The following is a 71,467-nucleotide window of genomic DNA, read 5'->3' as shown; positions in this document are numbered from 1 at the left end:
CCCATGCAAGAAACCATGTACCAGTTTCTTTCTGGGTAAATATTGGCGCCTTGTTCGGCTGGCTGGTTCAGCCAGCAGCAACAGTATTTTCCTCTCACGCCAAATCAGCTCAGCCATCAGCCAACTAGCCAGCCAGCAGTATTTTTCTCTCACACCAAATCAGCCCAGCCACCAGCCAGCCAGCCAGCCGAACGAGGCGTGGGTGCAAACGAGGATCGAGCTGGGGCTCGGTTGGTTTGCCCAGCTGGGGCTGGAGCCACCCACCCGCGTTCAAGCGCTGGCCGGCGCGGGTGCCTCACCCCTTTCTTAAGAGTATTCGGGACGTACTCCCCCGAGCTTTATATATATATATATATATATATATATATATATATATATATATAGGGTGCAAACCACGGTGAAATCGTGAAAACCCCTTCAAAATCGTTCTTAGGGGTTTCCGAAAATGTGAAACGATGCACATCCATAGTTCATTCATATATATACTTTGTGGCAAAAATTGAGAACCAAACTTATTTTGTATAAAATTATATGAAAATAACAAATTTCAGATGCAAATACACTAAAAGACAAAATTCCTGGGTTTCGTCTTTTAGTGTCAATAAATCTGATTTTTTTATTTTCGTAAGAATTTTTTTACATTGTGTGTCTCCCAACTTTTGCCACAAGTATATATAGATAAACTATAGATATGCACCATTTTAGATTTTTTGAAAACTTCCAAGTATGCTTTTTGAAGTGGTTTTCACGGTTTCACCGAAGAGTGGTTTGCACCCAATATTTACCCTTTCTTTTGGTTTTTGGGGCCATACTAATTTCTCACTCCTTTTTTTTTAGTCTACCTCTCTCTCCCCCTTTTCTTCGTCCTTCTCTCGTGACATCTCGATGCCAGCGCCCAGGCGCGCGTCGTGCGCCGCGGCGGCAACCACGCGCGGGCTGCGGGCAAGCGGCGCCGTCCACTCGCGGCAGCGGCGACCACGCGCAGGCGAGCGGCGTCGTCCACTTGAGGTGGCAGTGGCCACACGCTGGCGGGCACTAGCAGCGACAACGGCGGCCGCGGGCGTCCACGCACGGCAGCCATGCGCGGCGGCGACAAGATTGCGCGGGTGGGAGACGGTAGGCAGCAGTGGTGGGCTCGCCGAGGGCGCGAGCCTGTGGTGGCGAGCGGCCGGGCGGCGGCAGAGCTCGGAGCGGTGCATAGGATGCAGAGGTGGGGGGGGGGGGGGGATCGGCGAGCACACGGGCGGCGGCCGGGCCTGCGGCGCTCGGTGGCGGGCGGGTGGCGAGATCCAGCAGCGGCGAGATCTAGCAATGACGGAGCATGCAGGGTTGCGACGGCGAGAGGAAAAGGCGGTGCTCAGAGGGCGAGTGGATCGGAGCTCCGCGACGCAGGGCTGCGGCAGTGGCGCGGGAAGCTTGCGGACGCAGATGGGTCCTGCTAGGCGTATGGGTGTGAGCGAAGAAACGGTCTCCCCTCAATAACTTGTGCCATGTCATCAAAATGGCTAGGTAGCCTAATTAATGCCAAGAAACCACCATTGTGATTGCTCTTAGACTTTAATTTCTCCAATATAGAGAAGAGTATATATGCTGTTTTAAATATCGTGTAGTGAGTGTATCCGAAAATGTGCCACACTACTAGCTCTTCATTTAAGTCCCCTCTCTCCGGATGCAACCGCCCCGCTCCGATGGCGCCTAAACTCCGGCTGTTGCAAGTGCCGTCTTCCACCCCTGCTCCTATTCGAGTGCCCTGACGACAGCAACAGCAACATGGTTCGGTCTCCCTCGCCGCCGACGACTCCGCCCTGCCTTCATTGCACGCCGCCGCCCCCACGACTACGTGCCTCTGCGTTTCCATAACCCCACCCCGGCCGACACTGCCTGGCTAGTGGTTACAGCATCCACAACGAAATCTGCTTCCGATTTCTGATCTAAATATCTACGGCAAGGGGATGATGACCAATGCAGAAGTCGGTTGTATATATGCAGGATCGGTGCCACCATGATGCTGACGACGCCCGCGAATAGCTGCGTGGACGCGTGGTCGCCACACGAGGAGGCAAGGTCCATGGCAACTACCAACAGCCTCAGCCTTTTAATCTGGTCCTCTTGGAGATAAAATCACGCTTGCCTTTTTCTGGGATCAATGACAGGTTCCCAACAATCAGAGATAGACTTGGAAACTAGAAAGAGAGGTTATAAGGATATAGGAAGGTAGTTTCATTTTACTGCAATGCAATTCTTAACGGGAATTACTTGAGCTCGCGAGGATGTTGTTTTTGTTTCAGATGGCACTTTACTGAGCTTAAACATTATCAAATCCGAGGACCTGAAAGAGATGTATGACAAGCATAGCTGTGTTTTTTTTTTTTTGCCACGAACTGGGTTAGCTCTTTTGTGTCTTTGCTCTTTGCAGTTTACGAGCTTATCTGCATTTACTATCATACAAGAAATTTCCAAGCAATTGGGTTGAGTACCTTCCAATTCTTAGGCACTGTAATTGTCTACTTGACTGAATTGTTAATGGTTTTTGGTTAGCAGGAAATCTGGTTTCATCTTCTCACTTAATTTTGGGTATCCCAGATAAACACAATGATACAATTCAAATATCTCTAGGGTAGTAAACAAACAATTAATTTTAGTATTTTATATGCTAAAGATAATTATGAAAGATAGATTACAAATGGTGGCCGTTGCCTTGACAATGTAGCTGCAGATCGGGTGCACCATCCATTTAGTTAACATATGATGGTTCATAAACGTTCCTCCTTTGGAACAACGAAAAGTGTAGGATTTTTTTTAGGATTTGAATCCTATAGGAAATTTTCCTATGTGACCCTTTGGAACAAAGGATTCAACCTTTTCAAATCCTATGAAATTCCTATGGAATGGCTTGTTCCATAGGAATTTTGGAGGATTTCTAATACGAGGTCCAACCTCTGTGAAAAATTCATTTGTGTCTATCTCTCTTCTCATTCGTATGTTCCATCCAAATGATCAAACTAGCAATTTTCCTTTGGTTTTAATTTCATAGGATTCAAGATGGCATGACGACACTCCACACTACTACCGTAACCCTTTGTAGGAGCGGTCAAAAACCGTTTACAGGGGCGGTTTCCCCATCAGCAAAGGTCAGTGTAAATCGGTCATTTGCAGGGGCGGACAGGGGGGCCGCCCATGTAAGTGGTCTTTGTAGGGGCGGGCCATAACATAGCCCGCCCCTGATAATAATATTCTCAGGGGTGTGAAGCACCCCGACCCGAAGATCAAGGCTAAACCATGTATTAATTACCGAATAAGGTCTTCGGCACAATACATGTTACATCAAGTGGAGTCCAGAGTCATACAGAGCTTTATTTAACACGTACATGAGGAGTAAAGTGACAACACAAAGCTACACAGAACAACCATAGGATAACAACTAGCATAGCGACATGCAGGACTAGCTCTTCATCCATCACGGCTCCACTCGATCAGCTTGGGTGTGGACACGATCTACTCGTAGTCTTCTGGCACAAAGTCAGGATCCTCTGGAGAAAAATCAACAGGGGTGAGTACAAAAGTACTCAGCAAGCTCCACCTCACCCTACGGGAGGGGAAATGACATGCACGACGCACATTGAGCACAATGCATTAGCAATGCAACTAATGGTATGCAACCCCTTCCCGACACAACCCACAATAGGTAGCTCACTAGTTGTCAGGACCACACCGTAGCCTGTCTATACCGTGGACACGGACCATTCGAATGGATTATACACTCTGCAGAGGTCGTACACTGTACCCACATGCTCGGCTGTCCGAACGGACAACCGACATAGCCGACACCCAGTCGTGGTCACGCCCCAGCCCGGCCGCACAAACCCTCGGGCCCTGACCCCAATGGTCTATACCCGTAAATCATCCCTGCGACCGCCAGGCTAACCAGTGGGATTAGGCTAAGTCCGGCCCATACCGAAACCTGTGGTCGTACTAAAGTAAGCTAGGTGAGATGTCAAAACAACTCGGTCCTTATGGTTCACCAGGGCAGCAACCATCCCTCAACATGTCAACTCGAGCCTACCACCACGGTAGCACTCACCTGCCAGTCTACCACCACGGTAGCGCCGGCTCCAGCATACCCAGCTGCCCTGGTCTTAGCCAGATCCCTTCGTATCCTATTCTCAGTTCTGGATATGCAAGACTACTCAGATGCATGCATGAGCACACTCAATCACTCAAGTACTGGTATATGTAATCGATCCTAGACCCAGGCTACAGCTAACCGTCCTCACATGGATGCAACCGCTCACGTAGGGGTCGATGAAACTTGCCTTCGCTTACGTACGCGTCGGCGGCGGCGGCTTCCTGCTCATGGTACGGGTCTTTTGGCTCCTTGGCAGGCTCCTCCTCGGTCACTCCGTGATCTACGGGCGAAAATGGCACAACCGACAAACAACACAAGCAAGCAATAAAATAAGCTCAAATGGAGATAAAAGAGTTACGTGAAAAGGAGTTGATATGAAGGAGATATTAAGTTTACAGTATTGGTTGGTGGAATGATTTGGATTAAGTGCTCACGGCCTGGTGGGTGTTTTGGGCCTTTGTTGTGGAGTTAATGGTCGGGGAAGCTGCCTGCCATCTCACCTTGGCGCGGAACAGCTCGAGGAAGAGGATCAATTGTTGGAGCTTCGTTTCGTGAGTGAGCTGGGCTCGGGAGGAGTGGTTCAGCTAGCGGAGCGAAGTGGCTCGGTGTACTTGGGCTGGTGACGGGGCTCGTCACGGCCTTGATCCTTTTATAGGCGAGGAGAGCAGGAGCGGTGTTGCGCAAGGACGGCGACGGCGTGGGCTGTGGCAGCTCGTCGTCAACACGAACAGTGGCAGTGCTGAAGGCGCGAGCGCCGAGGCGGCAAAGCCGGCGAGGGCGCTGCAGCGGCGTGGGCGAGGTGGGGACGCGAAAGTGGGCGGCATGGCGTGATGCTGGCGGCAGTGCGCGGTCCCATCGTGGGGCCGGCGTGTCGCGCGTGCGCGAGTGAGAGCGAGCGGGTGAGGCGGTTTGGCGGAAAAAATCTCGGCCGGCACTGTGCGTGGCGATCCTGATTTTTAGCGAGGTGGGTGCTGCCATGACGGGTCCTTTCAAGGTCAATGGTGTGGGTACTCTGTGGCTTCCAGGGAATAATGAAGTTATGGCAAAGGAGGTAGGCGCTGTCATGATTGTCTGGGAATTATGGCATGGTACGGTGACTTGAGAGGCTTTTATGGAAAGAGACGAGATGATTTTTGTCGTAGGTGCAAGCATATGTATGCTGGTTACTGGAGGGAACGAATGTACTAACGCAAGACAAGAGTAAAAATAGTTTACCTAGTAGTTATGTAATACCGCATATGACGTTAGTATTATTTTACGTTACTAGTTTAATTGCAACATAAGTTTTATTTTAGTGATTGTTGGAAATTGAGGCGGCCCTACTAAGTTGAGGATCTACACCAACTCACTTCAGAGTCGGTCAGCTTCTAGTTACTTAGTGTACCGGGCCCTTTTGACGGCAGAGCCGCCTTTTGCTTCCGGGAGGCAGAGCCTACCAACAGATGAAGCTGGCTTCCGGGTGGCAGAGCCAACATTCGATGAAGCCCAGACCCTTTTGTGATCCCGGGTGGCAGAGCCAACCTTCGATGGATCACAACTTATACACTAAGTACTTAAATTTAACCGGGAGACTAACACTTATAAAGACGCTTACCTTATTGAAGCAACAAAGGAACACACACCTAGCACACTCTACCTAAGCTCACTTCTACCATGCCCTTGGATGTGTGTGGGATGGAGTGGAGTAGTATGGCATGGCAAGGGGTGGCACCCTCCTTATATAGGCACCCATATCCTCTTGGATGAGTGACACTTGTCACACTCTAGAAAGTTCACTACAAATATCTAAGTTCTCTATAAATATCTAATTCTAGAAAATTCTAAATTTTACCATGGCAAGAAAATATCCAAGCTTTTTGTCTTCTTATGATTCTTGTGGAACATTATAGAACCTTGTCATGGTGAGCAAAATTACGCCATGGTTTATCCTTATTTTTATAGAACCTTCTAGAAATTTGCATTATAAATTTCAACACTCCCCCTTAATCATGATGAAAACTGGGATGTTACAGGGTGGTCCATACCACAGCCCGCCCTGCAAGTGGGCTTTGCAGGGGCGGTCAGCTAGGATGCTCCCCATGTAAACTTTGGCCACCGTGGCGGGAACGCCTATTGTGGATACAGAGTCCAAACAAGTACGTAGGGTCCCCGGGAACCCGGAGGGGATCCCAAGGGGCTAAAGGAGAGCTGAGGCAGGATGAACACTGATTTGTTATTTCTTTATTTTTTTCTCCCCCTTTTCTCAGGGCCTCGGGGGTCCATTTATAGCCCATCGGCTCCCCCTCGACCCTCGTCGGATTACAGATTTACCCCTTCATCTCCCCCCTAACCGTACCTATCCTACTTCACTAAATACGTGATGTCACGCGGGGGCACCTTCGTCTTTCCGGACGTTCTCCCCCCGTGCCAGGCCGGTAGTGGGATGTGACGTCGGGGAGAGGCCCGCCCTTCTGACTTGCTGACGAGGGGAAGTCCTTCATTCTGACACCAAGCATATGGGGAACGGGACAGATCTTCTCATGTTCTCCCGGCTTTCCCGGGAGAAGCCCCCCCTCCCGGAGCGGAGGAACCTTCCGTTAGCGGGGCTGATAGCTCTTCCGGCCTTCCTGGGAGGAAGACCCCCCTCCCGGAGTGGAGGCTCCTTCCATTCGCGGGGCCGATGGCCCTCTCGGGGGAAGGACACTGCTTCCCGGGGCCCTTTCCCCTGTTATCTTTCCCTTCCGGAATTCCAGCTTCCGAGCCCAGGACCTTGCTTCCCAAGGGGAGGGGTGGGAGTCCTGACCCCACCCCCCCCTTCTGCTTTTCTTGCTCCCGGGCCTTTCCCTCCATGGCCCGGGGAGGGGGGGGCGGCTCCCCTCCGGGGGGAGGCCATGGGGTCCCTCCGGGGGCTCATGGGTTAAGAGTCCCCAACATCGGCTCCTCCGCGACTGTGTTCCCCCCTGTCCAAAAGGGGGGGGCTGGCGCGGAATAAACGGGGACCCGTTGCTTCCGTCCTGGGAACCCCCGGAGGGGCCCCATCCTCCACCTTCGATTCTCCTTGGTTTTGTAGACCTTTCACATCCGGGAGGACAAAAATGAGCGTCAGGGAGAAAAAAGTATATGCCCCTTTCGCATCCCTATTTTTTTTTAGGATGAGGGGACGCGTGGGCCTCGGCGGTCTCCCCCCTGCCTCCCCACAGCTGTCGCGCCTATATAAGAGGGGGTCGTGGGGAGGGAGAGACCACCCTAGCCCTGCGGCTCTTCCTCCTCAGTTTTCGCCCTCTTCGGGACCTGTTGTAGCCGCACCGCCTAAATTAAACCGGCTTAAGTGCATTAACCATCATCTTAATACTTAATCAAGTTACTGTGCACTTAAAATGGTGTAATCTGACAGGCTGTCGGGTAAATCCCGATTAAACTACTGTACTCCAGGATCATAATTGCACTAGTAGACCCGTACGAAGATGAGCACAGGTGATACAAGCATACAACAAAACCAAATTAATTTACAACACTGAGTTTTACAGATAAGTTCGATATATCAAATACGGTGTTTTTAAACGTACAGCAGAAGTTTAAAACGGGGTTTCAAATACAATACGGTATAAGCAAACGACGATACAAGGTGAACTCCACATCCTGCCCACCGATGTGATGCCGATCTGCCCGACCTTCACGGAGAAGACGGGACCCACTCGATAGTCCACCCAGGAGGAAGTGGTTGTCCAATTCAGGTCGCACAGACCTCCTCGAAGTCAGCGGAGGCACAACCTGCTCAAAGGGGTTACAACAACAACCCTGAGTATACTAATACTCAGCAAGTCTTACCCGACTATGGTATATACTTAGCCGACTCCTAGACATGCAAAGATGTTTGGCTCTGGAGTTATTTTGCTGAAAAGCTACTAATAGTGGATCCTTACTTTCAGTATTTTAGCTCAAGTTTATTATACAATTACCGACTAGATTTGCCTGAACACCTAGAGCACGCATGGTTGATCACATTATCTTTTTAGAGTACCACAGCCATATCTCATATTCTCAACTTTCCATTCCCAATTCCATCATTTACTACGATGTGACAGAGAGATCAAGGTTCTCATATCCGCGAGTCACGGCGAATTGATTCGATTTAAACATGCAAGATAGACCTAACCAACACGACACATGTAAACCCCGTCAGGCCACACGCATCAACTATTTCCATCGTTACCACGACATCTGAATCGCGCCTGCTAAAACCCAGGTGTTGGGCCCCTCACGGTGAGCTCCCAGAGAACCCGAAGGTGGCATCCATCCAACACCCGCCAACTCCCATGCCCAGCGTAGCATGTAGGGATTCAAAGTATCGTTGTAAACGGTACACAGCTTACCGGTTTCGACTACCTCCTACTTCCGGCATGTGGTTAGTATTGTTCAATCCTCGATTAGTAGTGCCAACAACGGTACGGTCCTCAATCGACACAGGCGGAGACTCACTTTCCATACCTTCCATATCCATAACCAAATTCATCTCCGCCCGGTCTCCATTTTTCCTTTCTTTCCCAAGGATTCATTCTCTAGTAACCCTTTCATAAGTAACAAGGACCTATATCTCGCGAGTGACAGGAATCACTCGACTTCTATCGGGTTCCTACTTAGCACAACATTTCTAACGATACTTGTATACTAGTAGAGACTCATAGGTACCTAGGGAGAGACATGCATACTAGGGTTTTATTCAACTCCTAGAAAACTTAATGCACAATACTTAAATAATAACATTGAATACTGAAAGTAGGGGTTATGCTCCGGGGCTTGCCTTGCAGGTCAGCAGGGTTAGTGACTTCTTCGGGAGCTTGATCAACGACTTCTCCTGGCTGCGGTTCTCCTGCGAAAGGCTCCTGGACCGGCTCGGCAATCAGCTCGTAGGCGACTTTGGTTTCAGCGTCTATATGAATAAGAATATGCCATGCATGAAACTCAGGAAATGATGCAAGGCAATGCAGTAAACATACAAGAATGCATGGATAAAACGGATAACAACAACCCTAACTATGGTTCAAAGGGATGGTTCAGTGCTGAGATGGATTCCTGGTTCAAATGTCTTTTAGCCTGAAGTGTCTCCATCAAAGAAGACTAGGGAAAGCTCTTGAGTGGTTCAGGCTCAGCTCCATAATGCAAAAGGAGTAATTCAAGATTTTAGATACCTCTAAACAAGAACAAATAAAACCATCTAACAAAAGGATGGAATCTAGCTATTACATGGCTCAATCAGATAGAGCACGAAATTATGAAGCTATAGTAACTAGTTTAGCATTTTTCCTTGATTTTATATGACCTTTGCAAACCTCAACTCAAATCAAACAATAAAACAAAACTACCCCTAATTTCCCCCCTGACCAGCGGGTCCCACCCGTCAATGGAATAGAGAGAGAGAGGAGGCTGCTCTGCTCTGCCCTGGCCACGCACGCTGGCGAGGCGCCTGGCGTGAGCGCGGCGGCCGTGAGGCCGGCCGGCCAGCAGAGCAGCGCGGGCGGGGCAGCGTCGGCCCGCACGCAGGGAGGTCGGTGCGCCTGCGGCCCGCGCAGGGGCAGCGCGAGGGCCGAGCCCGGCGGTGGCGGTTGGGCGGTGGCGGCATGTGGCAACGCGTGGTGGCAGGGCCAAGCCGGCCGCGGCAGGGCCAAGCGGCGAGCTAGCGAGGCGGAGCGAGCACCAGCACGGCCAGGTGGCCTCAGGGAGCGCGACGGCTGCATGCGGCCCGTGCAGGGCGGCCCCGCGGCATGCGCACGGTGGCAGCAGGGCATCCGCGGCGGCGCTCCGGCGTCGGTGGTGCGGGATTCGAGCGGGTAAAGGGGCGGGAAGGATGGGTAGGTCGCGAGGAAGCTCACCGCGCACTCGAGTTGGGCGGAGGATGCCCAGAGATAGGAGATCGACGTTGAGGGGCGGAGCTCCGGTGTGGCAACAATGGTGGCCGGCGGTGGCGGGCTCGATTCGGTCGGGAAACGGCTCAATCGAGCTTGTGGAGGGGCGTAGGAGGTGAAGGGCGAGGTGGGGCGACTCGGGGCATGGCGAATCGAGGCGGGGTGGCGAGGGGGTGGCCGGCGCGGCGAGCGACGGCAGCTTTGCTCGGCTCTGCGCGACACGAGCGCGAGGAAGAAGATGAAGGGGAGGGGAACAGATAGGCTTCGTGAGCAGATATGGGCGGCGCGCGAGCACGGCGGGCGAGGTTCACCGACGGCCGACGCGTGGCGTCGCCGGCGCTGTTGCCGGTCGATGGCATGGGCGCGCATACGGCATCACTGGAGAGCACAGTAACCGAGTTGAACTCGTTTGAATTGATTTGACCAAAGTTCGACCGCCCAAAGCTCCAAATTTCATATTGAAACTTGAAATTTGGCCAAAATAGAAGTTGTAGAGGAAGAGAAGATCTACAACTTTTATTTTGGGCGAAAGTTGATTTGAGGCTCTGATCAGGGAGAAAAACGCGATCGAACACAGCTAAATTGATGTTTAACACGCGAACTCGATTAACGCTAATGACATCGCTTAGGTCCATAATTAGCAAGTTAAACACGTGATTAGCGCCTCGATTAACACAGGGGTGTTACACCTACGGCTCGCGTTAGTTGCGTCGATTTGCTGCTTCCGACCTCGCCAGGTGCTCCCAGCTCTTTCGTCTTCCCGGGACACGAGCGGCGTGTCAGTTGATGACTCCAATGGCCCCCGCGCCCAAGGTTCTGCGAGCCAGTGTGACCTCCGGGAGTACGCCTTTCAGCCGCAAACTCCCGAAAAGCCTTGCAGACTAGGCTTTCCTTCATCACATGGAGGCCCATGGTCTCATCCGGAAGGAAGACGCACGTCCTCCTGGAGATGACCAGCTGCCTCTCCCGGGGGACGATGAAGTAGTGGTCTTCGCCGAGTTCTTCAAGGCCGGCCTCCAATTTCCATGCTCGTCATTCCTCGGTGAAGTTCTAATGGGGTTCGGCCTGGAGATATAGTAGGTTACCCCGAATGCCCTCGTTCGGGTGGGGGTCTTCGAGTGGCTCTTTCGGGCTGAGGGATGCAAAACCTCGCCGAGAGCCTTTGCGGAGTTGCACTACGCCGACGATCGGAAGAAGATGGTGGTCGAAGAGCGGACGGAGGATGATACCGAGGAGCACAGTGTGCCATATGGGTGTGTGTTCTTCCTTCCCCGGGACGAAGAGGCTGTCCCCGTGAAAGTTTCCCGAGAGCGATGGGGCTCGGATTGGGCCCACTACTGGTTCTACCATAAGGTGGACGCGGAGTCCCGGTTAAAATCCACATGTCAGGCTTTGGACTACGTCGATGTTCCGGAGGCCGACATCAAGCAGTTCCCGGCGGCAGGGCAGAAGGTGAAGCTCGTCTAGAAGGTTGCTGCGAAGCTGAGCATGCGGGACCTGGTGGAGGAGTTCGTTGCCGCGGGTATATGTCCGCTTTCCCGGGACTGGACCCTCCCGGTCTCAGAGGGGAAAACCGGGGGAGGGGGGATCCGGATGTTTAAGACGTTCGAGCCTGTGCTGCCCGATAAGGATCCCGCTCTAGTGGACCGCCCGGTTCTTTGTTTGTCTGTGGATCCTGATGTCCATATCACGACAGATCTTGACTCTCAGGAGGTCGAGGCGGCTACTAAAATCCTGGTGGGGCCCTTCATCCCGAAAGAGTGGGAGGCTCGGAAGCGGATGGTGAAGGGTCGCCGGATGAACAGTGTGCTGGCAACTCGCGGGTTGAGGGTCCCGGAGCGGGCGGAGGCCGCCTCTCATCTGCTATAGAATAAACTTTCAATTTCTATAGAATAAACACATGCTACACTTTTAGTAAGTCAATTCATTACTTTGGACCGATCATAGAAATTCAATAACTTCAGTATATGCACAAGAAACTTTGAACAACTGATATGAAAGCTTTCAATAAGGATGTTGGGAACTTCAAATTTATGTCAATATTTTGAAATTTGATTCAGTAAATAAAAAATTCAAAATATGTCAAAACTTTCAATTTGTCCTAAGAAACTTTATACGTGGTGCACTTTTTAATAGGTCGATCCAATACTTTGGTCCGATTAGTAGAAGTTCAATAACTTTAAATCTATACAAGGGTAACTTTGAGCACCGGATACGATAGCTTTCGATAAGGATGTTGAAAACTTTGAATTCATGTCAAAATTTTGAAATTTGATAAATAAAAAAATTAACATGGGAAAAACTTTCAATTTCTATATAAGAAACTTTATACGTGTTCCACTTTTTAATATGTCAATTCAATACTTTGAACCGATCAGTAGAAATTCAATAACTTTAAGTCTACACATGGGTAACTTTGAACAAAAGATATGACAGTTTTCTATAGGGATGTTGGATACTTTGAATTCATATAAATATTTTTAAATTCAATCCAGTAAAATAAAAAATATGTTAAAACTTTCAATTTCCACAGAATAAACTTTATACACGCTGCACTTTTTAATATATCCATTCAATACTTTGAACCGATCAGTAGAAATTCAATAACTTTTAGTCTACACATGGGAAACTTTGAACAAAAGATATGATAACTTTCAATAGGAATTTGGAAACTTTGAATTAATATAAAATTTTTAAAATTCAATCTAGTAAATAAAATGTGTTAAAACTTTCAATTTCTGCATAATAAACTTTATATATGCTGCACTTTTTAATAGGTCTTGGACCGATAAGTAGAAATTCAATAACTTTAAGTCTATACACAAGAAACTTTGAGCAATGTATACAAGATCTTTTGGTAGATATGTTGGAAATTTTAAAATCACATCAATAGTTTGAAATTTGATCAAATATTTTCAGTCTATACACGAGAAATTTTGAACAACGAATATGAAAATTATCAATAGAGATGTTGTAAACTTTTAGTTCATATCATTATTTTGAATTATAATTCAGTAAATAAAAAATAAGTTATGAAAAACTTTTAGTTTTACAAAAGAAACAAGAAGGTAAGAAAAAAAGAAAAAATAGAAAAAAGAAAGAAAAAAACAAGAAGCTAAAGAAAACAGGAAAAAAAGTCGGCCGCAGGAGACAAGTAGTGGGGGTGGGGGGGGTGGAGTTCGGGGGAGGGGCGCGGGGGTGGGACCGGCAAGAAAAGGAAACATGACGCATGTATGTACTCAGTGTATGAAACGGACAGTGCGGCCGCACGGGAGTGGCCAGCCAAGCAGACTGCGGCCACGCGTCGCGCGCGTTGTATAGTATTTTGGGGGGGGGGGGGGGGTTCTACTGGTGCTGTGTTTAAACATCCACTTCAATCTGGCTGCAACTCAATCTGTTGGGATCTTGGTATTTACATACAACTGCGTAATAAAAATTGCTCCAACGCATTGTAAGCAGAGCACACACACAGGGTCTAATCAGTCTGCTCATTCCTCACACCTATGCAGCTTCCCATTGTGCAATATGCCGATGCCACAATTCTGATTATTAACGCCTCCCAAAGAGAACTCTTTTGTCTTAAAGGGATTCTCCGATCCTTTTCAATGTCCACAGGTCTAGAAGTGAATCATGCAAAGTCTGTGTATGGTACCGATCATGTTAATGCGGAGAAAGCTGAACAGCTGGCTGCAGTGTTTGGATGCAAAGTAGGATCCCTCCCTTTCACATATCTGAGGCTGCCTACAGGAACTACAAGGCCAAGAATTGAAGACCACACCCCACTAATGAATAAAGTGGAAAGAAGACTCAATGCAACTTCATCACTTCTGAGCAGAGCAGGAACACTAACACTTGTAGACTCGGTAATCTCCTCCCTGCCCACTTATACTATGTGCACTCTCAAGTTTCCCGCGGCTGTCATAGACCGGACATGAAGCCATGAAGGGGAATCGAGAGGCAAGGCTTCAAGGCCAAAAAACAATGGGTAAAAAAAAATCTTAGGTTACAAAATGAGGCCCTCCTACTGAAAAATCTCCACAAGTTTTATAACAAGACATCACATGCTTACACCTAACACATGTCCAACACAGTTACACACTGCCTCAAATATTGGTCCGTGCGGAAACCTGGAAAATTTTATATCTTAGTGTATTACTAACATGTGCGATTCCAAGTCCCAAATCAATGAAATATCGAGGCATGAAAAGAGACTAAGTAAATCAAAACTATTCAGTGGGTTCAAGTTATATTGTACCACGTACTACGACAACATTAGCAAAGGCCACATTGAAGAAGCATAAGATATTACAGTGTGCCCAATCACGAACGATATGTCACATGTCAGAGGAATCATGTACGGAATTACCTCAAAGTAATATCTCTTATTACATGAAACTCGCTACAAGCACATACTTCTAAACATAATGACATGTATAAAAGGATGCTTGAAACTCGCTACATGCGGATACTAACGGACATAATGACATGTATACAAGGATGCCTCAATGACTGTGACGACATTTCAGTCAAAATGCTTGTAACCCTATGATCCCTAGTATGATCGAAGAAAATAAAATCTGACTCCACGAGTTCTGGTGCCCGATTCCATGTCTTAGCTTGTGAAAATATAAGATCAAACGCTTCATCATCTCTATGCCCAAAATGGTCTAATGATGCACCAGCATTGCCCCCTGAATGGTTTCCAGAGGGCGGATGAACAATCTTATTGTTAGCAGCCTCACACAGAGAGCAACGCGCTGTTATCAAAAAGAAACAAAAGGAAACATGTTAGATGCATGTAATACAGTTTTTTTACAAGAAAAAGTAGAGACATGCCAAAAACTGATAAAAGAAGACACGTAACTATATCAGTAAAGTTAAGAAATTAAATTAGAATACAGGATGATCTATAAGAATATGACATTTCCAGTAAAGGTTACTAAATATACTGTGAGAGTAGTTTTCATGATGAAAATCTATCTTACGTTGTCTGACTACAAAATTATTTATGTATTCATGCTCAAAGGTATAAAAGTTGAACTTATAAATCCTAAAACAACATATAATTGTGGTTGAAAGGAGTATTAATTAACCATAGGTTTGTTATTAGTGAAGCCTGAATTACAGCTCAAATGCAGCCAACAACCAATAGATCTCAACAATGGTGAGGTCTGAAAAACAGAATGAACATTAAAGCAGTATCGCACTGTCGCTGCTTCTGAAAGTTTGAACACTACAGTTGCTTATAATTAATTTTCGAAAGTGCAGCTACTGCTTAAAAGTAACTACCACTTCAGACACATTATCATTTATCAAGCAGCCAAATAATTGGATCCCAAGCAGTACTAATGCTCCCAATACCCCCATTATCACAAGGGAAAATTCGATTCATGCCACCACAACTCCGTGAATTTGGGTGTCATGTTGAAAATCATGCCACTCAATGGCATGATTTTTAACATGAGATCCAATTTCAAGAAATTGGAGTGGAGCAGCAGAACCTGCGAAAGTGGGTTATCCTGAACTGGGATAGAACATTTTTCATTTGCAAAACCTATATATATGCTACAAATGTTAGATTGTGGTGTTTTCCAACCATGCATCCACAATTGATTACATGGTATGCATGCAGGAATTAGTAATGCAAAGTGCAAAGTTTTTAAGAGTAAAACAAAGTAACATGAGTTCTTGTAAGAAACAAAGTTGTATCCAAGATAATTCTGCCTTACAAGAAGATATTTACCCGGAACAAAGACTTACAGATATATGCATCATAACTTGGCAAAAGGCAGCAGAATGAGGGTCTTGTAGAGCGATCCTGAGATTGCTCCCAGATCTCAGCAAAGAAGAGCTTGGGCAAGGGCACAGTTTCATCATCCGAGCCATCACAATGTGTGCTCGCCAAAAAATTCACATGATAACATAGTGAGTGCGAGTAGCTCCCCATCTCCACACCACAAATAACATCAAGGTCATAGCTTGGCATCTGTAACATCAAGCGCATGGCAATCACATATTAATATAATGAACTGAAGCAAGAAAAAAAAGGAGAACAGTCAAATGCATTTACCCAGGGGTGCTCATTGGCATGATTTGTGAGGAGGTCTTTTAGCTTGACACGAAGAAAATTTTGCTGGTTGAAGAATGCGAGTTTCTTTTCATCTATCATCTGGGCGACCTCGTGGCATACGCGAGGAGCCAGCTGTTTACGAGCGGGCACAATGTGCAACGGATTCTCATGCAGGAAGTGCTTCACTTGCTCCAAAGCACCATTGGAGAGCGTGGGGCAGACAGTGGTAGAGAGCAATGAACTCAGCAGGAAAACTTTGGCAGGATCTAGAGATAAAAGAAAAGACCCAAAAGCGGAATGTTCTGGATGCTTAGCTGCCTCTGCTGCAATAGCAAAAGAGCGCTTGAAGTGTGCACCTGATAAACAGCCCAACAATTTAGAGAGGTCACCTCGTTGGTAGCAAAGGAACTCCACAGCCTCATGCTCCGAAAGCTTCGGGCTTAATACGCGAAGTAGCGCAATAAGACCATCTATAGAGTTTAACACCATACGGAGGAGAGGACCCGTGCTAAGGATATCAGCCGCGGCAACATTGAAGAGTCCAGCACTAAACGGCGAGCGCGGGAAGGTGAATTCATACCATCTTGAGTTCAGAATGATGTTAGACACAGGGTCCAGTGGGCCATAGCAATGGCCGCCAGCAAGGATGCCACGGAGGTGGCGGTTGCGTAAGGCATCAGCTGGCAACTGCGCAAGCGCCTTGATGTAGAAGGCATGGACGATGTCGACCAGATACATCTCCAGAGAAGTTATGTACTGGCATTCTGTGTCAGCAAGATTTCTCAAGTCGTGCCTTGGCTGACTGTTAGAAGCAGCTTTTCGGAGGGTCTTCAACATATCTTCCTCATCTTGAGCCCGATGGAGATGGATGGGCGACAATTTATTGTTTGCTGCATTGCCCTTTTCCATCACTGTTCCAGCAACACAAAGATTATCCTCAAGATGATCGACAATAAAGTACATCTTGTTCTTCCCAACAAAGTTGCCAAGAAGACAGATGCTGCCATTAGGACGGCACATAAAGTTGATCTTGGCAACCAGATGATGCAGCAAGTGTTGATCAAGCAAGTTGGCCATATACTCTACGTCGTTGACGTTGAGGCTCCTCCCTGTGCGTAGCTCCATCAAGCGGGACAGAAGCTGTTCATCCGGGAACTGCAACGTCATGAGGCGCAAAAGGTCATCGGGTTCCGAATGCCCGCCTTGCGTGCCGCGACCATGAGGGCAGCCCGGGTCCTGGCGCAGCCGGGACGTGGGCTAGCCGGGTGCTTCACTTGCCGCTCATGCTCAACCAGCAGAACGGTGATGACAAAGTCGTATCTGGCCAGGTACAGGTAGCGCTGAGCTTGTTTGGTTGAGAGGTACCGGAAATAAGAGTGCATAAACGCGAAGAGGCCGTCGTGGGATCCGTAGGAGACGAGCACGTAGGTGTCTTCATTGGAGGGATCGTAGGTCGCAGCGTAGGTCATCCTCATCCTCTTCGCAAGGACACCCTCGCTCTCTCTGAGACGGCATCGGTGGCAGAAGAGATTGATGGCATTGACGATGATGTTGCTGGTGGGATCGAGGAGGCCGACGCAGATGCCGTTGTCGCGGACGCACTCCAACCAGTATTTAAAATAGCGGTCTAAGACATTTAGCGGCTGGTGTTTGTTGAGGCTATGAAAGGCTATATCGGGCTATAACCTAGCTAACACATTTAGCAGTTATGTAAATACTATGTGTGGAGAAATTAATGACCCTAGCTAACTATATATGGGAACCCAACTCTTTATTCACCACAACTTAATACATCACAGAACTTTTGCATTATTTATATATGTAACTACCATACCATGACACTATTACACTATATGGCAATCTTGTCATCTCCTGCTTGAGACCTCTTATGCCATGATATGGCAAGAGGGGAGGAAAGCACCCCTATTTATAGGACTCCATGGCTCATATAATTTTGCCATGTATTCAATTTCTACACACTTCTTTATAAAATATCTAACTCTAGAATTTTTCTCATACTTATCTAACCATACAAATATCTAATTTCTAGAGTATTTCATATTTCACCATGAAGCATGGTAATCATGGTTCATGTATACTCTCTAATGTTCTAGAAGCTTCTCACAATTATGTATTTCTACTCCACCATGTATAAATCTATGAGTAATTTTGCATATAAATATGAAATCAAGAAAATTTCATATACTGAAGTACGTCTTGGGCTTCATTCCCTTATTACATCATTGACGAAATACTAAATTTTGTAAATAACAAAGTTCAATACTAAACTAACAATAAATAGAGATTAATTATATGGTTTAGCTGGCTAAATAAATCTTAATTTAGCGGCTATAGCGAGATATAGCCGTCTATTAGCGGATTTAGCCTTTTAGAGCTAAGAGATAGATATTCTAGCTTTCTCCTCTTCCGAAGGCTATAGCAGGCTATAGCGGTGGCTATAGCCGGCTATTTAGAACCTTGACTCCAACAGATACGGCATCTCAGCGAGGGGAAGTCGGCGTGCCGCCTCTACGTAGTGCTTCAGCAAGGGCTCCACCATAGCGCGATGGTTCATCCCCTCGGTATCAGCAATGGGAGGCACCTCCTTTCCATGGATGCAGGTGAAATTTCCCCGGCGTGGGGCTTTGATGTGGACGGTAGGCATATCAGCTCCGATCTGCACTGGCGTGGAGTTGCCGGGGCGGAGCCGCGGAGGGGATTGTTCTTGAGATCTAGGGTTTGGCTAGGTCCTGATGCGGCGGAAGTTCTTCGATGGGGAAATTTTAGGCTTGGGTGCTATGCTGCTGTGATTAAGAAAGGAGAAATAACGCCACCCCACAACTCCGAGCAGCCTTCCAAGTTCCACCGTCCGTCGTTGAATCGGTTCGGACTAATATGGATGGGCCTAATCCTGAGAGGTTCGGCCCACATCGACCTCACAGTTGTGGCTGTTGGCAACGGTCCGCCCACCACGGCCCCTGCCACCTCGCTTCGCTGGCCCACTAAAAGTCAACATTGTATCAAGGAAAAAGTCCACTGGTAGCCCCTAAACTATTGATATAGTCCGGAAATAGCTCCTGAATTTGAAAGCCAGGAATATAGGAATATGTTGCCCTTCAACTATCAAAACCATTCACGTTTGGCCCCCCAGACGGTTTTGACGGCGGTTTCGGCTGATGTGGCAGTGGGACCCACATGTCAGTATGTCGGTGGCCCCTCAACCATCACTGGAGTCCACATTTAGCCCCTGAACTAAAAAACCAGACACTGATGACCCTCCAACTATCAAAATCATTCAAATTTGACCCTTCGAGCTGATTTTACGGTGGTTTCGACTGACGTGGCAGTGAGATCCTCATGTCAGCTTCTTCTTTCTCCCTCCTCTTTCACCTTTCTCTCTCTCACATGTGGGTCCAGGCGTCCCCGTCCCCGCACCCCGCCGTGACCGTCTGCCCGGAAGTCGTCCCAACGCCGCGCCCCGTCGAGCCGTGCCGCCCGCGTCAGAATCACCTCGCATTAATGGGACAGTTTCTAGGGGTCACCGATGGACTTTTTCCATTGGGTTTCCTTTCTGCAAGCAGCCTCAAAACTGGTCCATTAATGCGATGCAATTCTGATATGGGCGTGACGCGGGAGGCGGGGCTCGACGAGGCGTAGTGTCGGGACGACACTAGAGCAGGCGGTCAAAGCGGGGCGTGGGGGCGGGGAAGCCTGGACCCACACGTGAGAGAGAAAGGCGAAAGAGGAGGGAGGAGGAAGAGGCTGACATGAGGATCTCACTGCCACGTTAGTTGAAACTACTGTAAAATCAGCTTGGAGTGTCAAATTTGAATGATTTTGATAGTTGGAGGGTCACCTGTGTCTGGTTTTTTAGTTCAGGGGCCAAATGTGGACTCTAGTGATAGTTGAGGGGCCACCGACAGAATGACATGTAGGCCCTACTGCCACATCAGCCGAACCGCCGTCAAAACCACTGGGGGGCAAACGTGAATGGTTTTGATAGATGGAGGGCCACAGATTCCTGATTTTCGAGTTCAGGGGCTAAATATATTGAGAACAAATTTCTTGTTCCTTTACACATAATGGGCACTTGTTTGGACAATAGTGTTTGATGGCATATCTTGTTCGGAAATCAGAACAAATAGGTTCAAACTCTTCATTACTTAGAAATTTACTCCATCACAAACTACACTCCAGAGCAAGACTTAAAAAAAACTCAAATTGGCATCCAAAACATTCAAATGGAGACCTAAAATGTCTAGTTTCGGAATTTTTGACTGATCCTAGAGAACTTTGGATTAGATTCAGAATAATTTAAATTCACAGGAAAAGGGAACAGAGAGATGCTATGGACAGAGACACGATGAAATGGTGTGGGCTTGCCGAAAATCACGGAGGGGGACTTGTATTGACTCCCGGTCTATTCAGGGATAACAATCTGAGTTACTCAATACAGTCGAATTCAATGTGCACAAATAACCTTCACATTTGTATAACAAAGTCCTTTTTGGTCCTCCAGTGTACATACAACCTTTCGGTGTCAGATGAAAGCTACAATAAAAAGGACAAAGGTTATAAATTCAGAGTGTTGTCTAGTGGAGATAAATGATTTCCAAAAGGATTCATAATTCCATCACGCAAACAATATATAAATGCACCATTAAAAAAACAACAACAACAACCAAGGTGCTCTCAAGAATCTTTAACAGGAAGCAGGGACATCCATAAGGTGCAGTTCAAATCTCAAACAAGGCATATAATCCAAATGTCAATCAGTATAGTAAAGCTTCTCTTCAAAAGATACCAGATCTATGAGGAATCTTTAACAGGAAGTAGGGAAAAATGTGTACTCCCTCTAGTTCACTAAAGCAAGTTGTTTCGGACATCGATACGATCCCCAGGAAACAACTTTGACCACTATTTTTGCTATAAAATATAGTTAAAATATAATTTATGAAACTACACTTCGAGATAAATCTATTTACAAATTACAACACTTGTATATTTCCCAAACTCGACACAAAAGAATTTATTTGTAGTCAAAGTTTAAAATGTTTGACTTAGGAATTTGCTTTAGGGAACCAGAGGGAGTACTCAATAAGGTGCTGTGCAAATCTCAAACAAATCCAAATGTCAACAGCATAATAAAGGTGCTCTTCAAACATACCAAATCTATGCTCCACTTTTATCTACTTTTAAATCAACTATGGTAGAACTCAATAAGGTGCATGGCCACAAAGGACTGCTATTACAAAAATAGGCTGTTTATAATTATACCACATACCAAGAGTCCAAGACTAATTTTGCAGCCAGTGAAGATTAAAGGAGAAGATTAGCATATCTAAGATACAAACTCCATTGTTTCTTTTCACTTGTACATTGCAACTCATTTGCATTACCATTTCGTGTAAAAATGTGAAATTTAACCAACAAAATCAAAATACATAAACACTTGTCCAGTTGATGCAACAAACAAGGAGAGAGAGAGAGAGAGAGAGAGAGAGAGAGAGAGAGAAGACACATACGCAATCGTTTGGTGTTGTTTTGAAGGTATTGTCCTGCTTGCCAGGGTACACATGGATTGACCCATGCATAAGGATTCCATGGCTGAAATAAGTTAAACACTTGTTAAAAAAAAGAAATCTGTTTGCAAGGATCTCCAAACAACACTATAATGTAAACACAAGAAAATTGTTTCATACTTTTGGTGCTGATGAATCCCTCGGGCTTTCGGCATAAGAGATGTCGATTTGTGGCACTGTATCTGTGTGATCAAAACATCCAATTAGCAAAAACGAAAGGACTTATTCTCTATTTATTATATTTATAATTTTTGGCAAAAACTTACATTTGAGCTGATTTTTCAAATTATAGTCATTCCAAGAGAAAGAAAACTCATTTTTCTCAGTGTAGTCAAAAGTGATGTTTGACATCCTCAGCTGCTTTTCTGCTGAAAAATTCAAGGCGCAACACCCTTCGACCATAGATGTCTTGATCAGATTGAATACCTTCTATATGCAAATATGACATCCACAGGAAAAGAAATTGAAATCCCTAAGCCACAATTTGATAACAAAATTCTAAATTGATAGATGCATACCGCTGCAAGATGTTCTAATCTTGATTGAACTACAGCAGGTGTCATGCTGGGCGGTATATTCCTGAGAGTCAGGGTCTTGATAACAGCAGGAGGTTTACAAGCTTTTTTTCGATGAGGTAAAGGTATCAAATGGTCATTTCTAGCGGGAGGGCGCTTAGAGACTGGTTCTCTTTTCTTTGTTATCTATATTTCACAAAGAATAATGTAAATTGTTTGGGTTGTTTCACTACGTCAGAAAACTATATTAGTGACGGCTGTAAACCCTCATTAGTGACGGCTGAAATGTGCGTCACTAAATTTTCGTCACTGATGTGAATCACATCGGTGACGTGCAAAACTCCGTCACTAATGACTCTCATTGGTGACGGCTGTTTAGTTATACACGTCACTAATGACTCTCATTGGTGACGGCTGTAGAATACACGCATCACCAATGTTCAGAAAAGGTGACGGCTGTAGGATTTGCGCGTCACTAATAAGTAGAAAAGGTGACAACTGTTGTTTTGCACGTCACCAATGAGTAAAAAAGGTGACGGCAGTAGGTATTGCGCGTCACCAATTACTGTAAAAGGTGACGACTGTTAGTGTCAGCGTCATCGACTGTGGACATACAGTGACGCGTCCTTCCTTTTACCCGTCCTAATTTTTGCATATGTACAACTGAAATATTGACGCCTAAACAATAAACAGTAAAGATGTCCAGCCGATTCCACATTACTCATTGATTCCACAATTCACAGCTTCGACATATGGCACATAGATTCACAAAAATAAAGTATACAAGGTGTTACAAACTCATCTACTTAGTGCCACATAGATTCACTTCATACCGAAATAGATAGGTTCACAAAGTCATAACTTAATGCTCTAGCTTATTGTTTAGTTCAAGGAAGCTGGATTGGTATAATGGAACTCTCCCTTCTTGTTGATGACTTGGGACAAAATGAAGCCGGCTTGTTCTTCCCCAATGCTGCACAGTGAACTTTCATCTAGTGGATCAGTGGGCACTTCGAAGTTCTGCATATTAAGGGAACAAAATCACCCATCAAGACTAAGACTTTAGGCATAACAAGATATATGTTCACTATGGATAAAGACAGGAAGGCACAAGTACTTATTTCTGAACAAAAAGACAGGATAGCTATAATTTCTGAAAAGAAAGAAAGCAGGACACAATCTCTCAAATACTTATTTCTAAGACCAGCAAGGAAGACACAAGTACTAAACAAAAGGGCTGGACAACTGAGCAAATAATTATTATTAGTGTAGAAACACTAATTCTGTTGTTACTTGGTGAAAGAAAAGGTAACTCTCATTGTGAACAGAAAAGGAAAAATCACACCATACAGTACCAGCACCTCAGGTTTTACATGGTGAAAAAAATGGAAAATCGCATTAATTGCAATACCTCAGGATTTTTCAAGTTTGTTTTGTTCATAGTGATCATCATATGGTAGGCTGCATAGAAGCCGCATGTGTTACCAGGCAGCTGTTGGTGACACTGTAAAAATTAGAAGATAGTAGTTAGTTACCAAGCCCGGGTAAAGGAGGAGGGTTGCATTAGGTTTTAGCAAACCAGCATAAAAAATAACCACTCTAATGGATTTGAAACCCACAAGAAACTCGTTGGGGCGTAACCCTCTTAGCGACGCGCTACATCGGAACCCGGGTGTGGTGATAAATGGGCAAGGGCCGGGTCGCCATCCCCCCAAGGGTGCGTCGTATCGTGACCTGGGTACGATGATAAGTGAGCAAGGGTCGGGTCGTCACCTGAATGGCGCGCTACATCTACGCTCGGGTGTAGTGAAAAATGAGCAAGGGTCTTCGCACTTCCCTCGACGGGTGCGAAGGGTAAGGAAGCTAGCCGAGCCGACTAGGATTCGTATAGGTAGCTGGAACGTAGGGTCCCTAACGGGTAAGTTGCGAGAGCTAGTTGATGCAACAATTAGGAGTCGTGTAAATATTCTATGCGTTCAGGAGACTAAATGGAAGGGCCAGAAGGCGAAGGATGTTGAGGATACTGGCTTCAAGCTTTGGTACACGGGAGCAACTCCGGGTAGGAATGGTGCATCCGATGGTTGTCGGAAGAACCGACGCCATGGCAGAAGGGAATCAAAGCCAAGTCAGCTTATGGGCACCGGATGAACCGACGGGTCAAAAAGGGGCATCAGTGCATTGGGCGTCCTATGTTCCAGAGACGATGTCAAGAGCCCAGGAGAAGATTCTTCAGCACCGGTTCAACCAACGGTGCATCGGAGCATTGCGTCGGTGCAATGACATCAGCGCCCAGGAGAAGATTCTTAAGCACCAGATGAACCGGTGATGCATCGGTACAAAGCATCGGTTCAACCGGTGATCACTGCGTCAAGCTGTCAGGAGTTCAACGGCTACTTCGGGTTATGAGTGACCGGAAGAACCGACGCTACCTCAGCCAGAGGCATCGGTTCTTCCGGTGATACGCAGATTTTTAGCTGACCGTTGGAGCAACGGCTACAAAACTTGGTGGCCTATATATACGCCTCACCCCGGCCATTTGAAGATTGCTGAAGTCCCAAGACACCTCATACACATCTAAGAACATCTCCAAGCCATACAAGAGCTCATAGATCATATCCTTAGCTTATAGCACTAGCTTTGTAAAGTGTGAGTGCTAGATTAGCTCTTAGTGAGTGTGATTGCAAGGCCTTGAGCCTTTGTGCTGTGGTTCTCTAGTGAACCAAAACAAGAGCTTGGTGCGCCGGCACCTTGGAGCGTGAAGCTCACCGACAACGTCATCGACCCTCTGACTTGGTGTGGAACGGCGATGACACTTTGTGCGGGGGACGTGGAGACCCCCATCCTTTGTGGAGAAGCTCCTTAGTGAAATCCGGGGCCAAGGTGACCGTGATTGTGTTCACAGAAAAGACTTGGTGGCCGAGTAGCAATACTCTTAGTGAGTGCTACAACAACGTGGATGTAGGTGTGCCTTTGTGGCTAACCGAACCACGGGATAAACACACGCGTCAAGAGTTTGCTATCTCCTATCCCGCTCTTTAAGCTTCCGCATTTCATACTATCAATTTGTGTGCCTTTACTTTCATAGAATAGTTTCTTGATAGTAAAAGGCTATAGGTTGCTAAACTCTTTTGGGATAGGAGTTTCACACTAGAACAACCTAGTTGCACATCTAGATAGCATGTTTTAGTTTAAGTTTTGTGCAAACTAGTTGGAGCCATAGGTCTAAGTTTTTATTAGTGACTAATTCACCCCCTCCCCCTCTTAGGCTAGAGCACCCGATCCTTTCACCGTGGGTTTAAGCTGATGAGCCATACGATGAAGCTTTGGGAGAGGGTTATCGAGCATCGCCTAAGAAGAGTGACAAGTGTGACACAAAACCAATTTTGGTTCATGCCTGGAAGGTCAACCATGGAGGCGATTTTCTTAATACGACAATTGATGGAGAGATATAGGGAGCAGAAGAAGGACTTGCACATGGTATTCATTGACCTTGAGAAGGTATGACAAAGTACCGAGAAATGTCATGTGGTGGGCCTTGGAGAAGCACAAAGTTCCAACTAAGTACATTACCCTCATTAAGGATATGTACAAGGATGCGACGACGTTTGTCCGGACATGTGATGGCAACACCACTGACTTTCCTATTAACATAGGCCTACACCAGGGGTCAGCATTGAGCCCTTATTTATTTGCTTTAGTGATGGATGAGGTCACAAGGGATATACAAGGTGAGATCCCTTGGTGTAAGCTCTTTGCTGATGATGTGGTGCTAGTTGACGAGAGTAGGGCAGGGGTTAATAGGAAGTTAGAGCTGTGGAGACGCACGTTAGAGTCGAAAGGGTTCAGACTTAGTAGGACCAAGACCGAGTACATGATGTGCGATTTCAGCGCGACTAGGCATGAGGGGGGAGACGTTAGTCTAGATGGACAAGTGGTGGTCCAGAAGGATACTTTTCGGTATTTAGGATCGGTGCTACAAAAGAATGGCGACATTAATGAAGATGTTAGGCATAGAATTTCAGCTAGCTGGTTGAAATGGCGGCAAGCTTCTGGCATCCTTTGTGACAAGAGGGTGTCACAAAAGCTAAAAGGCAAATTCTATAGGACAGCAATTCGTCCGGCGATGTTATACGGTGCTGAATGTTGGCCTACAAAAAGGCGACATGTCCAGCAACCGAGTGTAGCAGAGATGCGGATGTTGCGATGGTTTTGCGGGCACACAAGGAGGGATAGAGTCCGGAACGAAGTTATTCGGGATAGGGTCGGGGTGGCACCAATTGAGGAGAAACTTACCCAGCATCAGCTGAGATGGTTTGGACATGTCCAACGAGGGCCTCCTGAGGCGCCGGTGTGGGGTTCTTGAGCGGGTCTATAATGTAAAGAGGGGTAGAGGTAGACCTAAACTGACGTGTGATGAGTCGGTTAAGAGAGACCTTAAGGATTGGAATATCTCTAAAGAGATAGCTTTGGATAGGAGCGCTTGGAGACTAGCTATCAATGTGCCTGAACATTGAACTTATTTCTTTCGGGTTTCATCTCTAGCCTACCCCAACTTGCTTGGGAAAAAAAAGCAATGTTGTTGTTGTAGTAGTAGTTAGTTACCAAGCCTACAATTTCTTTTCAAGGAGGATTCTTGCCTCAGCCATTCATTTTTTTTAGAAAAACCTATCCATTTATATGATTATTGTTTGCATTTTCATGCAACTGTGAATTGCCACCGGCCCATGGGCCTGGGCCTTGTGTCGTAAAGGATTCTAGCAACTTCAAGGAGCCCATGTCTTTACATTTCACCCAATTCGCCGCCTCCGCTGCCCGAACTCTCGCCCGTCCCTCCATCCTCTACCTCCTCCCGTGCACCATGCAACGCGTGGGCGTGGCATGAACACCGCAATGGTCGTGCACCGGGCCGTGTCACCATGCATCCCGATGGTTATTGGCATGCCACGTCTATCCTACGCGATGTCGTGGGAATGTTGCGCGTCCTCCGCGTCATTAGCATAGCAGGCGAGGTCAAACTATAGGACCTTGCCGCGACACTGCATCACCGGCAAGAACATGCCTGTCTCAATGTGCATGGTGTTGTGCACCAGGGACATTGGGTTCCTGCACGCGTTGTGCAGCATCTCCCACGCTGCGGCGCCTGCCCTCGCGTACATGGTGTTCCCGTGGAAGAAGCTGCCGATCATTGCCGCGAAATAGCCCCCTGTCTGGTGGGGCTCAGCTTGGCAGTGCTAGGAAGCGACAGGACGGAGAAGCCACGACTTCGTTCGTCCTCCGCCACTGTTCCATCGTCGCTGGGGTTGGGCTGGACCGCTGGAGGAGTGGAGGAGGATCCACGACCATGGCTCGGCGGGCACGGTGGCACTCGTGACGGAGCATGCGGCGCGCATCCGTGGGCGGCTCTCGGTGGTGCTGTAGCGGCCCGGTCGGCGATGCAACGGTGATGCTGCCGCTCGCCGCCATTGTTGCAGATCTTGCGCGCACACGCTGTGCGACACGACCGAGACTATCTATATCCCTGTGCAGTAAGCACAATTTCTTTTTTGAGATTACATAGTATATCCGAGACATTTACAATGCATGCACACTCACCCATATGAATACACGTACGCAAACTCTACCTCTATGAGCATCTTCGAAGATTGAGCCGGTAAATTCTCGAGATTGGCCAAAGCTACGAGACTCTTGTAACCACAGGACTACGAACCCTTTCGCATAGTCTGCACAAATGCAACACATGCCATGGGCTTTTCCGTAGGTGTTGTGCACGTTTACGAGGCTCCTGGGGTTTTTCATGAGCCGTGGCCCGACAGAGTAGGACATGCCCATGTCTATTTTTTGTTGGGTTTGGGCTATTGTTTTTTTTTGAGCCGAGGGTTTGGGCTACTGCTAGTAGTAGTTCTTTCCTGGCCTCCTAAAAAAAAAGTAGTTCTTTCCTGGGCCAACAGCAGTCATCACATCATTGATCGGGCAGAAACTTCTTTCCTGGCCTCCTAAAAAAATTAGTTCTTTCCTGGGCCAACAACAGTCATCACATCATTGGCCCTGTTCGCTTGTCTTGTTCCGGCTTGATTCGGCTTGTTTCGGCTTGTTTTCTCTCACAGAATACTATTAAATCAGCCGAAATCAGCCGGCTTTCAGATCAGCCGAACACCCCATTGATCGGGCAGAAACTATAGTGCCTGTAGTTACAGGCCCAGTTGCAACTCGAAGTGCCAGCGTGTGCGCTGCGTGCGGCAGACCGGCGAGGAACAGGGCCAGCAGGTGCTCTGCCCGGCCGGCCGGCGGGCGCCGTGACGCCACCCTCCGCGCTGCCCTGTCGCCAAAAGGGGCCGCCGCATTGGCAGGCAGCCGGGCGTCAGAGAGAACAAAAGCTGGGACAGGGTGAGCGGGCCAGCTGCGCGTACGTACGAGTACGAGTACGATACGAGCGCACCAATATGATTCCACCAACAAACTTCCTAAACTCCGAATTCTTCTATTTATTTACATCGCAAGCAAGCCGTGGATGCCGCACGCAACGTTAACCAAAAAAAAAATCAAATTCGAAATGCGGATTTTGTTTTTGAACAAACGAATTCGAAAATCCGACTCACACTGCCACGCGAAGATAGGGGAACGAACAGAAACTTTGATCCTGAAAAGGACAACGAGCCGCTCCACGTGTCCACGCCACGTGCACAGGCCGCAGGCCAGCATGGCGCCGCCGAGTCGGTGGCGAATGCGCCGCGCTCCGGGTCTACCTGCGCCGGGGAAGACGACACGGCGGCCCGCCGCGTGCAGGCGTGTGCACCAACCTCACCTAACGGCTGCGATCCACGCAGAACCGGGTCTACGTCTGCCTGGGCGCCTCGCGCCCTCTCCTCTGCTTCCGACTACTGGGCCTTGGGCCGCCGGGATAAAGGCCCGCCGGAACCAACAACCACCGGCGCCGCTGCTGCTGCTGCTCTGCTCGTCTGGACAGGCAGGAGGTCAGAGCACGGAACGCAACAACCTTCCTCGTCACCCCGCGTTTCCCGCGTAAGCCCTTGCAGTTTCTCGGTTTTGCACCCTGATCGAACTTCCTGGTGTCACACGAGAGATTCTTTTTTTTTCCCATAGAGAGGATGTCTAGGATTTTTTTTTGTGGTAATGGGGAACTTCAGTTTATAACTCTAGAGAAACCTGCAAATGGATTTTAGAACGATAACGGTTAATCGAAATCGAGACGAGCCCTAGCGTTCTGAATATCTTCAGCTAGCAGGCCGATGTGAGGTGGGATAGCACGCAAGGAGCAGTAACCGCTCGCCTTCATCCACGCAAGGAAACGCGCCGTGCTTTTGACGCGATAATAAGCGGTAACTGTCCAGCCTCGCCCCCACACCAAAACCCGCCATGTTTTACCGAAAACGGTAGGTGCATCCATGACGCAAAGCGGCAACCGTCCATCTTTATCGGTATAACAAGACACGCCATGTTTTAAGATATCATTTTTTCCCTTTTCTTTAGTAGTCATGCATGGAACTTTACTGCCTCATGTGTCCTTTTGCATGCATGTACTCAAACATCAACAATTTGCTTGTAGGAGCAAATAAGATCAGAAAAAAAAGGAACCATACAATTGATAAGGTTTATCCTACAGCTGGCATGTATTCAAAAGCTCCCACTTTGGATCGCCATTACACGAGGGCATCCTAAGTTTAGCTCACCGATATCTTATCTCTTCACGAGCCTACTGTACCGTACCTAAATTTGATAGTTTGATTTGTATTTAGCACTCTATTATGAGTCGTCATGGTAGGAGCATGACATTAATATTTTGCTCCCGGCAAAAGATTACACATGTAGTGTTCGGATTACTGAATAGCTGATTCCTCTTGATCATCGTGGTAAGTGATGACAACACAAATTACATGCAACGGGTAACTTTGGCGGGCCATCAGGGAAATGCAAATGGGCCCTCGTCGAGGGAAACGGTTGGGCGAATAGAAGGTCTGGCGAGGGGTTTCCCGCGAAATCGCAGGCCGGCGGGCAATGGGAGGCGAGAAGGGAACAACAGGCATGCGCACGAGAGAGGGGGAGGAAGGAGGTAGGACGCACCGCCGTACCGGAGGAGAGAGGAGCCCAAAAAAGGCAAAGCGGAAAAGCATCCACCCCCTTCCTCCTCCCCAAGCAACAGCAGAGGAGAGAAGAGAGAGAGAGAGGCCGGCAAGCGCATCTTCCCCCGTTGGCCCTTGCCGTCCTTCCTCTGCTCCTCCCCTGCTCTCCGCCTGCGCCGGTCGGCTCTGCTCTGCCGCTGCTGCGGCCGCAGGCGCAGGAGCAACCACCCCGCCGATCGACCGGCCATGCGCGCCTAGCCGAACCGAGCCTAGCCACCACCGTGCGCCCACCCACCCACCCCCTTCCTCCCTCCCTCCCGGTTGGCGTTGGCTCCCCCTCCCCCGATCCGCCTCCGCTGCCTGCCTGACTGCCTGACCGCCCGCCTCTCTATACATACCCCCGCCACCCCCGCCTCGGCGCCTCCGACCCCGCCCCAGAACCTTCCAGAACCCCCGCCCCGCCCCGCCCCGCCCCTCCCCTCCTCTCCCGAGCTCCTCCCGGCTCCGATGGCCGTCGCCGAGGCCGCCGCCGCCGACCACGCCGCGCCGCGCCCGGAGGAGGCGCCCGGAGCCGGCTCCGGCTCCGACGCCGGGGAGCGCGAGATGCGGGATCTGGAGGAGCTCCTCTCCAAGCTCAACCCCATGGCCGAGGAGTTCGTCCCGCCCTCCCTCGCCTCCCCCGCCGCCGCCCTCGCGCCCGCACCCGCGCCCGCGCCGCTCTCCCCGGCCGCCTACGGCTACTACCCCGCCAACGCCGGCTTCGCGGTCGCCTCGCCGGCCCACCGCGGCGTCGTCGGCTTCCCGGCCGTCGCCGACGGGCCCGCCGCCCGCGGCAGGGTAACTAGCCACCGATCCTCTCCGTTCCGTTTCATTTCCGATGTCAACGTTTGGTGATGATGATCCATCCGGCTGCTCGCTCGCTGGTCGCTGCAGAAGAAGGGGGGAGCCGGAGGGTTCGGCGGCCAGGGCCACCCCGGCAGGCGCCGGACCAACAGCCGCACCAGCATGGCGCAGCGGGACGAGGTCATCCGCCGCACCGTCTACGTCTCCGACATCGATCACCAGGTCGGTCCCCCGCACGGATCCGCGCACTCCCGCATCCATTTCGCTCTGTTGCGGCGTTTAATCGCGTCAATTGGGAATCTTTTCCTCTCCCGCTGCGAGCCTACCTACCTATGAATCCATCTCTGATGCAATTCCTAATTTTTTTCTTTTCTTTTGGGTGCACTTCTCCTGGTGATTACTGATTACTCCCGTTAGATTTGGTTTCTTCGGTCACCTGTGTCCATGGGCGCTCCTGACCAGGATGAGATCACGGCATCAGTCAGATGATGCTGCGTGATGGCCTGATGGCCTGATGGGGTGGGGGAATGGGTAGGAGCAGGTTGGGATGTAGCGCACGCCACCAGCGTACACGTAGGTGCGGCTGCTACGAGTATGAGCCATCCCTTTTCTGTTGCTTTGGTAGATTTGGATGCCACTTTCTGCTAGCAGGTTTTGCCGCTGCTGGCCATTTGTTCCGTGCGGAATCTGGAAAGCTGTATGCCCTGGTTTCCCTTTTATGTGCTTGGATGTGCCTGCAGTGAGCCTTTAGTATTGTTCTTCTCTGATGAAATGCGCTTCATTTTTCTTGGTTTGCCTGGTCACGTGCTTCTGTCTGCAGCATGCATGTCGTTTGTACCATGACATTTCTTGTTTACCATGTTACTGGTTTTATCTAAGATGTTTATGGATAGCCTGATCACCTATATGGTACTAGGAGTTTCTATTAGAAGGCAGTGTAACCTTCAAGAGCCCTGCTTTGAAGTTCCTGACTTCCTTCAATGGAGTGACACCAGGAAAGGAGAAAAGACAATAAGTAGCCAGACCATGCCCTGTTCACTGTTGTAGTTACTCCTAGAAATGCAGGGTTCCCCTGCTCTATGAATTCCTTCAGTTATCCTAGAATTGCAAATATCCCTGAGTGGACTTCACAAGTTTTCCTGTTTGGTGGAATAGCTACAGGACCATGTTTTGTTCATTCCTGTCAATGTGTGCACACAGTTCTCTCCATTCCTTTTCATGTATGCCGTGCAAGATCTTGACTTTAAGAGCATGCAAGTCATATTGATGCTCCTGCTTGTTGTTGTACAGCTGGGCAGATCTGTTTGACTATTTGTAATAATCATTATAAATGTTAGTCTTAGCTTGGACTGATATCTCTCATATTTGCGTTTTGGAAAGGAATGCTTATATACTTAATTGTGCATGAATTGCTAATGCAAGGTTTAATGACTGCATTATGGTCTGTATTGCATGGCTATCTGTATTCCGTTATATGTATTTATCCTTGTAGGATTTGAAATTGCTTTTTCTGAAAGATGAAAAGAACAGGAAAGCTATTATCTTTGCAAAACACAATCCGCCACATGCCATGGTCGTTTTTGTAGGAAGAAATACTCTTGCTCACTGGCACCATTGTCTTCTCAGCCAAACTACAACAAATACAACACCTTATGAAGTATTTTGTATTTTGTTCCTCATTTAAGTTTACAGGTTAGCCTTAGCCATGCAACCTGTGTATTGTGTGTATGTAATGGATTTACATTACCATTTCATTCTTAAATGAATTTGTTGAGAAAAATGTACACAGCAAGTTGGTATGATTGGATATCTTCTTTTGAACCATTACTAGGCGTAGTTTTCTTGTGATTCTTCTGGAGAAAGTTTTTGGTACTATGCATACGGCATGCCCCATATTTCATCCACCTCTGTTTGCTAATGTTGTTTTCTACAACTTGTTCATATGTTTGCTTGAGCTTTAGCCTTCAGCTGGTGCAAACTCTGGTTCTATAATGTTATTCAAAATCATCGATAAGGCCTAATAATATTAATTTCTTGTTGTCGGTGGGTCCATGTGGTCACCTAGATGATCAAGATCACATCTTATGTTTAGTCTCCCACCTTTGCTATTGCTCCTGGTATAAATCTTTAATGGATAATGCTCTGTTCTTTCTTAATATGGAAAAGAAAGGCCTAATGGGACAAAAGTTTTTTTTGCCGTTGCTTGTAGAACAGAGAAACTTTTTGCAGCGTACATATTTTAGTCTGGGCCACTAGTATGATGAGCAAGTTTATTGTTAACTGGTTTATGTAACATTCAATAATTGTGAATCAGTCAATGTTTCTCAATACTAGTACATAATGTTGTGGGCGAAGTTTTGTATGTTTGTTTCCTTTTTCTTTCTTTGTTGTCATACCTGATAGTGGTACTTTTTTGCCACTTGAAGTTGAAAAGGTTAGATAATGTATTAGGGTAATTTTTGCCAAACTGTAGGAGCATATTCTATATTTAGCTTCTGCTTTTCATTATCTAAGCGACTGCTGTAGTGCCAATTATATTTAGTTTAGTTGCTAATTTCTATTTGTTGTTTAGGTCACTGAAGAAAACCTGGCAGCACTATTTATAAACTGTGGACAGGTACATTTTATGGGACAACTGCAAATCCCCTTGCATATATTTGGCTCTCCCCATTTGTTTTTTATACAACTGTGCGTAATCTTGGATATTCCCTCTGAAGGTTGTGGATTGTCGCATGTGTGGGGATCCAAATTCAGTTCTTCGTTTTGCTTTCATTGAGTTCACTGATGAGGGTAATTTATCCAGCCATAATTGAAGTTTCTTAGTTTTGTGTAGTTATTCAACTGTTCACTTGTCAATAAACATCCCTATTGCAGAGGGTGCCAGGGCTGCTCTAAATCTGTCAGGGACTGTGCTTGGATATTATCCTGTCAGGGTTCTGCCATCAAAAACTGCAATTGCACCTGTCAACCCAACATTCCTGCCCAGGGTAAGCAAACCTTTCGGGGACCAACATGTTTATCTTAGGTTGATGGTTCATATTGCAATCTGCTGTGATATTATCTCTAAAAGGTTTACCTCTTTGATGTGATCTGCAGTCTGATGATGAACGTGAAATGTGCGCAAGGACTATTTACTGCACAAACATTGACAAGAAGGTTTGCTACCGTATAATTATTATATCTCTTGGTATTCCTTTCTGTTATGTCTCAGTTTTAATATGTCCACTTACTACAGGTCACTCAGGCAGATCTGAAATTGTTCTTTGAGTCTATATGTGGAGAGGTTGGTCATTCTTTACTCCAAACCTCTTTTCTCTTATGTACAGTTTGCGTATGCTAAGTGCCATGTAGAAATGACAATTTGAGCAGCACGATGTTCATTGGCTCATTGCAAGTACTGCTACAGGTCTTTCGGCTGAGGTTGCTTGGTGATTACCATCATTCTACTCGCATCGCCTTTGTGGAGTTTGTAATGGTTAGCAATCATACCTTTTTATTTTTCATATTTGTCCAAAAGTTGCATACGGTATCCATTGTTAATATATTTTTAGTATTACTGGTGGATGAGAACTTCCAAATAGTAAAATGCTAAAAATATGCTCTTGGATAGCATGCCATAACTTAGCTCAAGGAAGAATATCCTGTACTGTCCTTGTAGCCAAAATTGGCATGTCAAGTTTTAGTTTCTAGTTAGCCAGTGTTCAGCTTTTTTTTTTTTTTGAAAGGAAAGCTAGTGTTCAGCTTTGGTCACCCAGATATATTGAGATGGAAACCAATGTTAACTAGACTTCTCCTATGTAATGAGATTTAGCTCTTACCCATCCAAATTAATTAGATAGAGAACAGTTTCAGAATCTACCATGTTATGACTTATGAGGCAAAACTGGAGAACAATGAGCTTGGATGTTTTGGTCACTAAAAGAAAATTTACTTGTAACTGTTTCCTTCTGCTGTATAGTATTTCCTTAGGAATGCTTGCTGGTTTGAGTGAAATGATTCTTTTTTTTTTAATCGGTGCCTCCAGGTCTCCTGTTCAAATGTCTAAGTTTTCATGCCAGTCTATGTGGATTGTGTAAGAATTCGTGTTGCAACTTAAATTGGTCCTAACTCCTTAATAGAACTGTTAATACTTGTTCCTTGTCATCATGTTTAGCGTACTGAGCATTGTCATCAGTTTTGGATATTTTCTCACTACTATCTGCTACACAACTGATCTGTTCTGTTGCACTGCATAACTGTATTGATCCTTCTGATGCTGGTACCTGTGAAGCCAAAGTTTAACGATCCAATATGTGATATGTAATATAATTGATGTTTCCCCTAATTTTGAAGAATTAAGACCCCATCTTATGATCCGTTTTGTTTCTTTATTATCAGGCTGAAAGTGCCACTGCTGCTCTCAACTGCAGTGGTGTGATTCTAGGTTCCTTGCCAATAAGGTAAAAGCTCTGGTCTTTTGAGAGGCTTTGCAGTGGTATAGACCTTAACATGTATTAACAGAGCAGGCCTGTTATGATATTTCAGGGTGAGCCCATCGAAGACTCCTGTGCGTCCCCGCGTGCCTCGCCAGCTGATGCACTAGAAGTTGTAGGTACAGGAGGTGCTGAAGGCACAGTTATATATAATAGAGATAGACATATATGAAAGGGGGGAAGTCGCAATATGTGTCTTTTCTTTTTAAGTTATGGGCTCGACCTTTTTTTTTTCTTCACTATTACCACCTTGAGTGAGTAAAGTATCTACGCTCGGAGCCAGAGAGAGGGGAATTTCCGGGTTGAGGTTGGGTCGTTTTACCTTGCACATAGCGGAGAGCTTCTTAGAAGGAAGCGGGGTTGGTCTCTTGTCCTTGATGCAACAAGGCAAAACTCCTGGACTTTTACCTGTGTTCAGTTGTTTGCTGTGTCTTGGTTGCTACTCTCAGAAACTTGGGAATTACTTGGAGATTATGAACGCTTACCGTTATGCCCTACTTTATGCTTCCGTGTAGTTGTGCTTTTGTTCTTCCAGTTGCTCTATTGTTCCAATTTCTGTGTGTGATGCGCATTTTTATCATGTGTCTGTAGTTGTTTGAGACCTGATCTTGTGTTATATAAACTGCAATCAATAAATACTGAGTTGCATGCAGATTGCATCACTTCAGTTTATCCTGTCCTACTTGTTCAGTACTGATGAACATTAAACCTATGCTAACGGCTAGTTCAACTTGATGGCTTATATATATGTCTTCCCCCAGTCATTTTGGTGGAGTTTAGGGAGATGCACTGTATAAATTTTTTGAAATGGAATTTTTTATATTTAAAGTATTAAACATAAACTAATTACAAAACTAATTACAGAACTCATCTAAAAATTACAAGACAAATTTATTAAGACTAATTAATCCATCATTAGTACATATTTACTGGAGCAATTACTATAACAAATTAGTGTTTAATCATGATCTAATTAGGATCATTAGATTTGTCTCGTAATTTATAAAAAATTATGCAATTAGTTTTTTATTTTATCTAGATTTAATACTCCATGCATGTGCCGCACACATTTGATGTGATAGTTTTGGAATTTTGAATTTCGTATCTAAACCAGGCTCAGATTAATTAAATGGCACACTGAAGTTTCATGTTGAAATTAAACTGAAGGGAAACGGAACATGCATGATAGTTAGGCACATCCACCCATCATCGGGATCTCCCGGCCCATCATGGTACTAGCTAGTACGTTAATGACTTGAACATTACAAATATCCTTGACGCGAGCGACATTATTATTATATTCTAATTGTAAAGAAGAACAAATTAACTAACACACCGCTTGGGCCCAAGGTTTTCATTATTGGAAATAAAAATTTATCGAAAGTCATAGATATATAGGATAAACAAGATATATCGGAAATATCAGACCAAATTCAAAAAAAAATCAAATTGTTTCAAAAAAAATTCGTAGAATTTGATCTGAAACTATTTCTAAGCTATTAAACATCACTTGTTCATAGATAAAAACAAAAATACAATATTATGAGTGTGGATCATCGCGCGGCTAAATTTGAGCCATCTGTGTAGAAGCAGGATAAATAAAAAAAAATTGGCTAATATCTAATTTTATCGGACATTAGGGATAAAAGGGAAATATCAGAAATTTCGGCCGATATCGGAGGATAAAGGAAACCTGCTTGGGCCCGTCGTTGCCGCCCGCGGTCACCACCACGATGCCCTTGGCCATAGCCCTGAACGCGCCAATGGCGATCGGGTCCTTGTCGAACGTGGTGTTCGCGTCCGAGCCGCCGCCGAGGGAGATGTTGATCACGTCCACCCCGTCGTGGATCGACTCCTCCATGGCGCACGAGATGTACGAGTCGTGGCACTCCTCGGGGGAGGGGCACACCTTGTACGCCGCGATGTGTGCCAGAGGAGCGATCCCCGCCGCCGTGCCGGAGCCCAGGAGGCCTTGCCGGAGCGCGGCGCCTTGAACGAAGTTCCCCGCCGGCGATGGCCGCGACGTGCGTGCCGTGGCCTTGCTCGTCGTCCTTAGGGTCAGCATCTCCGACGACGAAAGACTTGGATCCCACGAGCTTGCGGTTGCACTGGGTCGCTTCGCCTGTGCAGTTCCCCTTCCACCTGGCCGGTGTCTCCGGGACCCCATCGTCGAGGAAGGAGACGTGCTTGCCGTAGATCCCCGTGTCCACAATGCCGATGACGACTCCGCCGCCGTAGCCGGCGTCGCTCCACAGCCGGTTCCGGTCCCTGCTGAGCCCGAGGAACGACGGCGTGCGCGTGGTGAGGAGCTGCCGCTTGCCGTCGGGGACCGCGCGCAGGAACCCCGGCAGCTTCGCCACCGCCGCGAGCTCGGCTTCGGTCAGCCGGGCGGCGAATCCGTGGAAGACTGCCGAGTACGAGCACACCAGGCGCGCCTCGCCGGACTCCGTCAGGCTGCTCGGAAGGAAGCTCTCGTGCCACTGGCGATGCGCGCCTCGGCTCATGGCGGCGGCATCCGCCGGCGGCGACAGGAAGACGATGTAGGTGCGGTAGGCAGCAGGATCTTCTTCTTTGGGGCGGCCTTGGCCAAAGCTTGCCGCCGTGGGGTGGAGGAACGGAAAGGCAGTGAGCAGGAGGAGGAGGAGGAAGGGTGCCATGGCGTTGGCAGCGAGCAGCGAGCAGAGGAAATTTTGGAAGGTTAATCAATCAATGCATATATATTAACCAACACATGACCAACATAATTTTGGAGAGTTAATCAAGGCATGGCACAAGGAAAGTAAAGTTGAACAAAAATCATGGAAGCAATTTTTTTGTCTCTACAGACAACGGAAAGTATTATGTGGTACAAAAAAAATATTGAAGTAATTTGTCTACAAGAAATGGAAAGTATTATGCAATATCAAAAATCATGGAAGCAATTTTCTCTACAAATAATGGAAATTAATATGCGGTACCAAAAATCATGCAAGCTTATTATTAGTAGAAAATCCGTAATTATGGACAAGTCTCAGTAGAATCCCAAACTGGGCATTTGACAGGACCTACTAGGAAAATTAAGACGAGAGGTATGTTATTGCCCACAGCTTAGCTGTGGCGAGATTACTGAGATTCTTTTTCGGCCTAGCACTCCTCTTAACAATGCATGTTTGATTGTATCCCTGATTTTTATTGTTCAGTCTTTCGAACTCCTTCTCAGGGTACTTTCAACCAAAAGGTGTAATCATGGCTCTGGAGCTGGAGCAAGGCCCTTGGACTTGGAGGCTGAAATTGGTACTGCTGTGTTTGTGGTTTCTTCTTTTTGGTTATGCTTCTTCTGGCATGGGCGATAGAGATGGTTCTATTGTTCTGATCCTGACTCTGGCTTCCTTTCCTTGGTATTTTGGTATATGTTTTTCTTTATTTCATGGTTGCCTTAATCTGATACAAGATTTTTTCTCAATAACCACCCCCTTTTTTGCATGGAAATTAGAGCCCTGGAGGCATAAATTCAGGTTCTCCACCATGCGGCGAACGACACCACAAGAACGGTGAACGCCAGAGGCGACCTGCTGGTGGACCGCCTGCAGGACATCCCCAACTGCGCCAGGGAGATCACCATCCACGGGGTCCGTCAGGGGCTGCAGCTGCTTTGGTTGTGGCGCAAACTTGTACCGGGCACAAGCTTCTTCTTTTGGACTCTGTCTTCCCTGAAGAAGATGGCCAAGTAGGCTTCGACGAGCTCATTGTGCAATTTGATGTTGCCGCTCACACAATCGGCAATGAAGTCAGCGCCGCTAGTGTTGTAAACAAGGCCTGCTTGGTGAAGATTAGATTGTATGGAACAAAATGAATGAACAGTCCAATGTTTTGCTTATTTAAATGTGCTATCCTTCCATAATTTTTGTGTGCAAATCTAATAAAATATACATCATCATTGCAAATTCAACATGAATTATTAATTGAGTACAACAACAATTCCATGAGAAGTCTATATGTCCAATAACAGGCAACAAAGACACATCCGAAAGCAATGCAAACTCCTATAGATCGTCGTCATCATCATCATCATCATCATGTACACCATTTCCATTGACGGCAATGTCACTACAATACTTTGTCGGTACCTCTGGACTAGGGTACCCCCTCCTGCTGCGTCAAGACTCGCGTAATTATCCGTAACTACGCCCAAGGAGCTGAGCAGCCGGACCCCTGGGGTCCGACTCCACCTCACCGGACCAACGGTCCCGGACCCGCTTCCCGCTCAAAGACGGGTCCGGTGTCACCACGTGTCCCAGAGGTGTTGCTGTGTCTAGGTAAGAGCCTCGTAGTTATCTGTGACTACGTGCTGACGGCTTGAGCAGCCGGATCCCCGCGGTCCGAAGCCCTTCTCACCCGGTCAGCGGCCCCGGACCCGTCCCTTGCTAGGGAAGGGTCCGATGACGCCACGTGTTCCGGGGAAGAGAACGCTCAGGCAGCCGGGGCCCCGGACCCCCCACAGGGTCCCGGACCCCCATATACTATCCGGACCCCTTTGCGGGGAGGGAACAGACACCCCGCCTGGGGGTCCGGAGCCGCCACGTATTCGCAGGCGCAGGCACGCGCGCGGCTGCGAGGCTTCCTCGGGAAGATTCGCCCACCTACCGCATTCAATGCGGGAGGCGTTAAGTGCGCTCTGCCACAGCAGAGCCCGAGATGACTTTTGCCAGGCTATACTGTTGATCGCGCGTTACCGAGGCGCACAGTGCAGCCGCTGGCGCCACCCACGTCACGCGCGTCAGTCTGCAACGCCAGTTAGACACGACAGCTCGGCGACAGAATATCATAACGCATACGCGGTAGACCCAACAGTCTACGCCGCAACCTACACCGCCTCAACGGGCACCTCGCCGATGGGACAGGCGAAGACCCCCCTCGGTCACAGAGTCTACAGGGCGATGAAGCGTATCCGGCAAGAGATTCATAAAGCACTGTTAATGTCTTTTTCGTGGTATACTATACATCCTCGTTGGGCCCACCTGTCGAGGTCCAACACCTGTGTACGCGCCTCCCTTGCGCTATAAAAGGGAGATGCCCGTTAGAGAAGGGAGGAGGGTCGGAAAGGGACTTAGAGGCAGAGGATAAACTCATCCACAGACACAAGAGCAAGACAACTCTCAGTGGACGTAGGGTATTATGCTCCGGCGGCCCGAACCACTCTAAATCTCCGAGTGTTCTTGTGTTCTTGCTTCATGAGTAGATTTGACGAATCGCTTGCACTTTCCCGAGTAACTCTATTACCTCTTTGAGGACACTGTAAAATTCAATTGTCTTGCCTCTATGTGTCTCTTTGGCCATAATATCACTATTTCGTGTCTTTAGGTGTTGCTCACGAGCAACTGTGCTATAGCGGACTTCATTGACACCACAAGCTTCACACGACTTGACTCGGAGACCACATTTGATTATGGATTCATCTCGCGAATTAGCCTCCATTTATACAATTAGTTTTGTAGCTAACCTATATTTAATACTAATAATTAGTGTCTACGCATTCTATGTGACATGGACCAAAGTTTAGTAATAGGATGCAACCAAGGCTGCCTGGCTAACATGCTCATCAGTACTACTATGTTCACAGGTAACCATCAGACGCAAAACAAAATCGATGGCTGTTCTTCCTTGGGCTCTTGGCCTTCTGACATGCCACTAAAATGTACTCGACGCTTAAATTCAGTGTCTCCCTGGTCCCTGCCCCCCTGCTTTCAGATCACGGAGAAACCAGACGCAAGAGAAGAAAAAAAACATTAATACTAACTGGATCAAGCATTCGATGATACTGCACATGGCACGAGCATGTTTTTCTGTTTATTCAGTTGAGTTGTCATGTAAGTTGAGTTGTGCTATAATGCTACTGAATCCTAGTTAAATTCCAGGCTCCATGAACCGGCGAAGAAGTATATGATCAGATGTATTGGAGGAGCATTTTTTTTCTCCTGATGACCTGCTAGTCACATTTCTTACTTTTGACAGCAAATATGCTTCTGAAGACAGTATCTGCTTATCTCTTCATTGACTGTTATTGGTTTGGGGGTCCAGTCATACAGATGTGGCTTTAGGAAAGAAGATGGCAGCCCAACTTTTCATTTCAGTCCTTTGTGTCGTGCTGTGCAATCTGCTGGCACAGGTTTCAGGCGCTGCTTGAATCAGTTGCACCAAGATATAGGGGCTTTGATTTGGAGCATGCTTTAGAGCTTACCAAATATTTTAGCAGCAGCAGATACAGAGATGTTCTGTGGTGTGACAAGTAGCATGTGACATCATGGAAAGAACTAATCTATGAATGTAACCACTTTCAGTACTAGTGTAGAACAACCGCATGTTTTCATAGGCCCGGGGACATGAACAATGACTTGTTTATGACTGAAAACTATTGACACGCCCACTATTCTTCAGGCAATGCACAGGAAATTGTTGTTATCAGAAGAAACAATCAGGATGTTAATGCTGTACAGAAAATAGAGCAAGGAAAAATTTCAATGGCTGATCTTAGATCGAAAAGACATCAAGCACTAAGGGAAGAATTAGAACTCTAACGCAACTAGAAATTTTCAAATAAAAAAACATTCACAAGCAAATTATCCTCGCCCATGTTAACTCGAGTATACTCATCATTGCAATGTTCGTCGTATTCTGAGTGGAGCACGTTATTATTCAGATTTCATAGGACCATCTAAACCAGGAAAATACTTTGCAACTGAGCTACACAAGTCCCAGAAAGGAATCACAAAAAAAAACGATCGACAAGGTTTAAATTACTCCATGGACCTCGCTGGATCCAAGCGACCATCATATTCAGCTGCTGCCTTGTTCTCGAACAGCGACTGCAGTGGGCCAGACAGAATAACATTGGGGTGCTGGCAGATCAGCTTCTCCAAAGAAGCTGCATACTTTGACAACGGAAACCCAAGTATTCCATGGTGACACTGAGCCAACTGCAGCATTTTTCTATGTACCATCCCCCCCCCCCGGCTCCGTGAGCTCTGCGGGCATCCACGTCAGCGAAAATTCTACCGTCCCTCTGATTTCTAACCGAGGGTGAAGATGGATTCTCACCGTGTCAATTATAGCGCCATCTTTCTCGTCGAGGCGTTCACACCGGCGCAGGATCTGCTCAACTGCTTTTTTTTCTCGTGTTCACACCGTCCTCTGCGCGCGCGATGACTTGTGAACGCCAGATCCGCGCAGTTTTTTTCTCGATGGTTCTCGTCGGGCTATTCGTCCGCGCGAGATCCGCGCGGCGGCGGCAGGGCGGAGGCGGGCAATGGCGACGGAACTCCCCATCCTCCTGCCTCCATCTCGGCGCGTGTGCGGCAGTGCGGCGGCGGCAGAGCACAACAACCGCGGCGGTGCGGAGGCGAGCGAATCCAGGTGCCGCCGGCTCTCCGCCCCCTCCCTCCCTCTCCCTCTCCTTCTCCTCCCCTGCTCCCCATCGTCCTCCCTCCCACTCCCTCGACGGCGGGGCATAGGGCCATGGCGGCAGCGGAAGGCGAAGGCCTTCGCGGGGCCATGGCGGCGGCGGCCAGATCCACGGGGGTCCTCGCTCCTCCTTCCTCACCGGGGGATCGAGCGGTGGGCACGACGAGCTGCTGCAGCAGCCCGGATCCGCAAGCCCTCGGCCTCAGCTTCCCGCAACGGACTGTCGTCATCCCTGCGTGCCGCCATCTTCCTCTGGGCGCCGCCATCTCCCTCCCTCCCTCCCTCTCTCTCTCCTCTCTCTCTCTCTCCCTCTCTCTCTCTGCCGCGCGACGAGTGGGCGGCGGCCGGGCTCCTGCCCGAACGAGCTGCACAACTACAACAGGTATGCCCCATCTGCATACTACCCATCCCCAATCAGCAGCCTCTCCTTGCTACCAATGAACGGATCTGCTCGTTCTTCCTCCAAGCTAATTCAGGGTCAAAATTCAGATCTTTTGCATTTCCTCCCCAATGCAAAAACGGCCAGTACAACAAAAACAACGACAGTGCAGGAAGGGGTGTGGATTGAACTCCATCGATGGAGCCACGGAGGCAACATCCGGGCATCAGTCATTCGCCAAACGCATTGCAGAAGGTAATTAATTAGCCAATTGGTCTTTGTATATGATGTTCGTCTATTAAGCATGTGTGAAACTATTAGTTCCTGATTCCAACACCTGTAAGGCATGATAAAGTTTTCCTAAATTTTGTGCCGGTCTACTTGATTATATAATACATGTTTGCTATACATGTGACGAAATCTACAAAATAAACTTCAAATGTTGGCATAAATGTTGCTCATTCTAATGGCAGGCTTTTATAGATGATAGTAAAGATCTAACAGAAATGGAAATATCCATGGACAGTTTAATATATGCAGAGGTGCTGAAGTTTGCCAACTTCGAATTTCGTTTGTCATTATTCCCTGATCCTGATGTAATTTAAGGCTCTGCCAGGTCTGCATTTTTCATCCCTCATTTGTTGGTTTGGTGAAAATAGTGTATGCACTTAACTAAGTCCATTTTTGAAGAAACAAAACCAGGGGGTTCAGGCTCTGGTGCACCATCAGAGAAGCATGACTGGGGACGGCCTCCTAGCTCTGGGAAGATGCAACAGTTAGCTTCTTTGGTGAGTTCCCACTGCCTTGCAATTTTCACTTTGATATCCTGGACTTTATCGTAATTATGTATAGGGTTCAATCTATATAACAGTGTAACTTTATGATGCCCTGAACTTCTTGTATGATAGCATTGCTTGTTGGGTATGAATATGCTCTGGCCGCTACTGTGTTTTCTTGAATCCATCCACACTGCATATTGTGCTATTAAGATAACCTGGTACTTCACCTATACATTTTTTCCTTACAAATGTAGGATTATGAATAAATTGGAGGTTCTTGAATTGACTGGTGGCTCAGTCATGTTAAGCAAGTACTATATCTCTTTTGCTTCCTGGACTGTTCCCATGACAAAAATGAAAGAAGTGGACACTTTGCCTTACTAGCTTTTATTTATTTATTTATTTATTTTTTGCAACCCCTTACTTTGTACAGGGAGGCTTAACAGATATCAGATTAATCCCTTGTATTTGTACCTTTTATGGTTTTTTAACCAGTATATCTCCTGTATGCGCTGTCCCCCACTTACCTAATTAAGCATCATTATTCAGTTAGCCTTGCTCAGCAGTTTGTCCAACTGTCATTGCCTTTTTTTATTAAGATAGTTTAATATATTAGTTTTTAATTTGGGAACAAGACAGCCATCTATATTTCACCTGTTTGTTGTTGTTAATACATGTAAACAATGTTCTTATTCCTAGATTCTTGCTGGTTCTTTAAATAGCTGTATTTACTTATTTTCCACTAGGTTCCAATTGCTGAAACAATCTCATTTTAGTTGGCTTCCAGCTCTTCATAAATTGTTAAGGTACCTTATTCTAATTGTTTATTACCTGCTATTTCAGTGTTGCCTTGCTAACGTAATTAGCTATAAAGGAAGCTACAAAACTATTCTTGACTCTATATATTTTCCTATACGCGTTGTTAGCTATTATTGGTATAGCACTTTAATATTATTCTTGGCATATGTGTGTTTTTCCCCTTTTTCAGTAACTGTTTTAGATCGTTGCCTACACGTAAATGATAGTTGAGATTTGGCCAATTGGCCTATTGCATTTGGATTCCAATGTTTTAAATCATTTGCAACTTGGCTTCATGAGTTGTACTAGCAGTGAAATGCAGAGTTAGGTAATATTATGCCAATATTTGTTTTATTTCTTCCACTAACAGAGATGCATGGAGCAGTATGCTGAGTTCTTTTCGCAAGTTGTTGCTGTTCAAAAGTATGAAATAATCTCTTATGAATGATTTGATGATTTTATTTGTTTAGATGAGTACCTGTTCATAATCTAGATATGCATGATTACAGTAAGCTTATAATCTGAAAATGTTTCTTTCTTGACAAACTACTTTTGTTCGGATTCTTTAGATGAACCAATGGAGCATGCTTATATATTAGAATAATTGATAACTCGCCAGCATTAGGGGCTATTTTTTTGTGCTCTACCTGAATAATTTTTCTCATCTTAACAGTTGCAAAACATCCTAGAGAAATATCCGATCTAGTGACATCAGTCTTTACTGCTTGAAATTCTTTCACCCAAGACTCCGAGAGATACTGATCATGTTTGCGAATTCAAATTTGGTGCTAGATGCAGACCTGGTTTTGTTTTGTTGCTTCTTACTGCCTGATATTCATTCACCTGAAAGATACTGATCAGGTTTGCCAATAGAATTTTTATGCTAATTGCTGACCTAATTTGATTTGATTGCCTGATAAAAGTTAATGTACTTGGATCAATATACTTTGCATTCAAATTGTTCTGATTGCCTCGAGTACTGTCTACCATATAAATCTTTGATTACTGAAGTTGGGGATGATAGAATTGTATTATGTGGTGTAGAATTATAGCTACCACAACTGGAGTTAGTCACACATCTCGGCATTGTTAATTCTTTTGGAGCGCTGCAGAGTAATCCTTAATCTTTGCCTATGAACGATCATCTTTGCAAGATGTTCTATTCTTGTAATGTGTTTACAGTTTTAGTTTAGCAGACTACAGTCACTACGGGTTGGTTGTCTGCATATTGTATACCAAGTTATTGTATTATTTGTTTTTCTAGGTAAGCCACCCTTTTTTTCTCTTTGCAAAAATGCTTCATTATAGTGATCTAAAGTTGAGTACTTGGTTAATCACATGAACTCCGTGTGTTAGTACTCTATGATTCAATTTCATTTTCAGAATGTTGGTATGGTACATGCTTAACTAACAAAATGTTTTGTTACCATGGCAACAAGCATTTGTCCTTTGTGCCAAACAAGCAAAGAAAGTTTCATATTGCCCTTATTGAATTGTGTTGTTTCGGTCGATATTAATCTTTTGGTCGATTTATGAGTACTGGAAATAATCTTTTCATCTTTGTAGGCGAAAATAACCAACCATGGTGTTTGCCCGGTGCATATAGCCCCTACAATACAATGGCGTGGACTCTTAGACACAACTTGAGATATAATTTCTAAATTTAAATGTAACTATCAAACATTATGCACCTCTCTTGTTTTATTATCAAGGGATCAGGCAATGACTCCTATGTATCAAAGCCATTTGCCCATTTGTGTTTTGTTTCCTGAGAAGGATTCATGTGTATAATGATTCTAAGCTTTGGTGTGCGCTTGGGAGTTCTATTTGGGAGTTCTATTGTCCGCACACTACTACCCTAAGTATATCTAGACTACATCTGCTATCTGGGCTGTTTCCACGGAATGAGGTCAGTTATGATCTTATTAGGTTACACTCAGAAAAAATTAGAAATGTCTAAAACTTTAAGTCCGACCTTCCTTTTTTCCATTTGCTCATCAGATCTTATAAAATGTATATACTACTTTTAATTTCTCCCTGTACTTCAAAACATCTACTATACCATATCATGATAATTACCACTAAGATGACAAATGAATTATGCGCGCGCAATCCACTAGTATACTCCATTCAAAAACACCAGCAATTCTCATATGATCCATCCACATTCTATCATAATTCGTAAAACGGGCATGAACCAAAATACAGAGAAACAATAGAAGACAACTGAGAAGGCCCAACAAGCTTGCTGGGCACAACTCAATCAACCAGACATAAACAAAACTCAGAATCAGACTAAATGTGCTCTTTAAGAAAGCATGTTATTCATGAAAGACACATAACTAGAGCAAATCGCTTGCAAATGATAATCAGAAACTGTATAGTTCTGGCAACGCACACTGCCACACCCTACAACCAATTAGGCCATTGTTCTTCCGCAAAAGCAAACAGCTCTTCCCTCCTCTCCCCACTCAACCAGGCTCAAGCAATGATCATAACAAATCCTCCAGCGCAACAGCGCATATGATAATTGACCAGCCGGTGTAGTGAACTTCGTAAGGGCACACAATATAACCGGCCAGCCGAGTGAGCTTCTAGTCGTCCTGGGCAACCTAGTACCGGTAGTGCGCGGGCTTGTAGGGACCCTCGATCGGGACACTGATGTAGTCAGCCTGAGACTTGGTGAGCTTGGTGAGCTTGGCACCAAGCTTGCCCAAGTGGAGGGCGGCAACCTTCTCATCAAGGTGCTTGGGGAGCACATACACCTTCTTCTCATACTTGCCAGAGCTCCGCTCCTTCCACAGCTCAAGCTGAGCAATGACCTGTATCATGGACAAGATTTGACATTATGATTTCAATTGTTGATGCAACAGGTAACATGGACAGGACTAGATGGGTATTGGTTGACATATTTACCTGGTTAGTGAATGAGCAGGACATGACAAAGCTGGGGTGGCCAGTAGCACACCCAAGGTTCATCAGACGACCCTCAGCGAGGACAATGATGCCAGTGTTGGTCTCAGGGAACACCCAGCGATCAGTCTGGGGCTTGATGGTGATCCGCTTGACACCAGGGTAGGTCTCAAGACCGTGCATGTCGATCTCATTGTCAAAGTGACCAATGTTGCAGACAATTGCGTTGTTCTTCATCTTCCTCATGTGGTCAACCATGATGATGTCCTTGTTACCAGTGGTGGTCACAAAGATGTCAGCTTCAGAAATGACATCCTCCAAGGTAAGGACCTGAAGACCCTCCATCAGGGCCTGAAGGGCACAGATGGGGTCGATCTCAGTCACGATGACACGGGCACCAGCCTGCTTGAGGGCAGCAGCACAGCCCTTGCCAACATCACCATAACCGCAGACCACTGCAACCTTGCCGGCAATCATAACATCAGTGGCCCTCATCAAACCATCAGGGAGGGAGTGGCGGCAACCGTACAGGTTGTCAAACTGTTCAAAGGTAAAGAAAAAAAAAACACATCAGTACGGTCAAACTTAACAGTTGCATTTCAGTACTACATAGCTAGTAACATGGCAGACTGTTTAGAAGAAAACATATTTGTAGCTACAAAATTATAGTTGCTTACAGTTTATAGGTACTATATAGTAAGTGACATTTCAGTAAGAGTACATTAAAGAATCTAGGAAATGCACTGTGTAGAAGTTAAGACCAGACATACAATACCTTAAACTAAGCATGTAAACTAATCCAAAATAAGTGACGCCTCTACTTATCAGTGACTAAGCAAACATGGTACAAGATTCGATGTTATGATGATGATGATGATGTCATTGTCATCAAATCCACCAACATACGACTATATTAGTACTACTAGTGGGTTGTCAACAAAACTAATATTAGGAGAGTCCGCAAACCATGGACCAAGACAAGATCAAACGACAACATTGACCATCATTCCTGCAATTTAGAAGCCCCAAGATAACCGAACCACAAATATCAGAGAATTTGGGCAGCATCATCAAGCCAGGAAAGACTAATACATTTCGTCACCAACCATCAATCTCGATTAACTACAGATCTGACCAACAGATATCTAAATCACAGATCCATATACAATATAATACCAGTTATCAACCAGCTAACAACCACACTTGCAGAGAGCTACTCCTACTCTGCAAAAAGGGTAAAATTGTGGACGAACAGTAGAAAGGGATCCAAATCTAGGCAAGAACAAGCAAAGGATTGCACGCACCTTGCTCTTGGTGACGGAGTCGTTGACGTTGATGGCGGGGAAGAGGAGCGCGCCGGTCTCCTGCATCTGGTAGAGCCTCTTGACACCGGTGGTGGTCTCCTCCGAGACGCCGACGAGCCTCTCCTTCATCTTGCGGTACTTCTTGGGGTCGGCCTTGAGCCCGTCGCGGATGATGGTGAGCACGATCTTGAACTCGGCGTTGTCGGTGGAGTCCGGGTCCGGGATCTTGCCGGACTTCTCGTACTCCTCCTCGGCCTTGACGCCCTCGTGGATGAGGAGCGTGGCGTCGCCGCCGTCGTCGACGATGAGGTCAGGCCCCCCGGCCCCGCCCCAGTCGAGGCATCGCTCGGTGCACCACCAGTACTCCTCGAGCGTCTCCCCCTTCCAGGCGAAGACGGCGGCGGAGTCCCGCGCGATGGCGGCGGCGGCGTGGTCCTGCGTGGAAAAGATGTTGCAGGAGCACCAGCGGACCTCCGCGCCGAGCGCGGTGAGGGTCTCGATGAGGACAGCGGTCTGGATGGTCATGTGGAGGGAGCCCGAGATCCTGGCGCCGGCGAAGGGCTTGGAGGGGCCGAACTCGGCGCGGCACGCCATGAGGCCCGGCATCTCGACCTCGGCCAGCTCGATCTCGAGGCGGCCGAAGTCGGCCTGGGACAGGTCCTTGACCTTGTACTCCCGCCCCGACGAGGTCTTCTCCACGGAGAGCGCCATGGCAGCGGGCGGGCGGAGGGGGAGATCTCGGGATTGGGAGATGAGGGGAAGGCGACGGCGGCGGAATGGGGAGGGAGGGAGGTGGGGGTGAGGACTAGCCGGAGGAAGGCTTTACGGGGAGAGACGAGGGCGGAGCGCCGTTGGATTCCGGTAAGGGCGATCAGAGGCCGTCGGATCTGAATGGGGCATTGGTGGGTTTTGGAGGGATCAGGGATGGGCTGGCCTGGTTTTTCGGATGAGTCGAACCCCGGTTCCGATTTTTCTTTCTCGTCTGTATTTGTGATGAATAATGAAGGTTTAGGTCAGTGGGTCAAACATATCATATCAACACAAAAAAAAAGATTTTTCAGAGCAATTAAACCAAATAAAAGTTTTCTAAGCAACTAAATAAAAGCCGAGACAAAACACTAAATAGGCACTTTCTTGTAATGAAACTTGCCCACCTGATTTCAGATCTTTAAAGTCGGATAAAAACAAAGCCATATTTAAAGTGAAACTTTTCGCATATGATCGCCGACCAGCCATTTGGACAAGTCTCATGAGCATGTGCCTAAGGAAGCACTCTTTTTTGTGTAGCTAGCTCGGGTCTACAGTTCATCAAATATCAGCAGAAAGTAAGTAATAAGAGCAAACTAGCAATACCACAACTAGACCCTCTATCTATTTGTTCGTAGTGCCTAGGCCGGCATTATCACCGGTCGACGAGATGCTCGTGCCTGAACCGGATAGCCGGCACGGCACGACTAAATCTTTGTGCTAGTCGTGTCGTGCCAGATCGTGCCGTGCTAGAGCCGTGACCGTGCCGTGTAGCACGTTTGGCTAACTTTAGCAGGCCGGAGCTTAGTTATGTGCGGCAACAGCAGAAGTGGTGGCCAGAGCCAGGGTTAAAAAAACCGACCGGTCCGGTCAAACCGCCGCCCTCCGGTAGCGGTTTACCGGACCTGTTTGACCAGTAATCGGTGGAAACCGGTTGAATTCAAATCCAAATTCAAATAAATTCAAAAGCTCCCGTGCAACCGGTTCCGACCGGTTTACCGATCGGTTTGACCGGTTTGAATTCAAATCTAAATTCAAAAGCTCTCGTGCAACCGGTTTACCGGCCGGTTTGACCGGTTTGACAGGTGGGCCTTAATGGGCCGGCCCATTTTTTTTCTTTTTCTTTTTTGATTTAACTTTAAATCCCCGCAAACTATAATAAATGAACGAATTTTTGAGAAAATTTGATACCATTAGATTCATCGCACCTTGAAGTATTTTTAGGAATTTTTTAGGAATTTTTCATTTTTTTAATTTAAATTAAAATTTTGAATTTTGGCCGGTTGGGTACCGGCCGAAACCGGAACCGGTCCGGACCGGTTTGACCGATAACCGGTCAAACCGGACCGGTTCCCACCGGTTAGGTGAACCCTGGCCAGAGCTCGTGCCTAGCGCGCGGAGGGCGAGCAGAGCTCGGCTTGTGCGGCGTCGACAGGAGGGGTAGTCGGAGCACGCATTTGAGAGGAAGAAAGAAGAGATGATTGGATGGACTCATGGATGAAGAGCTCCCTGGAGTCCACCGGTTCCACCGGTTCGGCTGATGGAAGGAGAAATTTTGGAGTCCTTCTCGTTTTAAGGGCTCATGTAGAGGGTTCATTAGAGTTGGAGTTAGTTCTTTTTATTCACTATATCTAAATTTGGATTAGGAAGTTTGATGGAATCAGTCGAGAAGATTTTTCAAACTAAAGTTGGGCGGAGATCCATGGACGAAATTAAACCCTTCAGCGTCAGTCGTCGATCGGTTCAGCACATCGCAGTCTCGCGAGGGATTTGCCATGGCATAATTAATTTTCCACGACCTAGCCCGTTCTTTTCTCAGAGTTCCTCCTCCAACGCAGTGCCTTCCGGTCGAACTGCCCTGACAGCAACGCGGTGCCGATCATGTCAACGTGGTGCCTGCTCCGTGACACCTACTACCAAGCCGCCGCCACCACCAACCTTTTATTCCATCTCCGTGACACCGACACCGAGCAGTGTCAAGCACGCTCGCCATTGGCCGCCGGCCGCCCGCTTCTGCCACTCCTCTCGCCTTGCCATGACTTGACTACTACTAGCATGGAGACTGGGAGGAGAGGGTTCCGGCCTTCCTGGGGTTGGTGGAGCGTCCAAGGAATTTTCAGAGTTTTTTTTCCTTTTTTTTCTTCTCATGCTGGTGGCTGAATGCAGTGAGTCATTTTCCGCCGAGGGATTATGTGCTCCATACCGCAGTTAATTAATCAATCTGGGAAATGTTAAGCTGCCAAAAAGTAATTTTGCAGGACAACAGATTTTTTTTTGAGAGGTGCAGGACAACAGATGAAGAATTGTCTGCCATTTCCCAATCCAACTTGAAATATCTTTTTTTTAGGGGGATCCAACTTGAAATGTCTTGACCGGCCAGCTTGGGCCAAGAGCAGGTGTCGGGCCGGGCCGGAATGGCGGAGGAAAAGGTGCTGGGCTGAGAAATGGACTGGATGGGCCGAGCTTGCTTCGGCCCGGAAGGAAAACGGAGAAAGGCCTTTGGGCCGGTAATAGAGTAGAGGAAGAGGGGGAAAAAAGGAAAGGAAAATGACTCACGGCCCTCGCTCGTCTCCTCCGACGACCTCCGTTGCTAATCCCATCCCCGGCTGGAAAAAAAGGGTTGAGGATTGGTGGTGCCTTTCTGGAACGGCAATGGCAACGCGAAAAAAAAATTATTCAGTGTGTGTTTAGATCCCAAAACTTCTCCAAACTTTCCATCACATTGAAATATTAAATATAGTAAATGATCCATAGTAAATGATCCATACATGGAGTACTAAATGTAGTTAAATAAAAAAACTAATTGTATAGTTTTGATGTACGTTGCGAGACGAATCTTTTGAGCCTAGTTAGGTCATGGTAGGACAATATTTACCACAAACAAACAAAAAGTGGTACAGTGCGCTATAGTGTCCGATGTGACATTTTCTACCCTTTTCCAGGGATCTAAACACAGCCTCAGACGCCTCTCTGAATGTCCAGAGCCGCCCTTGGATCTGACGAACTATCTCTCCAATTCCCTTTCCTATTGGCTCCGTCCCAGAATATAAGTATTTGTTGACTTTTGCTGATCACATTTGATCATTAGTTTTATTTAAAAAATTTATGAAAATGTAAAAATAATTATAATATACTTAAAATATATATGATGATAAAACATGTCATAATAAAATAAATAATATTTTTATAATTTTTTCGAATAAAACAAATGATCAAACGTGAATCGCGGGAGTCGATAAATATTTATATTTTAGAACGGAAGGAGTACCTACTACTGCCCTTTTTCCTCGAGGGAGGATCTTCATTTTTGGATCCTAGATTGCAGCTGCTCCTTCCTAGTACGGCTATAGCTAGCCTTTCATTCATGTGCACGGGTGTCAGCCCGGCACTCACCGCCGGCAGGCACGGCACGCGCAGGTCCACACTGGCTGCCCCTACCGGCCACTACACCCTGCCAACAGTAACAACACTAGCACATCAGGCCAGCCCTGCCGGGCTAGCTTAGGCCCTGTTTGCATCCCAGTTTTTTTTTCAGAAGTCCCTATCACATCAAAAAGAATCTTACTATTTTATAGTATTAAATAAAATCTGTTTATAAATGTTTTTTTGACAGCTGAGTGTTTTTTCGCGAGACGAATCTAACGAGTCTAATTAATTCATAATTGCTACAGTAATGCTACCGTAACCTTTCGCTAATCATGGATTAAGATACCTCATTAGATTCGTCTCGCAGTTTAGCCCCAGGATTCTGCAGTTAGTTTTATAATTAATATTTATTTAATACTTCTAAATACTAAAAAGTCCCTGGGACTTTTTTGAAGACCCTATTCCAAAACACCCCATCGTGAGTACTGGTACCACCTCCCAGCTAATCTTCAGCTGCAAAATTAAATACAGCCTCCGTATTCGTTTACTGGTCACCATTGACTTGACTGTACCGACGTTGACCTTCCGTTTTCTTTTTTTTTAACGTATCTGTGCAAACCAAGGATCTTATGCAAACCCGTGTAAACCTACTAAAAAAAGTTTCAAAAAATTCTGAAAAAAATCATGAATGTGCTTCTCAACTTACCTCATATATATACAAAATTTTATGGTCAAATTCATCTTACTCTAAAAGTTACAAAAAAGACAAATTTTCTGACAACAATAATGGTTCAAATGCATCTCAAATTTGTCTTTTTTTTAACTTCTAGAGTAAGACGAATTTGACCATGAAATTTTATATATAGATGATGTAATCTGAGAAGCACATTCATGATTTTTTTCAGAATTTTTTGAAACTTTTTTAGTAGGTTTGCACAGATTTACACAAAGTCCTTAGTTTGCACTAGATACGTTGCCTTCTTTTTTACCCCCTGTAAAAGATGCTTTTACTCCATGCTTCGGAATATATACTACCTAACACTAGCTAGTGAAGTAGTAGTATGTTTTATGACAAATAAATTAATCATGCAGCATGGAAAGTTCAGAGGTAATTAAGCCCCATGTCTGAATGTATCTGAATGCAACAACAAACGGCATGTATTCAGGCGTCGCCATACGTACGCCCCACAAACCCGGCAAAGCAATGTGGCATTGTGGCCCATGCATGATCCATGCCTGCACGCACATTATCCCAGGAGGAGGAGGAGGAGGAGGAGGAGGAGGTTGCTTGCACACAACAGTTTGCTCCTCTCCTAAGGCATGTATGTTCAGAGAACGCACTACTAGCACTCTCAGGGAAGTATAACCGTGCAGACAGTGTGATCATGCTCTGATCTCTTAGCTTGCTTCATGAATCTAGATATTTGACTTGTTGCTGATGCTGCAGGCACACTCATAGTCATGTATGTCGATCGATCATTGGTTCCTTGTAACAAACTAATAATAAGACGAAGAACACACATCACAGAGGCAGCTTAGATAGATTCTTCTATGTTCCTTGTCGTCTGCAGCCACCCATCAACTCGTGACCGATCTCTTGACGCTTGTCCAACCTCATGCATCCGCGTCTGCTGCTTGCGTTGCTTCTGCGCCTGCATGCCGACTCTGCTCAGCAACAAATCTTATCTTCGTCGGCATGCCATGCTATATATAAACACACGCTCAGATCGATCGATGCATGTGTCACATACAAGTAAGTTCTTCGGTTTTATTTACAGTTAGTCAGAGATCGATCGATCGATCGAGCAGGTGCTGAGCACGAATCGATCCATGGGGAGCTGCGCATCCAAGTCGTCCTGCTGCAGGGAGGTGGTGGCCTGGGCGCTGATGAGGGCGGCAGCGGCGGCGACGAGCTCGGCGGCGGTGCACCCGTGGACGCCGCCGCCGCCCGAGGTGCCGCCCGGCCAGCGGGTCACCGTGCGGATGCGCGCCAGCGAGTTCCGCGCGCTGGCGGCCGGCGGCAGGGCGCCGGCGGGCGCCGGCGCCGCCGAGGACGACGCCGACGTCGTCGGCCGGCTCATCCTCGACGGGTGCGCGGCCGGGCGGTGGGCGTGGTCGCCGGCGCCGCCGGAGTAACAGGATCCATCGGAGCTAGTAGCTCGCCGCATGCAATTGATGATCCGTAACCGTAACCTACCTGTCGCCTCTACCTAGCTATCTACGAGCCTACGACGACTCGTCCATTTCTTGACAGAGACCTGTGTGTAAACACGTACGTGTACTTGCGCGTACATGGCGTGCACAGTACAAACAGTTGGGACGTCGTCCATGGCTCCGGCCACCTCGTGGTCACCGTCGCCGTCGCCGTCGCCGTCGGCGGCATTAAACGAGGGGGAGACTAATCCGGCAAATCTTTCCCAGGCTTAGTGGCATCGGAGGGGGGGATTAGTTGCCGGATCGGGCAAACCTCGCTCTCGATGATGCGTCGACAGGACGACGGGATGAGATTAAAGCTTGAGGGAGCGAAAAGTCGACCACAGAGGGTGAATGGGAGCCGATCAAAAACTTTCGCAATCGGAATCTCGGCTTAAGATCCTAAGTGCGCACCCAACCCTAGAGTCCTAGGTGAAGTGCAGAGTAGCTATAAAGAAACTACACTAACACAAAACAACCTTAAAAACAAACGATAACAATCGCGGAATCAAACACGAAGAATAGCACAAAAATCGGCTCGGTATATGAACACCGGTTAAACCGACGTGTGAAGAAAGTCTTCACCGGTTCAACCGACGTCACAGAGCCGGCAGCAAAGAAGAACGAGCACCGGTTGATCCGACGTAGAGATTAACAAAGCGTCGGTTCAACCGGCGATAATACACCAGATGATCCGACAAAATCACACTCCAACGTCGGTGCAGTTGTCCAGAGCGATCTCAAAATGATTTTCTAAGCACCGGTTGAACCAACGAAAACAAGTCTGAAGTGCCGGTGCAGCGGGCCAAACAGCACACACTCGGTCTCTGATGAAGCTTCACCGGTTGAACCGATGTATGTGGAACTAATGCACCGGTGTAACCAAGAAGAAAGACCAAAAGCCCTAAAAACCGAAACTTCTACTCACCGGTTGATCCGACGATCTTGATCTCAAGCGTCGGTTCAACCGGCGATAACGAAAAACCCAGCCCGAGCAGAACTGGTGTTTAACAGCCCGCGTCCTTTGAAAAACTCGACGATTGGAGGATCAAACCAAGTCCAAAGGAGCTCAAATTTTGCAGACACGATCACAAAGACCTTGTGAACATACCCATCAAAGTAATCGACGAATCACTCCATGGTTTGGGAGGAATCGAGGAATTCTCGAGCAAGAACGGGGTTTTCTCTAGAACTCAAAAACTTCGAATTAAAGGGACTCGTGATTCCGCGGGTTTTAGCACTAGGCTAGATGGATTAGAATCACTTCAAAGAGTCACGTGATCATCAAGAAACAACCCCTCATCTCGTGCTCAAGAATCGACAAAGGAAAATCGAATTCGTCACAAACTAAGCACAAGATGTACGAGATTGAAACGAAATCAAAACCCCGGAGGGCACAAGGAGGGAATGGCCTCCTTTCCCATTCAATCTCAGTACAAAGTCTCAAAAATCCATACCTTGAATCCTACTCCTAGAGAAGGAAGGGAGGAAGAATAGAGAGAAGGGAGAGAGGGCGCACGGGAGAGGGAGGCGTCTGGGCAGCCAAAAAAGAGAGAGAGAGAGGGAGAGAGAGGAGAGGGGGTGAGGGGGTATTTATGGTGCCCACGCAGGGGTCCAAAATACCCTTAGATTTAAACTAGAGACTAAAACGCCTGTAGGGGATAAACCGGAAATATCTACATGATCTCATCCGACGGCCGAGGTTCTTTTTTCGAATCGAAGTCTTCTCCGCGATGCCGCCACGTAGATAAAGATCCGGTCCACGGTTTTGAAGGGTCTGCGAAACCCGGGTAGGTGGCCGGTTTTGACAAAACCGCCAAAACTCCACGCGTGAGAAGATTCCCGCCTCCACGCCGTGGCTCTAGACGCCGTTCCCGCCTCGGCCTCCTGACGGCCCTAGACGCCGCCCGACGCCTGTCACCTCCTCGCCCGCAGCGATGCCCTAGACGCCATCGACGCCCGTTCCTCCGCCAGTTTCGAGACCGACGCCCGTGCCTCCATGACTTGGCGTCTTCAACCGCCGTCCGCCAACTTGGTTTTGTGGCGCAAACCAAGAAACCCGCCTTCTGTCGGCGCTTGCGCCCTCGATCCAGGAGTGGACGCCACAGCTGCCGCTCGGCCCGATCTCCGTTCCCGGCTGCCCTTCACCGCCGTCCCACCACAAGGTCCATCGGCCACTGCACCTCCACGGCAGCTCTCCGTCGACACTCGACGCCCGTGTACCTGCAACCATAGACCAAGCACACGATCACACCGCACGGTTGACAATTCACCCATCACAACCAGGAGTGAGTACTCCACATTCCTCAATCTCCCCCTTGATGAGTGCATTGTCAACACACCACAATCGAACCAAAAACGAACTAAGAGAGAAACAAAAACCGAGAAGAACAAAGAAGATGAAGAACTTGAACAAGTGACAAAAGCTCGAAATAATCAAGAACAAGTCACTTGACCAAGCAAAAATCGATTCCCTAAGACAAGGGCAACGGCTCGACGCAATCGATCAAACACAAGCATGACTCCTCAAAGACAGAGGCAGGGCTCGACACAGTCATGCCAGAAGCGGAGGGAAAACCAGAAAAACTAGGAGCCAAACAAGGCCGAAACTCCCCCTGAAATGCATTCCCCCTTACCAGTGCAACTCTCACCACATGTATGCACTCTCAAAGCCCTGTGCACAACAAGTTTTTGAAACTCTCAAAAATCAAACAATTTTCCCCTTGTTCGATCACTAAACTTGTCCCCCTTGTTGGCACATGCACACATCAAGGCTAAACAGACCTAAAACTCCCCCTAAAACTGAGACTCCCCTTGAAAATATGCTATACAATGAATACAATGCAGGAGGTGTAAATGAAAGCATTCAGGGATATAAAAATATGAGCAACATCTAGTCACAAGCATGTGTGCATCCATAAACAAGATCTGCATCTAGCTCAACAGGGTATATCAAATCAGTCTAGAGCTAAGCAAGTTCAGTTTAGCAGAAATAAAAGCATCACCCATGATCTAGCACTAACAAGTAGGGAATGGAAACCAGTGCTAATCAAACTCATACAGGTGAGCCAAAAACAGCCAAGACATGTTGCAAACATCCATTATGCAATCAAATTATATCAAGCAAATGTTAATGCTAGGGGTTGAAAGCTTGTCATGCTTTACTTAGCAACGAGACCAAACCTATGCCAAGGACAATCAGAAGCTTAAGACACTTGTTTCAGTCATGCACAGCCTTGTCCGGGTTCTCACAAGTGCAAAGTGAGCCGTCACGAAAGCTCGATCAGTGCGACAAGCAATCCCACCTAGATCTTTCCATTCCATTTCAAGCACATCAAGCAATTTTATCAATTTTTAGATCATGTCAAATATGAATTGCTGAACCATAATGAATTGCAACAAGTTAAGTATCAAGAAGCTACACTAGCATGAATAAGATAGCAAAGCATATCAACACGCCCTAACATGCTAGTAGCCAAGACAGGGTGACCATGTTTTCAAATTTTCAAATCAAAATAGCTTAACTCAGAGGATGTCATATACACAGTGGAGCAAGCTATTCATGATCACGTTTATAAACTCACACTAGCAAGCAACAGGAGGTCATAGCAATGTATACAAAAATGCTAGTGCAAGTGAGACAATGCAAAAATGCTGAAATGTACAATGCAAGTGCAAAATGCAGCTACCAAACCTAGAAAAAATGAAAAGAAAAAGAATCAAGCCCTACAAAGCTGACCAAAGAAAAACTAACAACTAAAAGGGGTAACAAACCCCAAGCTCCCCTCGCAAGCGAGCAAAAGTCTCATACTCAAGTGGTTTCGTAAAGATATCTGTTGTTTGCCTATCGGATGGTACATAGATCATGTCTATGTGGCCTCTCTCATGGTTATCTCGCAGGAAGTGGAACCTGATGTCTTTGTGTTTGGTTCTGGAGTGGAGCACTGGGTTCTTTGCAATGCAAATGGAAGACATGTTGTCTACAAAGATGGGAACCCTACCAAAACTCAACCTATAATCCTGCAAGGTTTGTTTCATCCAAAGAATCCGAGAGCAGCAGCTAGCAGCGGCAACGTATTCGGTTTTTGTGGAAGAGAGCGCTACACTAGCTTGCTTGCGAGAGGACCACGAAACCAGCGATGCACCGAGAAAATGACAAGTGCCGGAAGTCGACTTGCGATCCAGCCGACACCCGCCAAAATCGGCATCCGAAAAGCCAACCAAGACAAGAGATGAATCCGCAGAATACCCAAGACCGAACTCAAGAGTGAACTTGAGGTACCTGAAGATGCATTTCACCACTTGCTTGTGGGAGGTGCGCGGCGAAACCTGATTCCACGCACAGAGGCCGACTTCGAACTGAATGTCCGGCTGGGTCGCCGTCAGGTACAGAAGGGAGCCAATCATGCTGGTGTACTCCTTCTGGTCCACCGCCTCGCCGTCCAAGTCCGCATCAAGCGCCGTCGATGTGCCGATCGGAGTCGGCTGAGGAGACAAGTCACTCACGTCGAACTTCCGCAGCAAGTCCTTGGTGTACTTGGCTTGATGGACGAACGTGCCCTGGGAAGTTTGCTTGATCTGCAGGCCAAGGAAGAACTGCAGCTCACCCATCATGCTCATCTCGAACTCCCTGGACATCTACTCAGAAAACTTGGAAATAAGAGCGTGAGAAGAGCCACCAAAGATGATATCATCCACGTAAATCTGAACCAACTAAAAAATTAGAGCTAGAGTGCATGAGGAACAAAGTTTTATCAACACATCCCATTTTAAAACCTTGAGCAAACAAAATTTTTTTAAGCCTATCGTACCAAGCTCTAGGCGACTGTTTCAAACCATAAAGAACTTTCTGAAGTTTGTAAACTCGGTTTGGAAACATGGGATTTTCAAAACCAGGGGGTTGTTTCACATAAACTTCATCTTCAATAAAACCATTTAAGAAGGCAGATTTCACATCCTTTTGGAAAACTTTAAAATCCTTGGACGCAGCAAATGCAAGAAAAATTCAAATCGCTTTTAAGCGTGCTACCGGGGCAAAAGTTTCCTCATAATCTATCCCTTCCTTTTGGCAAAACCCCTGGGCTACAAGTCGAGCCTTGTTCCACACTACCAACCCATCTTCACCTTGCTTGTTCTTGAAAACCCACTTGGTTCCAATCGGGTTACAAGCAGGCGGAGGCTCAACCAAAACCCAAACCTGATTCCTTTCAAAATTTTCGAGTTCCTCATGCATGGCATTGACCCAATTGGAGTCAGAAAGTGCGTGTCCAACATCTTTGGGCTAAAAAGAAGCAACAAACACTGAATGAGCAAAGCCAGCGATACTTGTTACCTTGGACCGTGTGACTCGCTCGTTGAGGTCACCTAGCATCTGTTGAGGTAGATGACGACGCTGAATGTGTCGCGGTGCTTCCCTTGTCGAAGTCGCCTCCACCTCAACCAAAACTGGTGTCTCCTCAGATGTAGCTGGTGAAGGCTGAGTCACCTGCTCGGTCGGCCCCCGGGAATTAGATGTAGTCGGGTCGGGACCGTCATCGTCGTCCGAGCTCGTGGCGGAGGCAGCTGGGTCCACAGCACGCGTGGTAGCCTCAGCATCACCCTCCACAGCTTCTTCCTCCTCATCTTCAAAGATGGGGGTGCCGAGCTCATCATCTCCTGCAATCTCAAAGACAGAAGAATTGCACGGTGCAGTCTCGTCGAAAGTGACTTCACAAGTCTATCTAACGATGTTAGTATCAATAATCAGCACACGGTAAGCTCTAGAGTGAGAAGCATAACCGATAAAAATACCGTCAGACGATCGAGACTCAAACTTATCAAGATTTCCTTCCTTCAGCAAAAAACACCGGCAACCGAAAACTCTGAGATGGTCAACCCGGGGCTGGCGTCCAAATCGCAACTCATAAGAAGTCTTATGCATGAAAGCATGCAAGAAAATACGATTAGACACATAACAAGAGGTGTTAACCGTCTCAGCCCAGTACTTTCTAGGAGTCCTATGCTCATCGAGCATCGTCCTAGCCATCTCAACCAGCGTCCGATTCTTCCGCTCTACAACCTCATTCTGCTGTGGAGTGTAGGGGGGAGAATACTGGTGTTCAAGACCTTGGTCACTGCAGAAGGTGTCAAAACGAGCATTTTTGAATTCTGTGTCATTGTCATTGCGAATCGCTCTAAAAGCATGGGGTAGCTCGTTTCCAACCTCAAGATCAAGTCTCAAACAAACTCGAAAGCCTCATCCTTGGTTCTCATGAAAAAGACCCAAGAATAGCGAGAAAATTCATCCACGATCACAAGAACATACCACTTCCCACCAACCGACATCACCCGAGAAGGACCAACTGTGTCCATATGTAGCAATTCTCCAGGATGAGTGGTCATCACTTGATTAATCGGCGGATGAGAGGTGGCAACCATCTTCCCGTGGCGACACGGGTGGCAAACAAGATCCTTCTCAAACTTCAATTTGGGCAATCTCGGATCAGGCCAAGTGAGCTAAGTCTCGACAACAAGTCAAAGCTCAAATGTCCAAGTCTCCTATGTCACTTCCACTAATCAGAAGAAGGACCAGCCAACAATCAACAAGGAGGACCAAGAGAAGTTCCAGAGAAATCAACCAAGAAAACCTGATCGCGAGGTAAAATCCGGTAAACCAAATCTCCTTTGGAATCTAAAACACAAGAACAACCCTCCTTGAAGCAAACTTCAAACCCCTCATCAAGAAGTTGTGAAACAGAGAGCAAATTGAACCCAAGGTTCGAAACCAAAGCAACTTCTCTCAAGGTAAAGCGATCGGAAACACGAACAGTGCCAATTCCACGTACCTTTCCTCTTCCATTGTCCCCGAACACAATGTACTCCTTTGAGCGCATCGGGGTGAGGCTGGAGAACCATTTGTCATTCCCGGTTATATGTTGCGAACAACCGGAGTCCATGATCCACCTGTTCTCCAAGCCTCCAGCCTGCACATCAGTAGCGAGACAAAGGGTGAGCGAATGTTTCAACACTGGGGTTAGCAAAGTGTGAAGCAAACCAGTGTCGAGCCATTTGCTCTACAGAAGGGTTAGCAAAATCAGGCAAAGCGTATCCCCCGTCCAGTCTACCACGAGGCTGACGACCACCACCTCGAGAAAAATGTGGTGTCTCGTAACCTCCTCCAAAGCCTCGGTCCCGTGGTCCATAGCGGTACTGAGGACGACCAGGAGCACGACCAGCAAAGCGACCACCCGCTGGAGCACGGTAATCACCACCGTCTCCCTGTCCTCCACCTACACGGCGCGCCCTAGCATCTTGCCTACCACCACGCCGAGGAGGACCATGTACTCGAGCAGAGTACGTGTCCGAGTTACGTCTCTCCTGCTCACGCCTCACAGCCCGCTTCCTTCTGAAGCAAAACTCCTCCAAGTGTCCGTCTCTGTGACAGTACTCGCAGTGGTACCTCACCTCTCTCTTGGGAGGTGGAGGCCCTGCCTTTTGACAGAAAGGAGCAGCCCCCTTCTTCTGGGCAACCTGGGCTGTAGCAGCAGGGAGCGTATCGAGGGGATTCCTCAGCACATTGGGCTTTGGAACCCAAACCTGCTTCTGTGGAGGTGCGTTTTGTGGTTCTTTCAGCACACCATCCACGGGGTCAACAAGCCAAGCCTGCGTGCTCGTACTAGCAGTGTTTAGAGCACTTGGAACTCCAGCAGCCTTGCCGATCTTACCATACAGCATGTCAAAGTCTGACTTCGTGTAGGTGTAATCGACCCCAAACCCATCACCACACTTAAACTGCTTGATCATCATGCCCAACTGCGGCTTACTACTAGAAACCCAACTAAGAATCGCCCTAAGATATGTGTTCTCATTCTCCAAGTTGGCTTTCTCTACCGCAAGATTATCCAAATCAGAAATCAAACCAGGGCAAACATGACAATCAATAGGTGGGCTAGACTCCCCGACCTTAGTCTTCCCCAAAGACTTAATCAAGGCGTTCTTCTCATCTAGCTCCGACCTAAGCGTGGGACAAAGCTTACAAGCATCAAGCAGAACAGGCCTAGACCTAAGCTCCTCTAGCTCACACACAACAGTAGCAAACTTAGACTGCAAAGAAGCTAGATCAGACTTAAAGATGGAGCACTCGTCACATTCAAGCACATCACTAACGATAGGAGCGTCCTTGGCCAGTTCGAGCTCATGCTTGGCCCTAGCTAGCTCGTGAGACACGTCAGCCAGTGAGATCTTGGCAACATCCAAGTTCGCTACGTTCTCATCATGCTTGGCACGAAGAGCAACAAGATCATTCATGTGAGATATGCAGCCAGCGCACTCATCCTCACTAGATTTCTCTCTAGCACAAGCTAGCTCAGCCCTAAGCCGCTTACGCTCTGTAGCTGCTTCCATAAGTAGCTTTTTCTGGTTGTCGAGAGCGGCCAACAACTCCCTAACCTCAGTATCAAGCAGGTCGATAGTGGAGTTTACCTCTGAATCACTCTCGGATCCAGGAGAAGAGTCGTCGTGCGTCGGTGTAGCATGTCCACCTGGAGACGCACGAGCACCATTTGCTTCACCCACCATGGTGCAGGAAACTCTTGCACCGACCGGCCGCCAAGCAAAGGCCGATGAAGCCGGTGGCTTCCTTGTCCCACTTCTTCTTCTTCTTCTTGTCATCGTCGTTGGAGGTTGGTGAAGAAGAGCGGTCGGTGTCAGAGCTCTTGTCAAGGTCGCTAAGCTGCGCCAAAAAAGCCTTCTCCCGCTTCTTGTCCTTGTACTGGAAGCGCTTCTTGATCGACTCCTTGTCGAAGCGCCCTTCCTTGTCCCGGTCACGACTGCGGTGGTTGTGGCGCCGACGCTCCTTGTTGGAGCCTCCCTCGTCGTGGTCGCGGTGGCGGTAGTAGTCGAAGTTGTTGTTCTGGCCACCGCCAGACTTCTTGGGGCAGTCGGCGACGAAGTGGTTCGGATCGCCGCAGTGGTAGCACCCGAGGTTCTTTCACCTTTGCCTGTTGTGGTAGATACGTTGGAACTTGCTGATGAGGAGGCACAAGTCGTCGTCGCCCAGCGTCTCTAACTGCTCATCTGTAACAGAAGGCAAAGAGGCAAGAGAAAAGCCAAGAACAGAGTTAGCGTTAAAACTCGATCCACTTGGGCCAGTCATAAGAGCGATGCTCTTGGAAGGAGGGGCACCATTGAGCTTGGCTCGTGTCTGGTTATCCACCTCAGTGGCCTTGAGCTTGCTGAATAGCTCATTCATGGTCAGAGTCTCATAGCCTGCAGACTCGATGATCGTGTTCACCTTGAGAACCCACACAGAGCGGTCAAGTGCGTAGAGCAACTTGAGAGCCTTCTCATGCTCTGTGTAGTCAAGGGCATCAGCAGATCTGTTAACACTGACTTTGTTCACAATCGATTGAAACCGACTGAACATGACGCCAATGCTCTCACCCGACCCCTGTTTGAAGTTCTCATATTCATGCCGGTGAGTCTCGAAAAGTCTAGCCTTGACTTGAGGTGTGCCCTCGTGATAGTTCTCAAGACACGTCCAAACCTTGTGGGCTTTCTGAAAACCCTGGACGTGTGAGAATTCCGCACGAAAAATGCCAGCGAACAAGGCATTGATAGCCTTGGCGTTAGCCTCGTGCTCGGTCACTTGAAGAGGAGTGACCCGATCGGCAAGCACCTCGTAAGCCTGGTTCTTGGTTATATCCTAAACCTCGGCTCCCATGCTTTGCAAGAAGGCTCGCATGCGAACCTTCCAATAAGCATAGTCCTCGCCGGAAAACACAGGGATCTTCCTAAGACTTGCCATGGTCGCCAAGTGGTTTTCGAACCGGTTAGGGTAATGAAAACCTTAACTAAGATCTGATACCAATTGAGGGACCGAAAATGCGCCTAGAGGGGGGTGAATGGGAGCCGATCAAAAACTTTCGCAATCGGAAGCTCGGCTTAAGATCCTAAGTGCGCACACATCCCTAGAGTCCTAGGTGAAGTGCAGAGTAGCTATAAAGGAACTACACCAACACAAAACAACCCTAGGAACAAACGAGAACAATCGCGGAAGCAAACACGAAGAATAGCACAAAAATCGGCTCGGTATATGAACACCGGTTAAACCGACGTGTGAAGAAAGTCTTCACCGATTCAACCGACGTCACAGAGCCGGCAGCAAAGAAGAACGAGCACCGGTTGATCCGACGTAGAGATTAACAAAGCGTCGGTTCAACCGGCGATAATACACCGGATCATCCGACAAAATCACACTCCAACGTCGGTGCAGTTGTCCAGAGCGGCCTCAAAATGATTTTCTAAGCACCGGTTGAACCGATGAAAACAAGTCCGAAGCGCCGGTGCAGCGGGCCAAACAGCACACACTCGGTCTCTGGTGAAGCTTCACCGGTTGAACCGATGCATGTGGAACTAATGCACCAGTGTAACCAAGCAGAAAGGCTAAAAACCCTAAAAACCGAAACTTCTACTCACCGGTTGATCCGACGATCTTGATCTCAAGCGTCGGTTCAACCGGCGATAACGAAAAAACCAGCCCGAGCAGAACTGGTGTTTAACAGCCCGCGTCCTTTGAAAAACTCGACGATTGGAGGATCAAACCAAGTCCAAAGGAGCTCAAATTTTGCAGGCACGATCACAAAGACCTTGTGAACATACCCATCAAAGGAATCGACGAATCACTCCATGGTTTGGGAGGAATCGAGGAATTCTCGAGCAAGAACGGGGTTTTATCTAGAACTCAAAAACTTCGAATTAAAGGGACTCGTGATTCCGCGGGTTTTAGCACTAGGCTAGATGGATTAGAATCACTTCAAAGAGTCACGTGATCATCAAGAAACAACCCCTCATCTCGTGCTCAAGAATCAACAAAGGAAAATCGAATTCGTCACAAACTAAGCACAAGACGTACGAGATTGAAACATAATCAAAACCCCGGAGGGCACAAGGAGGGAATGGCCTTCTTTCCCATTCAATCTCAGTATAAAGTCTCAAAAATCCATACCTTGAATCCTACTCCTAGAGAAGGAAGGGAGGAAGAACAGAGAGAAGGGAGAGGGAGGCATCTGGGCAGCCAAAAGAGAGAGAGAGGGAGAGAGGAGAGGGTGTATTTATGGTGCCCACGCAGGGGTTCAAAATACTCTTATACTTAAACTAGAGACTAAAACGTCCGTAGGGGCTAAACCGGAAATATCTACATGATCTCATCCGACGGCCGAGGTTCTTTCTTCGAATCGAAGTCTTCTCCGCGATGCCGCCACGTAGATGAAGATCTGGTTCGCGGTTTTGAAGGGTCCGCGAAACCCGGGTAGGTGGCCGATTTTGAGAAAACAGCCAAAACTCCACGCGCGGGAAGATTCCCGCCTCCACGTTGTGGCCCTCGACGCCGTTCTCGCCTCGGCCTCCTGACGGCCCTAGACGCCGCCCGACGCCCGTCACCTCCTCGGCCGCAGCGAGGCCCTAGACGCCGTCGACGCCCGTTCCTCCGCCAGTCCTGAGACCGACGCCCGTGCCTCCACGACTTGGCGTCTTCAACCGCCGTCCGCCAACTTAGTTTTGTGGCGCAAACCAAGAAACCCGACTTCCGTCGGCGCTTGCGCACTCGATCCAGGAGTGGACGCCACAGCTGCCGCCCGGCCCGATCTCCGGTCCCGGCTGCCCTTCACCACCGTCCACCGCACGGTCTATCGGCCACAACACCTCCACGGCAGCTCTCCGTCGACACTCGACGTCCGTGTACCTGCAATCAAAGATCAAGCACACGATCACACCACATGGTTGACAATTCACTCATCACAACATAAAGTGAGTACTCCACATTCCTCAAAGCTAGCGTGATTGAACTCGATGATGAGAAATCGCGCACCATGCGTTGTCGGGACGGGGCGATCTGGTCTGATCTCGTCGGCGACATGCATCCCGCCATGCGATCGATCGATGCGAGCCCGGCCGGCCGGCAGGCCGTCTCGTAAATTAAAGCCGGGTAGCTTTTTTTTTCTCCGCCCCGCGCACGATCCGGCAGACCGGACTCTCTGACGGCGATCGTCGATGGCGTCCACTCACTGCTCGATTGAATGCTGCAGGCGATCTGTTCTCCCTGTCCGCGAATCTGAATTTGCTGTTCGTTGGTTCTTGGCGACACTTGGCACCTGGGATTTGGGAAAGAAGCAAGAAGAACTTGCAGATGCAGATGTGAATACGTTTCGTCAATGGAATCTACCCCGGCCGGTTTCCTTTGAGCCACACGCGCGGCATGCGTCGGGGAGATTAAAGCAAAAGCTGATCAACGACGACGACCATTTCAGTTTCAGGTAGCTAGGTTTCAGATCAGAAACTTTTTGCTTAGCTGATCGGGTTCTATACATCTGACCCTCCTTACTCTAAAGTCTGAACCAACATGATGAATTTGCATTTTGACTATCTACATGCATGAACCGAACGACAGATTGACACCTACCAATTTGCCCATCGTTTTATCCATGTGGTTATTTCCTGTCGGTGTACACACAAAAAAATTATTTTTCTATTTTTTTTGTCGATTCTGTAATTCCCTTTGGGTACATGCACCCTCACGGAAATTCCGGTTTCTAGTTTTGTATTGTTGGCCACACCAAAACAAAAGCCACTGCTACCTGTCAGTCCAACGTTGCATGCATGGGTGGATGCATGCAACAAGGCTGATAGATAGCTCTCATTCCAAAGTGATCGACCTCTAAGCTTTTGAGAAACAAAATGATAAGCACTCCAGTTGTCTCTGGGGGCCTGGCGGCGCACTAGCTAGAAAGTGGCCATGGCCATGGCCCTGGCCCCCATGCGTATGCAAGGTCGAGGTCGCGTCTGGCATGCCTGTCGATAGATAGATCGTGTTCTGCCGCCGTAGCTGCACGCTGTAGTGCCATGAACTGACCCGTTGGTTTCGAGGCCAGCGATGCCTGCCTGATTGCCCAATCTGCCGATGACGTGCACAAGGCCCCATATCGATGAGCCGGCGATCGCCACGGCCTGGTCTGGTGTGCATCGCCATCGGCATGCATCATCGATCCTGCTGGGCACATACACACCTGATGCAAAAGGGTAGCAGAATGTTCATGACATGTTCAAATGGCCATTCGATTCTAGCCACTGCTTTTTCTCTACGTGCTGATGACAACTCTTACCCTTACCTGACACTCGTGGGTCACGTGGCATGAATTCAGCTTCAGGTGTGCATACCTGGAAGAAGCTTTCAGTTGATCTGTCGTATTGCAGCTGATCATCAGTGATCACGACTAGCCAGCAGTCTCTCAACAGTGCCATGCATTTATGTTCTCGATCTTAGCCGCCCTCACAGCCGCAAGTTTGTATCGTTGCTGTTCTAGATAGCTACTGCACATCTATCATGCAGCTGCACCCTGGGTTTCATGATCTCCAGCTAGCTCTGAATAATGTTATTACAAGCAATGTAAAACTCAGAGGCGCACTAGGAGGAACGACGGAGCCCGATCTTGGGTCTCTCGGTCGGTTGCGTGTTAATTGTATTGATAGAGGAAAAGCCCCTCTCATGGCTTACATATATAGCGTGAGAACCAACAGGAGAGCCGGCCAAGGATTGCTTTACAAGAAAGAATAATTCTATCTATAGTCAGTTCTATCTATAGCACTCCTTGGCCGATACATGTCCTTGTTGTTTCACGTTACAAACATGGAAGCTTTCACAATTACAATTTTCCTAACAGCCTCCCTCAATCATAACCTTCTTAGGTTAAGATTGGTCTTGAAATTCTCCAATAACCTTACTGATAAAGCTTTCGTGAAGCCATCTGCAATTTGATCTCCAGAACGGATAAATTCAATTTCCAAGAGTCTCTGTGATACTCTTTCCCTGACAAAATGAAAATCAACTTCTATATGTTTAGTTCGAGCATGAAACACTGGATTGGCTGACAAATATTTTGCACCAAGATTATCACACCACAGTTTTGCAGCCTGTGGACTTTTAATTCCCAATTCTCTCAGCAAAGTCTGTACCCTCATCAATTCTGCAGTTGCATTAGCCATAGCTTTGTATTCTGATTCAGTACTAGATCTCGACACCGTAGCTTGTTTGCGTGCACTCCATGATACTAAGTTTGACCCAATAAAGACAAAACCTCCTGTAGATTTTCTATCATCTACATTGCCAGCCCAATCAGCATCTGAGAAAGCACTTACTAGAGTCGACATTGACCGATGTATATTTAATCCCAACTGAGTACATTGTTTTATATACCTCAATATTCTCTTAACATCAGCCCAATGAACTGTAGTAGGCGCATGAAGAAATTGACAAACTTTGTTAACCGGAAAAGCTATGTCAGGCCTTGTAAGTGTCAAATACTATAATGCACCAACTATGCTTCTATACTGAGTAGCATCATCTGGACCCAGAAGAGATCCCTCATGCAAAGATAATTTCTCACTAGTAGACAGTGGTGTACTCATTGGTTTACAATAGACCATACCAGTTTTCTTCAACAAATCATTAGCATACTTATGCTGAGTTAAAACAATTCCATTCCGTACCTTTTTTACTTCAATGCCGAGAAAATAGTGAAGATCACCTAGATCTTTTAAAGCAAAGTCTTTCTGTAAATCCTTGAGTAGTGCCGATGTGGCTTGATCTGTTGAGCTAGCCACAATGATATCATCCACATAAACAAGAACATACATAGTTATACCTCCTCTGTTGAAGATAAAAAGGGACGTGTCTGCCCTTGAAGGTTTGAACCCGAGATCCACAAGTTTAGTGCTTAATCTCGAATACCAAGCCCTTGGTGCCTGTTTCAATCCATACAAAGCTTTATCCAATTTACAAATGTAATTCTCTTTACCTCGTTCAACAAAGCCTGGAGGTTGTTGCATATACACTTCTTCCTCCAATATGCCATGTAAAAACGCATTATGAACATCAAGCTGTCGTAGACTCCATCTTCTGGAAACAACAATAGATAGAACAGTACAAATGGTAGCTGCTTTTACCACTGGACTAAAAGTATCTCGTAATCAAGCCCATACCTTTGTTTAAAACCTTCAGCTACTAGACGAGCTTTATATCTGTCTAAGCTTCCGTCTGCTTTGCGCTTAATTTTGTATACCCATTTGCTGCCTATCACATTTATGCCTTTTTGTGGAGGAATTAAGTGCCAAGTTTTATTTTTTATCAAAGCATCATATTCAGTCTACATAGCCTCTTTCCACTGTGGATCATTTATAGCTTCCTCAACAGCATGTGGTTCACCAGTAGAAGAAAATAAACTGTATCTAATAGTGCCATCAGTATATACCTTGTCTTTGCGAATTCCACTTTGCAACCTTGTTCGTGGTCTTGTAATTTCTTGAGGAGGATCAACATCTGTAGTCTCTGTAGACTCTGCAGGCTCGACAGATGATCCTGGGATATCCACATGCGCTGATGCAGACGCACTCCCATGCTGCCGTTGTGGCAGGTGCTCCCCCGCTCGCCGGCCTCTGGTCGGAGAAGCCGCGCTGGTGCTGGTCGCGGTGCCAGACGCGGATTGGCCTGGCGCTGAAGACGAGTTCGGCACGGCAGCAGGCTCGGAGCGGCCTGTAGGCGCCTGGGTTGATTCCTAGGGCGATGCAGATCCCGGAGTGGATTGTGCAGCACTAACAGGACCGGAATCAGCCTCATGTCTTGTGTGCAGGGAACCACCAATATTTGGTATGTCTCCTGCACTTGTTTCCTGAGTTTGGTCCTGATTTTGTTCCTGCGGTACTTCAAGAAGATCATTAGCAATATCAGGTGGATAATTAGTAAATTGGCCTACTAAACGTTCTCCTCCATGAGTCGGATTTGATAGAGTAGGATGAAGGCAATGAATTTCGGAGCGAAGTTTAGCTCCTGCGTTGGGATGAAGCTTTGAGAAAGGAAACACTGTTTCATCAAAAAACACATCTCGTGAAATATATATACGCCCTGTAGAGACATCTAAACACTTGTATCCTTTGTGAAGAGTGATGTAGCCAAG

The 71,467-nt window shown here is 47.2% G+C and overlaps 3 protein-coding genes and 1 long non-coding RNA gene across 5 annotated transcripts; 2 read left to right on the top strand and 2 right to left on the bottom strand.

Moving 5' to 3' along the window:
* The first annotated feature begins 30,707 nt into the window (after positions 1 to 30,707).
* Positions 30,708 to 36,220, top strand: LOC120711200 (polyadenylate-binding protein-interacting protein 11-like). Its single transcript, XM_039996654.1, has 10 exons — positions 30,708 to 31,090; positions 31,187 to 31,318; positions 33,669 to 33,713; positions 33,814 to 33,886; positions 33,971 to 34,083; positions 34,193 to 34,252; positions 34,332 to 34,379; positions 34,503 to 34,571; positions 35,474 to 35,535; positions 35,621 to 36,220. Exons 1-10 carry the CDS (start codon positions 30,761 to 30,763, stop codon positions 35,676 to 35,678), a joined length of 990 nt encoding a protein of 329 aa, XP_039852588.1. The 5' UTR covers positions 30,708 to 30,760; the 3' UTR covers positions 35,679 to 36,220.
* A 912-nt stretch (positions 36,221 to 37,132) lies between these two features.
* On the bottom strand, positions 37,133 to 38,225 carry LOC120639303 (subtilisin-like protease 1). Its single transcript, XM_039915272.1, has 3 exons — positions 37,711 to 38,225; positions 37,262 to 37,649; positions 37,133 to 37,147 (listed from the first exon to the last, which is right to left on the bottom strand). The coding sequence occupies exons 1-3, from the start codon at positions 38,223 to 38,225 to the stop codon at positions 37,133 to 37,135; spliced, it is 918 nt and encodes a 305-aa protein (XP_039771206.1).
* A 5,077-nt stretch (positions 38,226 to 43,302) lies between these two features.
* On the top strand, positions 43,303 to 46,449 carry LOC120711199. Of its 2 annotated transcripts, XR_005690208.1 has the most exons (5): positions 43,303 to 43,387; positions 43,495 to 43,639; positions 43,858 to 44,000; positions 44,075 to 44,172; positions 44,910 to 46,449. It is a non-coding gene; the product is annotated as an uncharacterized LOC120711199 (long non-coding RNA). The 2 variants fall into 2 exon arrangements; XR_005690207.1 differs by having other exon boundaries at positions 43,858 to 44,172.
* Positions 46,450 to 47,235: 786 nt separating this feature from the next.
* On the bottom strand, positions 47,236 to 50,015 carry LOC120711198 (adenosylhomocysteinase-like). The gene is made up of 3 exons (XM_039996653.1): positions 49,179 to 50,015; positions 47,878 to 48,414; positions 47,236 to 47,783 (listed from the first exon to the last, which is right to left on the bottom strand). The coding sequence occupies exons 1-3, from the start codon at positions 49,887 to 49,889 to the stop codon at positions 47,574 to 47,576; spliced, it is 1,458 nt and encodes a 485-aa protein (XP_039852587.1). The 5' UTR covers positions 49,890 to 50,015; the 3' UTR covers positions 47,236 to 47,573.
* Positions 50,016 to 71,467: the final 21,452 nt, after the last annotated feature.

Source organism: Panicum virgatum, chromosome 6K (assembly GCF_016808335.1).
Source record: "Panicum virgatum strain AP13 chromosome 6K, P.virgatum_v5, whole genome shotgun sequence".
Lineage (NCBI taxonomy): Eukaryota > Viridiplantae > Streptophyta > Magnoliopsida > Poales > Poaceae > Panicum > Panicum virgatum.
This window is presented reverse-complemented; position numbering and strand designations above follow the sequence as displayed.

Coding starts and splice junctions, on each gene's coding strand:
- LOC120711200 (XM_039996654.1), top strand. CDS start 30,761: ATGGCCGTCGCCGAGGCCGCCGCCGCCGACCACGCCGCGCCGCGCCCG. Junction 34,084..34,192: donor ACCCAACATTCCTGCCCAGG/GTAAGCAAACCT, acceptor TGTGATCTGCAG/TCTGATGATGAACGTGAAAT. Junction 34,572..35,473: donor CCTTTGTGGAGTTTGTAATG/GTTAGCAATCAT, acceptor CTTTATTATCAG/GCTGAAAGTGCCACTGCTGC.
- LOC120639303 (XM_039915272.1), bottom strand. CDS start 38,225: ATGGCACCCTTCCTCCTCCTCCTCCTGCTCACTGCCTTTCCGTTCCTC. Junction 37,650..37,710: donor GTCCCGGAGACACCGGCCAG/GTGGAAGGGGAA, acceptor GTGGGATCCAAG/TCTTTCGTCGTCGGAGATGC.
- LOC120711198 (XM_039996653.1), bottom strand. CDS start 49,889: ATGGCGCTCTCCGTGGAGAAGACCTCGTCGGGGCGGGAGTACAAGGTC. Junction 48,415..49,178: donor ACTCCGTCACCAAGAGCAAG/GTGCGTGCAATC, acceptor ACCTTTGAACAG/TTTGACAACCTGTACGGTTG. Junction 47,784..47,877: donor CCTGCTCATTCACTAACCAG/GTAAATATGTCA, acceptor TCCATGATACAG/GTCATTGCTCAGCTTGAGCT.